The sequence below is a fragment of the Pteronotus mesoamericanus genome, unplaced genomic scaffold (genome assembly GCF_021234165.1).
Source record: "Pteronotus mesoamericanus isolate MK-2021 breed Mesoamerican mustached bat unplaced genomic scaffold, CSHL_Meso_final contig_78, whole genome shotgun sequence".
NCBI classification, from domain to species: Eukaryota; Metazoa; Chordata; class Mammalia; order Chiroptera; family Mormoopidae; genus Pteronotus; species Pteronotus mesoamericanus.
The window spans coordinates 4,318,493-4,388,338 of record NW_026555258.1 but is presented as its reverse complement, the minus strand read 5'-3'; the positions used below and the strand labels follow the sequence as shown (position 1 = coordinate 4,388,338).

General features: G+C 51.5%; 1 protein-coding gene across 3 annotated transcripts; it reads left to right on the top strand.

Moving 5' to 3' along the window:
* The first annotated feature begins 17,655 nt into the window (after nt 1-17,655).
* Nucleotides 17,656-66,598, top strand: FUBP3 (far upstream element binding protein 3). Of its 3 annotated transcripts, none has more exons than XM_054584223.1 (19): nt 17,656-17,755; nt 29,668-29,773; nt 40,512-40,542; nt 42,827-42,876; nt 43,190-43,261; nt 44,487-44,544; nt 46,500-46,662; nt 47,861-47,959; nt 50,436-50,540; nt 51,809-51,911; nt 52,948-53,048; nt 55,023-55,164; nt 58,980-59,140; nt 59,884-59,957; nt 60,311-60,391; nt 60,587-60,663; nt 63,144-63,215; nt 64,228-64,355; nt 65,313-66,598. In XM_054584223.1, exons 1-19 carry the CDS (start codon nt 17,672-17,674, stop codon nt 65,355-65,357), a joined length of 1,752 nt encoding a protein of 583 aa, XP_054440198.1. In that variant the 5' UTR covers nt 17,656-17,671; the 3' UTR covers nt 65,358-66,598. The 3 variants fall into 3 exon arrangements, with proteins under 3 accessions (XP_054440198.1, XP_054440199.1, XP_054440196.1); XM_054584224.1 differs by having other exon boundaries at nt 40,509-40,542; nt 65,341-66,598; XM_054584221.1 differs by having other exon boundaries at nt 40,509-40,542.
* The last annotated feature ends 3,248 nt before the right edge of the window (nt 66,599-69,846 follow it).

Genomic DNA, 69,846 nt, shown 5'->3' with positions numbered 1-69,846 from the left:
CTAAGAAGCTGGAATTATGCGTCTTGTGTCACTTGAAATCCCCCGTCCCCCCCCTTCTGCTGGTGACCCAGACCACTTTCCCTTTTCTTATTATTTTTTTTAAGTACCCTGTCAAATGTCGTCTGTAGAGCAGAGAATTTCAGCTGTCACAACTAATTTCAATTTTTCCATGTGCTCTCCCCTCTTGGTGGACCGGGGGAGGGGCCCGGCCGAACCCCCTTTCCTTCGCTCCTGGCTCTTGCATCGGCTCACTCCTTTTTATTTGTCGTTGTTGTTATTTCAAGACCAGACTTCTATCATCCATTTGTTTGGAGAGTGTTTAAGGACTGTAGTTTGCTCCTGCGGGAGGCAGGGCCTGGCCCTGTGGGTTTCCAGCTTCTTCCCTCCCCCAACGGCAACCCCCACCCAACATACATGTCCCCACCTCTGCCACCTGAGCCCCAGGGAATCTCTTTCTCGCCCCCGCGCCCACGCCAACCATCCACACATGAAAATCCCGACCTCAGACACAACGCTGATTCCTGAGGTTCCGTCAGAACCAGGGAACCATGTGAGTCTGCCCAGTAGAGGGCAAGGTCAGAGGGGACAAGTGTCACTGATTTGCTGCGCCCTCTGCGCTTCTCCATCTTTCCCCTCATCTCTCCTTCCTTCTCAGTTCATGCCTTAACTCAACGGGCAGTGACCCTGGGCCACCTCCTGGGTGCCAGACCTGCCAGGGCGCTGAGCACACCCAGAGAAGTGAGGCCCAATTATTGCCCTTGAGGAGGTGGCGAGCTCTGGGGACAAAGGGGCGGGCAGACTGGTACAAAGCCTTGATGGGCAGGCCGGTGGCTGTGCAAGGACAGCGAGGCACAATGGAGGCGGGTCACTTTTAGCTCAGCCACTGACTGAGAGGCCTTCATTGAGGAGCATGCTTGAGCTGACCCCCGGAAGCAGATGGGTGCTGTGGGCAGGGCAGCTGGAGGGAGGGAGCCCCAGGCTGAGGGAACAGCATGCGTGAAGGCTGCAGCGTTAGGAATTGAACTGTGTCCTCCCGTAAGTTCCTGTGTTAAAGTCCTAGCCCCGGGTACCTCGGAATGTGGCCTCATTTGGAAATAGGATCATCGCAGAGGCAGTGAGTCAAGATGAGATCAGACAGGAGGAGGAGGGGACCCCAATCCAATAGGACCAGACAGAGGCACACACACAGGACGAGGCCATGTGAGGGTGACGGCAGGGATGGGACCGATGTTTCCCACGATGGCCCGGATGCCAGCGGTTGCCGGCAAACCAGCAGAAGCTGGGGAGAGGCAGAACAGGTTCCCCCCACTGCCCTCGGAGGAACCAGCCCCATGGACACTGTGGCCTCTCAGATTTGTAGACTCTAGAACCAGGAGGCAACAAACGTCTGCTGTTCAAGTCACCCCGTTGGTGGTGCTTGGTTACGGCAGCCCTGGCAACTAGTACACGCAGTGACGAGAAACAACATGTCCTGAGAAGCGCCTGTAAGTCAGCAAGGTGGGTACTTGAGCTGGAGAGGCGGAGGCCAGGGTGCGGTGGGGCTGGGCCCTGCAGAGCTGGGGGCACTGCGTGGAGGGCGGTGGGGCGTGGGGGGATGGCAGGGGAGCCTTTTTAGCAGGAGGCAGGTGGGAACGATGAGCTTCGTTGCTGTTTACAGAGAAGGCAGAGTGGAGGACGCGCCTTTTCCCTTTCTTTCCCTTCCCCTTCCCTTTCCCTTCTTCTTCCACACACACTCTGAGGGCTCAGCCTGGCTTTCCTCATGAGTGGGTTCTGGGGCCCAGGACAGGACAAGTCCATCCTACATGGGCCACCAACAAGGTTCGCCGAGCAAAGAAACAAGGTCAACCCTCCTGGTTCCTCAGCTCTCCCTGAATCCCCCTTGGTTAGCGGCCCTCACCAAACACCCTGGTATACAGAACGCTGGTAAATGAGGGCGCTGAGGGAGAGTGTGTCTGTCCCGTGACACCACCAGCTGGTGTGAGAGAGCCGAGGCTGCTAGAGGAAGAGCGATCACCACGGGGCCAGTGTCACCAAACGAGGACTGTCGTGGACGAGGTGCAGGCTGGGCCCCCACTTCTCAACCCTTCTCTGTTCTTCCTTGGCCCACCCGTGTCTCCTGGTGCGACTTGATTTTCTTCTGCATTTCCTACCTTCCTCTGTGGGAGAGCGCAGGGAAGGTCCTAGAAAAGGCCAGGACCCTTCTTGGGGAGGGGTAGACCTGAGGCAGAGAGAGGTTATGCGACCTACCCAAAGTCACACAGCTGAGAAGAGGCAGCATCACGGAATCAAACCCAAAAAGTGGGAGCCTGAGCCTCCTCTCTCAACACGCACAGCCCCGTGGGGTGGGGCGTTCCACACCTCCTTGTTTAATTCAGCTCTCACCTCCAGGAGGGCCGGCGGGCCTGGACCGGAAGGGCATGATGCCCTGGAGTCAGAGTGCCGGCAGCTGAAGCCCACCTCTAGCCCCTCTCCGCTGAGCAGCTGGACCACCCCGAGCCTCGGTTTCCTCAACGCAGAACTGGATACAAATGGGTCCTGCAAACACCGAAGGCTGTCCACCACACTGTCTCCCTTTTCCCTCCGGGCCCTCCCAGACAGACTACATTTCCCAGGCTCCCCTGCGGACAGCCAGTGCAGAGTCCTGGCCAATGGAATGTTGGAGGAAGTGGTGTCACAACTCCTAGGCCCACCTCCTCAAGCCAAGTGCACCGCCCTTCCCAGTGCCCTGGGCCCATGCATGACTGCATGGAGCAGAGGCCCTGCGCGACGCCCCTGCCCTGCCCTGGGCTGTGAGAGGAGCAGCAGATGAGCTCCTGTTGTGGGGCGAGGCGGAAGACAGTCAGCTGCCCTTAGGAACACACACCCCATTGGGCTATCATGAGGACTGAAGAGTGAACCTCTGCAGCGCTCACCATGGAGCATGGTACTTAGTATGCCCGGGCTTACGACTTGCCCTCCTGGTTCCACAGCCGCCTCCTGCTACAGCATGTGCTCCAAGGGCTCAGCACGGGCTCTTCCCATAAATCCGTGCCTGCTGGCAGTGTTCCCATCCCAGAGCCGGTCTCTGAGAGCTGGGCTCTTCCTGTCAGGGACGCTTCGGGCTCCTGGACTCTTAGCCTTCCTCCTTCCCCGAGTTGTAAATTTAGCCCCGCCCCGACCCACAATGTAAGAAAGATGGGCCAGCACCCACATCAGGATCCCTGAGCCTTGGCAGTGCCTCAGACCCCTGGCCCCAGAGTCCTTACTCTGGGGCCAGGGGCCTGAAGCCTAGGATTTGGCCTCAGAGGACCCTGGAAACCCGTAAGTCATATGTCCAAACCTGGGCGGTGCTACTCTGCCACCTCCCTCTAAAGGTCTCTCTGAAGGTCACCAGTACTGCACAGAGCGGCACCTGCGGGCCAGCCCCAGTGTTCTAACACTCAGGAGCGCCTTGATGGAGCCGTGTGACTTAGGACACGCACTTTAGTCTCCCTGGGCCTCCGTGTCCTGCTTCGCTGCCTCTAGGCCCAGCCTGTTGGTTGTGGTGCCCAGAGTAAGGGCTCGACCAATGCGTGGGGTCAAGCCTCTGCCCGCCCTTCTCATCCCAACGGAAACCGGGAGGACAAGTCTTGAGTGTGAAGCGCTGCTTCTGGGATACCATCTCCACCAGCAGCCTCAGCACAGCCACGGGGAGCCCAAGCGCCACCGAGTCCCACGCTCTGTGCCAGGACTGGAAGTCGTTTGGCTGGGAAATTGCACATCCACAGCCCGAGCCCACTGGTGGAGCTGCACTATTGAGTGGGAAACTGCCCTCCATGTGAATCCATGTGGTAGCATGGGGAACGCGGTTCTGATGTTCATGCGCGGAGAGCGGCCGCTCTTTCGTGCACAGCGTCTTCAGCTCGTCTGCCTTCCAGTCACTCCTAAATAACAGCTTGATTTGGTGGGACGGTGCCCAGGGCCCTGTTCCATCCGGCCCAGTCACTGAGGCAGGACATTTAAAATTGCATCTGCTTTTCATTTGTAATAAACAAAACAGGTTCAGGCTCCCGCGGCGGCCGCCCAGCACTGAGGGACAGCTCCCTCCTGGGTCACTGGGGGCCACCAACAGGCCCGGCCGGCACTGAGCGGGCATCAGTGTGGTGCAGAGGGTTCAGGAAGGGGCAGACCCAGGCCGGAGGCAGGCGGCGGGGGAGCAGTGCTTCATGCGGCAGTTCTGAGTCCCAAGCGTGATGGCGCATCCTGGCTACCTGACCTCAGCCACACTGCTCTTCCTCTCTGAGCCTCGCTTCCCCGTCTGCAGAAGAGATGGTGCCCACCAGCGGTTCCCTAATGCTGATTCCTGCAGCAGGAGCCCGTGGTGAGTGTTCTTGGTTTGCCCCCCGCCAGGGCAATGGCTTCAAAAGTCAGCTTCCATAGTTGTACACCGTGTTCACAGCAGCATTATTCATGTGGCCAATGGGTAGAAACAGCCCAAGTGTCTACTGATGGAGGGTGGATAAAGGAAATGTGGTCTGTCCATACAATGGAATATTATTCAGCCTTAAACAGGAAGGAAATTCTGACACCTGCTACAACATGGATGAGTCTTGAGGACACTGTGCTAAGTGAAATAAGCCAGACACACAAGGAGAAGCACTGTGGGATTCTACTTGTATGGGGGAACCTCGAGTGGTCAGATCTGTACAGTAGGCAGAGTGGAGTGGCCACGTGTCTGGCATGGCTGAGGAGAAGGAAGAAGGGAGTCGGTGTTCGGCGGGACAGTTTCAGTTCCGCAAGATGAAAAATACTCTGGAGGTGGAGGGTGGATGTGGTTGCACAACAGTGTGGATGTTAATGCCACTGAGTGGTACATTGAAGAATGGTTAGAATGATGAGTTTTATGTTATGTACATTGTCCTACAATTTTAAGTATTTTGTAAATGAAAAAGAAAACTCAGCTCCTTTTAAAAATCTTAAAAGGGAGAAAAGAGAAGAACAACAAATATACATTGTAGGGGATGAGAAAGGGAATGAAATCACGGAGAAGATTCCAGAAATTAGGAGAGGATTCCATATACAGATTCAGGCTAATTAAGTCGAAAATTTGGATAAACGATTTGCAAATTCCAAGAAATTATAAAATTATTAAAATTAACTTTGAAAGAAGTAGAAGACCAAATAAAACATGAACTATGAAAGAGGTAGACAACTTTCTCAACGAATTCCCTCCCCAAGAAAGTCCCAGGCCCTGATAGGTTTGTGTCTGGGTAATTTCAGACGTCCCTCACAGCAGAGAAAAGAACGGCAGCTTCCCAGTTTACCTTGTGAAACATGCGCATCCTCCTTGCCTAGGGGTAGCCCACAAGCTCAGATAAAGAAAACTGCAGGCTACGGACACGTGAATACAGACCCAAAAGTCATACATCAAAAATCTGGAGCACTGGAAGGGCGGTGTCCTCTGTCCACGCCTTGCCTAGGACCGGTCTGCCCTCAGGGCACCGCCACCGTTTCCTAACTGCAGGTGACAGGGGCAGGCCTGCCTGGGATGAGAGTGCCTTCCGGCTGCGGGCTGCCGGCCTGTCCTCGCCTTGTGCTCTGCCACTCACAGTTTGGTGGCTCAGTCCTTGGGGTCCACCCCTCAGCCCCCTTGGTGAGGTCAGTCCTAACCACAGGTACTTGGGAGCATTTTCTTGCCACACGCTACAGGGTGCGGGACCTATCCCATGTGCACAGCACGGAGCAGGCCTGTGACACATCCATTTTCCAGAGGAGGACCCTGGACTCGGTCAGAGACTTAAGGGACTTCCCTAAGATGAGTCAGCTACTAAGTGGCAGAGCCGTGACTACAGCTGGATCTGACTCTAAAACGCGTGCTCCTAGTCATTGAGCAACACTGCCCTAGCCCTGCAGGGCGTCAGGGGAGGTTCCCAACCCAGCTCAACACCAGCCGGTTCTTGGGGCCTCTCCGGACAAGGCTCCCAGCAGCTCTTCTCCCTGCCCCGCCTCTGTTTCTCCCCCCTCCCCCCCCCACCCCCACCAACGTCCCTGGAAGGCAAGGGAGTGGAGGTCAGCAGGGGGACATTTTTACCAGACGGGGTAATATCACAGTCAAAGGTGGAGGCCGTAAAAGCCATGGGGCGTGGCCATGCAACCCCGCTCTGCAACGCGCCCGCCGCGGGTGAGCCCTTTCGCCTTTTGGGGTCTCAGGTTCCTCATCCGTAAAATGGGCATAATTAATAGGACCCAATTGTGGCGTTAAATTGGACACACGCGCTGCCCTAGTCGATCAGTGTCACCTGCCAGCCTCCTCCCTGCCCCCACCGCTGACGGTGCGTGTGCACGAACATGCACTTGGCCTCTGGAATAAACCAAGTGGTTTGTGTTTTACAGAAAGAGATAAGACTGATCATATCATTCTATCACTTGCTTTTTTTTTTTTTTTTTTTTTACCTCGATAGCACCTCTTTCAATTTACCCGTGTCTGTGACAAAGGAACGGGGTGGCGGATCCCCAGTCTGGAAGCTGGGCGAGCTTCCTGATGGAAGAGCCTGTAACTCACAAGCCACCTGTTGGTCCTCAGAGCTCTTGAGTCTGGTGCACTCACCCTCACTCGTCCTGTGGCTTATTGATTTTACCTCTGCGAACAAACCACTGTCCTCCTCTGCCTGATTCGCCCTCAAGCGGAGTGTAAAACAACATCCTTCCCAACTGTCCATCAGCTCTGGCCAGTGGAGGGCGGGTTCTGTGAGGCGAGTTTAGTTCCTCTCCGCACGATTATGCACAGGCAGCTCAGAGGCTGCAAGGCTGGTCGTCAAGGACCCTCTTCGTGAGCCCCAACCAAGTCTTGGAAGCTGTGATAATCAAGGAAAACGAGAAAGCACATGTCACCGCTAAGCGTGGACCGCACACCTGAGCGTTCCAAGGCCGCCTGAGACCCGGCGCTGGCATAGACCCTGTCCCAGGCACTGACTTTGTCTTGGAGATGAACTGCCCTTAATCAGGAGTGACATTTTGGTGAAAATGCAACCCGGTGACTTCCTCCTGCCCCACGGAGTGGAATTTTCTTTGGAAGCGTCCTCTTTTCCCTGCTTCATGACAGCTGCGCTGCAGTGAAAAAGTCATTGTTTCTCCCCCTGGCCTGTGGGACCAGAGCTGAGCCAAGCACAACAGCCCAGTCACAGAGCAGGAAGCTGGCGTCCTAAAGTGAATGCCGCGGGCAGACGCAGGGCACCTCTCTGAGCGGGAGAGGGGAGCCTACCTGCCTCTCTCCATCCCAGATACTTCCAGCCTCAGCCCAACTCACGCCCATGCAGACACACATGCCAGCGCACACATAATTTTATTTATATCCCTAGTTTGGGGGACCAAAAAGTACAACATCTTAGAATCTGGACAAGTCTCTGGGTGACAGAGCACGTGCTCTGACAGCAACTATTCTACAGTCAGGGGCCTGACCTTCACAGCCAGCAACTTGGCCCCACCCCAGCCCATTCGGCACAAACCGCCAAGGCTGCCACAGCCCCACCCCCACCCCAGCCCGTTTCTCTCTGCTGACTCCTGTCTCTTTCCAGTCACAGACCTCAGCTGTAGGCTTTCTTCATGGCTTGGTTGTTATCTTGTGTCCTTTGCAACTCTTCCCTGGATTCCACTTCCACCCCCACCCCCACTATCTTTTTCCTGGTATCGCAGGCTCCTCCTGAGGGTGGATTATTGAAAGCAAGGGCCACAGGAAGAGCCTTTGTTGGATGAATGGCTTGACAGATGGACAGGTGGACAAGTGGTTGGATGGATGGACAGATAGAGGGAGGGAGGAAGAGGGGGGAAGGGACGGAGGGAGGAAGTTTAGTGCAACAATCTCTATAGGTAATTTTTAACCCTCTGTGCAGAAGAAAAGAACGAAAGCAGTTTCATAGGCAACCGAGTGATTTGTATTGGCCTAGCCAGGAAGGAACGCTCTGTCCAGCGCTCAGGTGCAACTGAAGGAGGGCGGGTGTTTCCACAGGGCACGCGTGCTCCTGAACGCTGCACAGGCATCGCCCCTCTGAATCCCTCCTCCTTCCCCAAATCTGCTTCTTCCCCCACAGTCATCATTCGTAGTGGACAAGAGTTCTTTATTTCCGCTGCATCCATTTTCCTTCTGGTAACAGTTCTATTTTCCTTGGGGGACAGAACCCTACGCTCACACCAATGATATTCCTGGCTGGTGTGGATCAGTGGACTGAGTGTGGCCTGCAAACTGAAAAGTCACTGGTTCAGTTCCCAGTCAGAGCACATGCCTGGTTTGTGGGCCAAGTCCCCGGTCGGGTGTGCATGAGAGGCAACTAATTAATGTATCTCTCACACATTGATGTTTCTCTCCCTCTCTTTCCCTTCTTTCTAAAAATAAATAAATGAAATCTTCAGGAAAAAAAGATTTATGGCTCTGAGATCTCAGAATCTATGGCTGAGGTGTGTGGCTCAGCTTCCTCCCCACAAAAATGGATCATGTGATTTTTTTTCAGTATGTTACTATGAACATTTTGCAGAGAGCAAAATCCAAAGAATTTAATAATGAATACGCATGAACTCAGCACCTAAATTCTACTATTACCATTTCACTACACTTGCTTTATCTCATGCCTATTTATTTGTCCTTCCATGTAAAAATGAAGTTCATTTTACTTTTAGTGCATTTCCAAGTAAATTGCAGACATAACTATACTTCCACCCAAATAGGTACCATTGACGTGTCCAACATTGGTTTTCGTATTTTTCTTTTATTGTAAAATTTACACACAGTAAAATACATCAGTCTTGACATCTGCTGAGTTTTGTATCCACTGCATAGGCCAAACCCCTCTCGATGGATAGAACATTAGCATCACACCAGAAAGTTCCTTCAAGCCCTTTGCCACTCAGTCTCCACCTTCAACTTTCTAAGGCCACTACTGATCTGGCTTTGTCACTTGGGCAGTTTCCAGTTTCAGGCTATTTAGGATGTGCTGTGACAATTGCTGTACAACCTTCTTGAGGAACACATGTTTCCATTTCTCTTGCGTAAATATGAAGGAGTGGAATTGTATCACACAGTGGGAATAGTTTCAGTTTGGTAAGAAACTTCTACCTTTTTCCCTAAGTGGTTGTGCCATTATACGTGTCCAAGGGCAATGTGTGACCGTTCCAGCTGTTCCATAACCTTCATGACACTTGGTGGTGTCAGCCTGTCTGGTTTTAGCCGTTCACATGGGTGTCTTGTGGTTTTAATTTGCATCTGTCTAATAACTCATAATGTTGAGTACATTTTATTGTGCTCTTTTATTCATTTATTCATCTTCCTTTGCAATGTTTCCTTTTCACCTTCATTTCATTGGGTTGTTTCCCTTTACATAATTGACTTGTAGGTGTATTTTGATATATGACAGTTAACTAGCCTTTAGTCATATATGTTTTGCAAATATTTTTTCTCAGCCTGCAGCGTTTCTATTTTTTTGAGTTTATTTGAGCAAAACAGGAAAAAAAAAACACAACAAAAAACAGCAACAACAACAAAAAACGATTCCAGTTGGGCAGCACCAACCAGAAATGTTTAGGAGCACTCTTGCCTTCCTGTTTTCTTAACCATGTGTTTTACGAGTGTGTACTGTAACCAGAGCCTACACTAACGGGTAGATCTCCTTGCCAAGGCCACAGAGATTATTTCAGGCCTGCGTACGTGACCTCTTCAACCCAATGAGTCACTTTCTAGGAACGCTGGGGCTCAGACACTCTGTGGCTGGACGTGGGCACTGTCTACCGCCGCACTGTTGCCACGCTATGGAGAGGGCTGATCCGAGTGGATTCAAGCCAGGGAAGCCGAGCCCATAGACAGACAGAGAAGCCCGGTCTCGGTGGCGCTGTCTGAGCCCCTGTGGGCCCAGTAAACCGCTGTCCACGTGGATGCCACATTTTCTTGCCTTTATACCTTTCTTTGCTTGTGCCCAGTTCCTTCCTCCAGGACTGCTCTTGTGCCACATCTGCAGATGTCCATGTGTCCCATCCAAGGCGCCACCTTTCTCATCACATTTGCTCTAATCTTTCTTATTTTTTTCTACACCCATGCTGAAGTGACTTCCGTCTCTTCTGGGTGCTGAATAATATTAGCGTCTCTTAGTATATGTGATTTATTACTGTGTACTCGTACTATTAGCATGTATTCCTTTAAAACAACACTGCAAGCTCCTGTGCGCCTGGATCCACGTCTGCTCTTGGTGTTACTCACAGGGCTTGGCCTTGGGGGATGTTTACTGGCAGAGGTTTTTGGGAACCTTAGTTTTCTACACGAGCCGTTCCTAGGACTATTTATTAAAGCAGGTGTTGCTTTTGTATTCAGAAAAAATATAAAGATTTAAAGACTCATTGAACGAATGAACGAATCCACTACTGAGTGCATTTAGAAGCTTTAATTCCACCCCCAGGTTTCGACAGGGAGGCAATCAGTGCTACATTCCCCCTTTTCGTTGCCTTCCCACTCGCTCACCTCCTTTTTACTTTGCTTGATTCCCCCTCCAACCCCCCACCCCTCGTGAAGCACAAAGAGGCATTCAGAGCGGCTCAGGTAGCCAGATGGGCGCAGAAGGAGGGGGATCTTTATCTGTCACGGGTCTGTGAGAGGGCAGCTCGGTTTTCCAAGGCCTTTCCTGATTTTAGCACTGAAAGTCCCACATCCCCAGAAACCCTCCATTTCCAGGCAACACTGAATGGCTGATCACCCTCACCTCTCCCCGCAGACCCACAAACCTTATTTTCTTACACGGCAGAGCAGTGCCTGTCGGTCCCTGCGGTGGGCAGAATTCCGGGATGGCAAAGCTGCCGTTCTCCAGTGTCGGCACCCTGGACAGATGTCCACAAAGCCTATGAATGTGGCAGGGGAGCAGTCCTGTGATTAAGTCACCAGTGCCTTGACTTTGTTTCGTGTTCATCAAGAGGGAGATTACCCTGGGTGGGCTGGACCTCATCAGGTGCACCCTGACAAGAAAAGAACTTGCCAGAGAGAGGCGTTCCTGGGGGTCTTGACCAGCCAGCTTCTGTGAGCTCTACAGCTGTAAAGAAATGAATTCAAACACCATGTGAGCTTGGACTCCAAGCCTCAGATGAGACCCCAGTCCCGGGGAACACTTTGATTTCAGCCCAGCTACACTGGGGCATGATTCTTTTTAAATTAAATTTATTGGGGTGACATTGGTTAATAAAATTATGTAAGTTTCAGGTGTACGATTCTGTAACACATCATCTGTGCGTTATATCGTGTGCTCACCACGCTAACTCATGTCTCCTTCCATCACCGTTTATCCCCCCTTTACCTTCTCCTGTCTACCCCCACCCCCTTTCCCTCTGGTAATGACCATACTGCACTGTGCCATGGTTCTGATGCACAGAAGAGGAGGTGGTAGATTGGTTTTAAGGTGGTAAACTTGTGGCCATTTGTTACACAACAACAGAAAACTTACCCAGTCCCACAAAGGGCTCTGGGAGGCTGTGGTAGGTTCCTCAACTCACCTAAGTCTTTTATTTTTATTTATTGATTTAAGGGAGGAGAGGATTGGGGGGGGGAGAGACTGATCTGTTATTCCACCCATCTATACATTCTTTGGCTGCTTCTTGTTTGTGCCCTGACCGGGAATAAAACCCGCAACCTTGGCACATCAGGACTGTACTCCAACCAATGAGCTAACCGGCCAGCGTAGCCCATCTGAGTCTTAATGCTCTTATCTACAGGATGCAACGGCCAGTGCCCATGTCCTAGGACTGCTACCAGCCTCAGATGAGATGGGTGTACTGTGCTCAGGAGGGGAAAGCCCTCCATCAACAGCGTCTCTGCACATATTCCTTGGGATCCGCTCCCTCCACCATCAAGCGGATCCTGTCTTCCCTGGCTCTCAGCGAAGCACCTGCAAATCTTGAACAGCCAAGGTCAAAGATTAGTACTTGGCTGTGCTAGGCTTTGACTCCCTTCCCTTGACGAATAAAGCCCTTCCTATCTCAAGCGGCAACTATTTTGCTAGAAGCAAATAAGAACAAACCCCCAAATGGTCAGGTCTGGCTTGGGGAGCGTGGACCACAGGACAATTTCTGTTGCTAGAGAGACAGAGCATTTGGTGAGATTCTATCTCAGAATCTCCCTGGGAATAATTATAGCAAAACCTGCCCATCTGACACCATCACCATGATCAGAGCAGGGTGAAATATGACCCCTTTCTGTGAAGGTACTGGTCACTATTTTCTGAGGACTCACCATATACCCAGTGCGACGGTGCATGGAGGTGAGCCCTCATGGGACTTGTCTTCCTGGAGAGCAAGTATGTGCTCATTCTATGAAAAGAACACAAATTACATTTTAGTTTTATTGAAACATCAGAGAGATATTCACACACCCTTGTTCCTAGAAACATTATTCACAACAGCCAGAAGGTGGAAGCAACCCGTGTGTCCATCGACTAATAGATGCATAAACAAAATATGGTCCATTCATCCAAGGAAATATTCTTCAGCCTTGAAAAGGAAGAAAATTCTGACACGTACTGCAGCATGGATGAAACTTGAAGACATTACGCTGCATGAAATTAGCCAGTTACAAAAGGATAAATAGCGTACACATCCACTGCAGTTAAGTTCATCGAGACAGGAGGTAGAATGCGGGGCAGGGGGTGCCAGGGCCCAGGAGAGGGGAAAGCGGAGAGTTTGTTTTTAATGGGACAGAGTTTCAGTTTGGAAGGATGAAGTTCTGGAGGTGATGGACGTGGCGGGTGCACAGCAATATGAATGCATATGATGCCACTGAACTGAACGCTTAAACATGGTTAAAATGGTAGTTTTTATGTTATATATATTTACCACAGTATACAATTTAATTTTAAAATTTATTTTTAAAATTTTCACTCATTAGATTTCAAAAAATAAAATTCCATCAGCAAGGATGAGAAGCAACCAGAACGCATCTCCAGCTGGGGAGATGGGACCCCGCTTTGGAGATGTTGTCCACCCTGGAGAGCGATCGGCTTCTCTAGCAAAGACCGAGGCGGCATATTCCCTGCTTACTCCACCCCCATCCCCCGCCAACTGCACCCCCAGTAACACATCCTTGAGACTCTCTCCCACTGGTACATAAGGAGACAAATTCTGGAAGATTTGCTGCAACATCATTTGTAACAGAAAAAATGGAAAAAACCTAAATGGTTATCCACAGAAGAAAGAATACATAATTTCTGGTTTATTTAGATGGTGGAAAAACGAAGTGAAAGTAACTGAAATATGGCTACTAAGTATGTGAATTTAGATAAACCTCAACAATATAAGGGGGGCCAGAAAAAGGCCAAATTACAGAAGGATCCATGGAGCCTAATACCATTTATATACTGTTGAAAAGCGCGTGATTTTTATACCCACAAGAGCCGCCATTAAACCGTACAAAGGAATACAGCCAAAAAGCCAATAGGCAAATGAAAATGGAATACTAGCAAACTTTCAAGTAATCCAAAATAAGGCAGAAAACGGAAACAGGTGAAAAAAGAAAACCAGAGGGGCAAAGAGTAAACAAACAGCCCATTGGCAGCCCTAAGTCAAACCCGATCAGGGGTTACATTAAATGCAACTGATCTAAACACACCAATGAAAAGGCAGAGATTTTCACATTGGCCTTTTTAAAATTCATAGTTAAAACCTTCAAACAACAACAAAAACATAAGTAAGCAAAGCTTCCTAGGCCAACATGACCACTAGCAAATTCTACAAAACGTTTAAGGAAATAATAAGACCAACTGCATATAAACTCTTCCAAAAAATAGAAGAGAAGGTAACACCTCCTAACTCATTTTCTGAGGCCAGTGTTAGCCTGATACCAAGCCCGACAAACATATTACAAGTAAAGAAAACTATAGACCAATATTCCGCATAAGTGCAAAAACACTAAAAAAAATTAGTAAATTGAATCCAGCAAAAAGGATACAATCCAACAAAAGGGCAGACATCATAATTCAGTAGGGTTTATCATGGGAAAGGTTGATTCAACATTTGAAACTCAATCAATGTACAAACTAAAACAAATTTTAAAACCTCATCATTATCTCAATAATATGGAAAAAGCATTTGACCAAATTCAGCACTCATTCATGATAAAAATTCTCAGCTCATTAGGAATAGGAGTATTCCTTAACTTGATACAGAATGTCTGCCAAAAATGTGCAGCTAATGCCATGCATAATGGTAAAGGACTGAATGCCATGCCCCTGAGATCAGGAACATTTCAAGCATGTCCACTTCGACCACGCCCATCTGACGTTGCATCGGAGGTCCAGCTAGTGCAGTAGACAGGAAAATAAAAGACGCGCAAATGAGAAACAAAATAAAACTATTTCTATCTGCAGATGACATGATTGTCAACATAAAAAAAACTCAAGAAATCTAACCCCCCTCTAGAAGTAATAAGTGAGTTTAACAATGTTTAAGGATGAAAGTTTAATGTAAAAAAATATCAATTTCTATATACAAGTAATGAACAACTAACTGATAATCAAAATTCTGAAAGTATGCCATTTACAATAGCACAAAAAAAGAAAAACCCATGAAAAATTTAGGTCTACATCTAATAAAATATGTTCAGGATCTTTATCCTGATAACTACAAAACACTGGTGAAAGAAAGCAAAGAAAACCAAAATAAATACAGAGATATATACTATTAATGGATTGGGAGGATTGCTGTTGCTAAGATAGCAATTTTCCCCAAACTGATCTATAGATTCAACAACTACCTCAATAAGATTATTTTGTAGATATCAACAAGCTAAAGTTTTGCTAAGATAAGGGAGCTTAAGTAGCCAAAACAATTTTGATAAAGAATAAAGTTGGAGGACTCATACTACCTACTTTTAAGATTTCCTCTAAGGCTACAGTCATCGAGAGAGCATGGTGCCGGATAAAAGTCAGGCACGTGTGTCAGTGGAGAGGCCAGGAGCAGGCCTGCACCCATGTGGCTGATTCCTTGAGAAAAGCGAAAGGGAATTCCTGGGAGAAAGGCTCATCCTTCTACAAGTAGTGCGAAACACACAAGTATCCTTGTGAAGATGAGTTTGACTCATACTGCACATCTTCTGCAAAAGTTCACTCAAAATGGATCAAAGACCTAAATATAAAACCTAAAACAATTGCCCTGGCTGCTGGAACTCAGTGGATTGAGTGCTGGCCTATGAACCAAAAGGTTGCCGGTTTGGGTCTTGGGCCAGGGCCCCGGTTGGTGGCATGTGAGAGGCCACCAATCGATGTTTCTCTCCCTCTCTTTCTCCTCCCGTCCCCTCTCTCTAAAAATAAGTAAATAAAATCCTTTTTAAAAATCTAAAATAATAAAACTGCTGGAAGAAAACAGGAGAAAATCTTTGTGACCTTGGACTAAGCGATTTCTCTTAGTAGATAAAACATCAAAGGTATGGTTTACAAGATAATAAATTGTGTTCCATCAAAATTTAAAATGTTTGCTTTCAAAATAATGAAAAGCTACAGAGTGAAAGAAGATATTTGCAAATCACATATCTTACAGAAGATATCCAGAGCATACAAAGAAACTTCAACATTCGCAAGATGCTACATTTGTATCCACCAAAACCCATACGTTGAAACCCGAGTGCCCGATGGTGTCAGGTGAGTCCTGTGGAAAGTGATCAGGTCCTGAGAGCAGAGTTCTCATGAACAGGATGAGGGCCAACAAAACGCCAGGCACTGAGCTAGGTGCTAGGGAGAGCAATGGTAAAGGCAAGCGTGGTCCCTGTCTCAGTGGAGGTTTTATTCTAGTAGGACAGACAGGTAATTCCACGGTGATTTAAAAACAGCTGTGATAAACATGAAGATGATGAAGTCCAGGGGGTTAATTGAACATATAAGAGTGGACCTGAAGGAGTCTGGGTGCCCTTTCTCTTCTGTGCCCCAAGAAATAAGTGAGTTTCCCAACACTGGTCAACCAGTAAAAGAGGAAGAACCTGAACCTTGTCTTCCTACTTGGGTATTCTTGTGGTCTCTGGACCAAACTCCAGAGCACTTCATATTCGGGTCCATAGCCCCGTTTTCACTATACTCAAGAGAGAAACAGCTGGAATTTGATGAATAAACATGTCTGAGATTTTAAAAAATATTCAAAACACAAGTATCACTAAAATTGGGTCGGTGAAACCATCCCTGTTCTGGAAGGCTGATGGCGTATCCTTGACATTTACAAGCATAGCAAAGTTAAAACACTCAACACACCCAGGCTGGGACACAAACAGATGGGTTGGCAGGTGTTGTTCCTGTCTCATGATAGCACCGTGACCACCACGCAGCCTGCCATGTTCTTTCTTACATGGGTTGAGCCATTTTTGTCTGAAGTGATCTTCAATATTGCAATTTTTCCAAATTCTTTCATTTTCCCATAACTAGGAATCACTCTAATTTGGCACTGTTTAATTCAAAATCAGTTTCCTATGCACCTACTATGTGCCACACTCTAGGGAGACGGGGAAAAACCTCAATCTCTGTTCCTAAGAAATTCACAGTCTAGTAGTGAAGTGATGAACAAATGAACTATTCTTGATTCTTACCTGGTATCTTCATACTTCCCCCCTCCCCGCAAACCCAAAGCTCTCCTAGCGTGCTGATGCAAGACATCAAGACAAGTCACACTGGATTTCACTTCATTTCCCTTTCTTACCTCTTAACTGCCTTCCTAACTTCAAGTTGGGCATAAGATGCTTGACAACATGACTCACCACTAGAATCCAACTCCTTGGCATCATACCTGCCTCCAACAAGATGCCTTCAAAGCCCCTAAGCCCTGTTTCTTTTCTGGGTGTTCAGTGAGCTCATTTCTAAGATCCACCTCCAAGGCTCAAGTGTGTGGCAACACTCAGATTCCCTCCCTTGCTCTGAAATTTCTATACCCAGTTACGATCATTATTTAAAAAAAAGTTAAGCATTCCAAGAAGCCCTCTTGCAAACAGCCAGTCTTGACTTCGCAGGAAGCGAAGGTAGTCCCCTGCTATTTCCTGCTGCCTCAGAGTCCTCGGGGAAAGAATGTGAGTAAGAGGACGCCGAGTGGGAGCGTCCTTCCTGAGCTGCGTCGCTAGGCAACCCCAGGTGTGACGATTCGAAGAAAGTGATTACGGTGCAAGAACTCGGGCCAGGGACTCCCTGCCACCACGTGGCACTGACTTTTGGGGTGCGGTCCTGGGCCCTCCAGCCTCCCTTTGGGTCCTCATGGTGCCACTTCAAAGCGCTCCGTCCCAGCCTTCCAAACCAATTGCCATTTCTTGGGGGCTGGCCAGGGTCAGGCTCATAGTGAACCCGCACTGCCCGGGTGATGTCTTCTGGGAGAGCCACGTCACTCTTCTCTGTTTCCAAAAAGCCGACAGACGGACACCTCAGGTCACATTCGAGCCTCAAGAGCCTGGTCATCGCACCATCGGCCCACCTGGACCACGGCACGTCTGGGGTGGGCGGGGCCGCGACCGGTCCTTCGAGACCCGACGGCGGCCTCCCGCGTCGGCCCCGCCCCCCACTTCCGGCCGGACCGCGGTCACGTGTCCCGACTCGCCCCGCAGACGCGGCTCCTCTCGCGTCCAGTGTCCCGTCTTCCCTTCCGCCGGAAGTGGGGCGACTTTCCTTTTCCGGCTACGGGTCCCCAAACGGAGGGGGAGGCCGGACGGGGCAGTGGAGCGGCGGCGGGGGCGGTAATGGCGGAGCTGGTGCAGGGGCAGAGCGCTCCGGTGGGGATGAAGGCGGAGGGCTTCGTGGACGCCCTGCACCGGGTCCGGCAGGTACGGGCGTGGCCGGCTGGCGGGAGCACGGGGGCCCGAGGCGGGGCCGGGCCGAGCCCGATGGGGAGGAGGGGTCGGGCCTGGGGTCGGGAGGCAGCTCGGGCTGACGCCCCAGCCGGGGTTGGCGGCTCCTGGGGGCTCCTGCAGTCGGGGCGGAGCCGAGAGGCGAGACGCTACCGCGAGGCCCAGGCCCAGCCCGTCTGGCGGGTCTGCCAGGTGCTTGCAGCTGTTGGGACAGGGTTTGCCCAGGACGCCTGGACCCATCCCTTGCGGCCGCAGCGGGACCTTCAGGGCAGCCAGCGAGCGTGGGGTTCTGAGGTTCGCGAGGGGAGCGGACTGCGGGGGCGCACGGCGAGGACCTGGGTATCGCCAGAAGGCGACTGTCTCAGGCGCAGCAGCTCCTTAAAACTTGGAAAACATAGTCTTCGGACTTTCTTTATTTCGAGGGTGGAGAAGAGGGGATCGAGGGTTTTTATTTTTGAGGGTGCTCTTGGAGAGGGGAGAGAGGAAAATGTTAAGGAGTTGTGGGTGGTACAGAAAACGTAGAGATTTCTTATGGGCAAGAGTTTTTCCTCTTGCGGGGAGAATGTGATAGGGACTCATTCCAGCAGTGAAAACTTACTATCTGACAATGTCGTGCATTTTGTCAGAGTTAAATAATCTGATTTTTAAGAGGTTATTACAAGCTTCTCTGGAGAATGAATATGGGGCCTGCCATATGGGGCTTCTGACATGGTGCTTGGAGCAGAACACGTCCTTGTGTTGTGTGTAAAGCTTTCTGACAAGTCAGCTCTAACACTTAAACTTCTGCCAGGTGTCTTGTATTCATCATCTCTTCCTATTTGATTGTAGGTATACTAACTGATATTCTAAAAGTTGGGCTGTAACTAATTACTGCTTGATTCCTAACAGAGAGCCACAGGACTCATTGTATTAGAAGATCCACTTGGTCACGTGAAGATACGGTTTTTCAATCTCTTTCCAGTATTCCAGGGGAGGGAACCCTCCCTGTTTCCCAGATACTGACTTTTCATTTTAATACTGACGCTCCTATAGACATTATGTTGGATCCCCGAACTTTCCAAACCTGTGGTTCCACCTAAAATGTTACCCGGTGACTTGTTACTTACTGCCCGGGCACCAACCAGTACAGTAGTGAGCATCCACCTTACTTAGACTTCAGAGCTGGCCAGTGGCCGTCATGGATGAACATGCCACCCCGCTCCCCTTCCAGCACCCTGCCTGCCGGCGCGTTACACTGCTCTCTCCTCTACAGGGTCCTGAACCTTGTTTCTCACTGGCTACTAATATGTAATGGCTTTCACTCTGTGCTGATGTGTGACAGTCACCTTGTTGGCCCTCTGTATCCAGGAAGAATTATAGTCACTACCCTAAAGAGCTCAGATCCTCAGTTTGCAGAAGGCCTGTAGTTGAACATAACATGAATTTTGAACCATTGAGAAGACTTTCTGCTTCTCTTGAGCCAGTGGTTGAGCTCACATTCCTGGACAGCCTGCTCAAGAGGGTGGGAGACCCTCTGTTAAATGCTGACCTAATGTGGATTGTGGAAGCAGTGGTGTGTACTACTAGCAGAGAAAACTTCATTGGAAATGTTCCCAGCTCTGAAATACACCATTGACTGGAGCGGTAATAAGCCCAATGGAGACACTGCAGTGAGTGTATTGCTTCTGAATGTTAACTGCTGGAGGTCGATACTATCTCCAAGGATTTGATGGCCTTTAAAAACTAAAGAAAATAAACAGGTTTGTGGGTAATTTTAGGTTTATTTATAGATTTGCATTGGGCAAGAACGCAGTGGTAGAAATCTAAAACATTGTATGCTTATAGTAAAACTTCCCTGAAAGGATCTCATATCATTTGAGTATCGGGATGGTGGTGGTTCTGTACCTCTCCATTGCAGACACAGCATGTTGCAGAGATGGGATTTTTTTTTCCCCCCAACAGTAACTGGAAGTAAAAGACTGTATTTATTTAAATGATTGCAAAGCTTTCCTCCCTCTCATGTGTCCTCATAAACACCGGCAACAGTCTGTACGGCCCTCAAAAGTTTGTCAGGAGCAGGAGACTGTCTTGTGCTCAGTTTATCTAGAAAATCATAATAGCATCTGAGTTGATCCTGCTGGGATTTGAACCTGCAGTTTCTGTGAAGTCTGGTGTTTGGAGTCCTGCACCTGACCTACTCAACTTCCCCGCTGGCATCTAGAAGCCTCCTTGTGTAGCCTTTGAACTTTTTCCAACAAAGGGAACCAGTTGTTGCTGTTAGTGTTTGGCACAAATGGGGGGTCCAGCCATTCCATAGGGAAGGGCGCAGGTGTAGAAACGTGATCTGGTTGAGTGCCGTTGACGATCATCTACTGGGTACTCACCATCGTGTTCAGTTCTCCCGTCATTGGCAGCTTAGCAGTAGTAAAGTGCTCTCTCTTAAACTTGTTCAGAGAGGGCAGGATCCTACTATGGTGGGATGTGGACTGACAGCCAAAATAGGGCATTCTGTTCTCTGGCCACCCTGCACCTGTACCCTAATTGTTCATCTAGGTTATAAGGGGACCTCATGGCGATGATGAATGAGTGAATGAATAAATAAAATCTGTTCTATTCAGTTTTCCAGACATGTCCAAATGTTTCCAGAAAGCCCACTACTGGTGGTTTAGTAGCATCTGTTGTCAGGCACACGTACATTTGCACGTCAACAAGACAGTGTGACACTGCAGTGTATTACAGGTTCCCAGGAGCCTTCCCTAGACTGGGCCAGCTATGTGCCCATGACCAAATAAACAGAAGAAATTCTGTGGCCAAACTGCTAATGTGTTCTCAGGACTTCTGGTTTAGCCCCAATCAGTGCCTTCGTATTGCACGACTCCATAGTATTCTAGCCGCACTCGTACAGTGTCATTGGTGCGTCATGGAGTTGAGTGGTACGTTGATTCTGTACCGAAATGTTTGCGATCAAGCCACTGTAGAATCAATAGAAAGTAACAACCTATTTTTTTTACCAGCACTTTAAAAAAAAAAAAAAAAAAATGATTAGTGAGAGTCCTCAGAAATTCCACAGCCCTCCAGAAAATGCCTCCCAGGGCTGCTGCCTCATACTTTGAGCCCGAGCAGCGGGTGATTTGGCATGAGTGCCGTAGATAAGCACCAAACTTCATTTAAGAGGACGTGCATCCATCGTTAAAGGGAAAAGCCTGTGTTCATCAACCACTGGGTGCTCTCTGACAGATGCTGCCTGTGCCTACTTAACACATTACATTTCTGACTCATGAAGCCGAATGTGCTGGATTTGTAAGTCGTAAGTTATGCTCCACTGAGGTCAGTGGTTGAGTAGCTAAAGTCATTTCACCAGGAATTTGCTCCTGCGTGACCATTTTTTTTAGCTTTCGCAAACATTTGAAGAAAACCAGTATCTACGGGAAATCTGTGGGCTCCTGTATGTTCAATGGGACCCCGTAGAGTACCCTGCAAACAGCGAGTCCTGAAAGGGAGCTGGTGGTGTGAGTGAGTGCAGCTGAGTCACCACACACGACTGGCAGTGCTGGACTTCAGATTTGGTATTGAAAGGTAGACACTAAATGGGCAGTATCTGTGCCCCTAAGGCTTTTCTCATTTTCAGCTGAGACTCTGTCCTTCTCTCAAAACCGGATGTGTGTTTCCCTCAAAAGTTCGGAGGCCAACTTTGGTTTCCCCTGAGGTCCCAATTATTTGTAGATAGAAAGTTGCGCAGACCAGAGTTCTCAAAGGGGAGGCCCGCGGGCTGGGCGAGACACTGTGGCCTTGCAGACGTGCTTTGTGTGACCCACACAGGGCCAGCACTCAGGAACCGGAATGAATGCTCATAAGAATCGAGATTTCTAGCTTCTCTAGGGAAGACCTGCTCCCACGTTTTGCAGGGACATAGGGCAGGAGCTGGGCAGGCCCTGCCCCTTGCGAGGCTGCTGAGCGCCCGCTGCCTCATCACTGCCGCTAGCTCCACTTTACACTGCCCATTGGGTGCCCGGTCAACAGCCTTTCCCCTCATCCTGTTTCAAGTAGTGAGCCCATCGTCTCTGGGTTTTATTTGCAATTTATAGTGGAAAAAACTCTGGATGGAGAGTTGGGCAATCTAAATCTGCAAGCAGCTGCGTGACCTTAGACTAGGTTAGCCTTTCCCAACGTTTGATTTGCATGCTGTTAATACTTATATCATCCACGGAGAAGGGCCTATGGGTAGATAAGTTTGGGGACTACAGGGCTAAATAAAGGTGAATTGGCTTCTTCCCTGCAAGACTTCTCATTGCCTTTAGAAGTCTCCTGTGGATTAAAGCGTACAGTGGTATGGGGTAGGGGTTGTGAACATCCCGAAGTTAGGTCCCTTCATGCCCACTTTTCATAAAACCAGATCCCATTCTGTGGGCCAGACTTGAGGAAATATTGAGCTAGGTAATCTCAGTGGTCCGTTCAAGCCCATGAATATTCAGAACTTTCCTCTAGGTGGATGTGAGAAAAAAAAATTTGGCCAATGTTATTTTGGCTTTTCTGCTTTGTAATATGTTATACAGCAGGTCCTCAAAAAAGTCTTTTCGTTCATGTCGTTCAGTTGTAATGATGAGATGCCCTAGGCACTTAGCTCTTCTTTACAGCAACAAGCCTGTGGCAGACGTTTCTTTACGATTTGTGTCGCTGCAGATCCAGGAGCCTTTCATGACATTAAGTGAGGACTAAATGTATTGAGTATCTGTTCTGGCTTCCCTCTTCCAACTTTCCTATGCAACCCTTTTACTCTGAAGAACCATCCCTCTTGAAAATGTTTTGCGCTTTGAGTTTTGTCAAGATACTCGGGAAAGAATAGTCAGTGTGTCTTCTGGAGGCATGAACTGCACTTTTATCCTGATACCAGATGATAGCAGATCCCTTGCTCTCTGTTAGTGGGGGTGGGGGTGTGACTCTGATTACCTGCCACTATTTGAGGATCTGCTGAAGCTCAGGCTACTTGCTGGATGCGGAGACAGTGCAAAGATGAATAAGACAAGTTTGCAGCTGGTTTTGTCTTACTGTGGAGTATACTGCCACAGCAGCCAGGTGCAATATGCAGGACAAGGGCTATACATCTCATTTTATACTTGAAAATGAGCCAAAGGGAGATAAAGCAGTTTTCTCAGAGACATGCAGCTAATACATGTATAGTCCTTGGACCCATGTCCTCTGCATTCTAAGGAGGACTTGGTACCTTTGCAGAGCTAGTTGGGTAAGTTTTCTGTTTCAGTGAGACTCCAGCAAATCTTTGAACAAAGCGCTGAAGGCCTGCTCGTGGAGTTGGATGGAATGGAGGAGGGAACTCACGGATGTGTCGTCTTCGGAGCCTTCAGCGGAGAATCCCAGCTGGGACAGTGTTGCAGCCGGTAGCCTCCTCTGCCCCTCTTAGCCTTTTGCCTGCAGGCGGGCTCTCTGCATATCCACTTCAAATGCAGCAAATGTTTACTGAGCACCCTCCATGCCAAGCACCTCAGGGAAGTTGTTCATTAACTTTTTTGGAACATAGACCTTTTAAAGACTCTTGAACCTTTCCTCAGAAATATTTAATAGTTTTGTGTGTAAATTCAAGACATTCTAAAGCTAAGCCCTGTAGCTCCCAGTTCAGGAGTCTTTGTCCTCAGGGTACCAAGGTAGTGGGGACAGGGCCACTTTTCAAAGAGCTCCCTGTAATGAGGAGACAATAGCCATCACCTTTCTTGGGGACTATTTAATTCTCCCTAAATGTGGGTGGCATGAAGTTGTCAGGAAAAACTACTATGAAGAGCTGAAGTCTTATTTGATTGGCATATAGAATTCCTTGCTTTGACTAATGCCAGTTAATAGTGCAGGATCTGTCAGGGCGCCATCTCTAATGATAACCATGGCGACCATTGTCTGAGCTTGTGTGTCATGATGTCAGGCAAGGCCTTTCATAAGTGTTTTCTTATTTGATGGTCATAAAATTCCCAGGGGCTAATACAGTGGAATGGTTATTAAGGGTTTGGATTCAGACATATGAGTTCAAGTTCTGGTTCTACCACTTCGTAGTTTAGTCACAGGGCAAGTTACCTACCTTCTTTAAGCCTCAGTTTCCTCGTGTAAAATGGAGATCATGATGGTTGCTAATTTTAAAGTGGTAGCTAATATTAGCGGTTGGGCGGTTACTTTCGGGAGTCGGGGTGGGGTAGTTCCTGAAGCCTCAGGCTTCTGGAGGCTGCTGATGTTCTGTTTCTTGGCCTGGATGCTAGTTGCACAGGCATTTTAGTCTGTGAACATCCAGTGAGCTGTAAACGTATCCAGGTACTTTTCTGTTCTATTATTCTTCAATCAGAGGTTAAAATTGCGAACATTCTTGTTTCTTACCATGCGCCTGGCATTGTTCTGGGCGCCTTATGTTGTTACCTCGTTACCCCATTGGCTACAATTCCAGGAGGGCTCCAAGTCCCACAGTAATGAAAAGAATAGCTCCTTTATAAGGTCACCATGAAGATTAAGTGAGGGCACCATCAGGCTTTCAGTAAGTGCAATAGATCCTGTTTATTGCCGTCTTAACTATAGCCTACCCGGAAGTGGGATGTGGAGCTGGGACTCACCCCCATGTGCCATGGCTCCGGACCCGGCCCTCTGGGACTTAGCCATCGGCTCCGCTGCTCTGGCCACATACTATGCAGCCTGTGCATTCGCCGGGGCCCCAGCAAGGCCCCTCAGGGTGCCTGTAGAGCGGGGATTCCAGGGAAGCAGGTTGGGCTCCTGCCTCCTGGGTGGTGTGAGCTTTCACCTCTACATGCTGGACGCACGAAAATCAGCAGTAGCTGTGTCTATAGAGTGGACACAGTACGTGGATGACTTGATGGCACTCGGTGGCTTTGCCTGTTTACATTGACTATAAAGTTCTAATAAATGTGAAGCTGCGGAAATACCCACAGCTTCATATTTGGATTTATAGGATGAACTACACTGATTAGAAAACCTGTCATCAGAGAATTTTTAGTCCTAAAAGTGTACTCTGGGAATAATTAATTGCCATGTTTACAAACAAGTAATTTGTGTACCACCTTTGTGATTTTTGCCATATCACAAAAATCATTCATTTTAAAATTTAGGTTTATTTGAAATATTTTTCAAAAGGAAACAATCATTATCGTAAGTGGAAAACTCTACTGTGCATTGAAGGTAACTGTAAGAAATAACCATATTCATCCATGTACCTCCCCAAATCACCTGTGTACTCCTCTTTGGTAAACACTGGTTCAGTTGTTCCTGCATTTTACAGGTGCGTACAGCAAGGAGCAAGGCCATCGAGGGTCTTGCCCAAGGCTGTGCACTGGAGAGTTGCCAGGAAAAAACCAAGCCTCTGTCCGGCCCCTGGCTGGCCCGTGACCCAGTGCTCCTTTCCTCCGTGTGTCCACTGACCGCTGGTGTGGGGCTGAGTCTGTCACATTGAGTTGGAGTTCATCTTTCATGTGCTTAAAATAGCACTGGGAACGAGATAACCCATTCTCCTCCCCACCTGCCTCCCAAAAGTGGGAAAAGTAGCTGAAGTAGAAAATTGGTAGCAGAGTCCCTTCAAGGTCATACTTTCATTTTTTAATTTTTTCTAAATATTTTATTTCTTTATTTTTAGACAGGGGGGAAGGGAGGGAGAAAGAGAGGCAGAGAAACATCAGTGTGTAGTTGCTGCTAGTGCACCCACCGCTAGGAACCTGGCCCGCGACCGAGGTCTGTGCCCTGACCGGGAACTGAACCGGCGACCCCTTGATGTGCATGCTGGTTCAGTCCACTGAGCTGCACAAGCCAAGGCTTGCATTTTTAAAAAAATCATTGTTCAATTTATTGATTTTAGAGATGGGGGAGCATTGATTTGTTATTCCATTTATGCATTTATTGGCTGATTCTTGTATGTGCCCTGACCAAGGATCAAACCCGCAACCTTGGTGTATCTGGATGATGCTCTAACCAATTTGAGCTACCTGGCCAGGGCTCAAGGTCATGCTTTCAGGTGACTGGAATGGCCTTGGTTTTGTTGGAATTTTCTGGCTTCAGTGGCCTATGCCATTAGCTGAGAGAGTATCATGCTTCCCTTAAGCAGCTGCTGTCACAATGGTTAGTAGCAGTGTGAGGAGTTGCCTCACATCTGTGTACTGTAAATCACTAGGTTTTAAGTCCTCAAGAAGTGAAATATGTTGAAGAAAGTATTGCGTGGAGGAAAGGGAGGTTGCTTGTGGTTCTAGACTTGAGTCTGACAGTCCTGGATGTAAATACCATTTTTTGCCACTTTTAAGATGTGTGACTTTAGACAGGCCATTCAGCTTCTCTGCCTCACTTTTCCTTATCTTAAAAATGGAAATAATAACAGCCTCCTGGAGACTCATTGTAAGGAATAAATGAGATACCATTATTAAAATGCTAGTAGTTGCTCTGGCCGGTGTGGCTCAGTGGGGGCGTCGTCCCATAACCGAAAGGTTGTGGGTTCGATTCCCAGTCAGCGAGTGGTCCCCAGTTCGGGTCTATACGGGAGGCAGCCAATTCATGCTTCTCTTGCATCAGTGTTTCTCTCTCCATTCCTTTCTCTCTCTAAAAAGCAATGAAAAAATGTCCTTGGGTGAAGAAAAGGAAGGAAGGAAGGGAAGGGGGAAGGGAGGGAGAAAGAAAGAGAAAGAGAGAGAGAGAGAGAGAAAGAAAAGAAAAAAAGCGCCTAGCAGAGTACTTAGCACATAGTAAGCACTCATTAAATTTCACCTGGTTATTTTAGTAGACGTTTAGTATCATTCCTTGAAATAAGGTTACATTTGTATGAAGAGAGGAATACATTGTTTTTTTATGGTATACTGTAATATGTAGGATGTAATATCAATGTAAATTAGGATACAGTTGTATATTATTAATGTTAAACTTGTATCTGACAATTGGTTTACCAGGGTTTAAATGCAGTCTATTGACTTCAGAGCTATGCTTCTTAACCATTATTGGAAATATCCAATGTGAAGTAAACATGTTTTAAAAACATCTGAAAACCTCAGTCACTTTCTGGAAGGACACTTATTGATATAATCAGTATTGGGAACAGGAAACTGTTGTACCACTTTTAGCATATCGGCTTTGGGGAAAAAAAAATAAGGAAGGCCAAGGACTCAGGAATAACATTTTAGCTACTTTGGCAGGAAGAAAAAAGATCTGGAAGCCAAGAGGCATCTCAGAAAGGAGCAGGGAGGGGACCTGATGTCTTTGAGGCCCTGTCTGAGTGTTTGGGCCCTGTCTTTGAGATTGTGTCATATGCACACTGTTCGGGGACTCTGCTGGTAGGCATACCCTGTTCTCTATGTTCTGGGGTCAGCATCACTGTCTTCCTGCATACGTTTTGGTCTGTCCTTAAAAAGCAATGAGGCCAGTGCTCTCGAGAACCCTCACACCCGCCATTTGCTGCTCAGCTGGGTGTTGGGGAGCAGGCGACAGGTTGTCGCGAGAGTTGACAAGCCCCTCACAGGGCACTCACCTTTTTCACCCACCTGCTTTACCAGCTGAGCCCTTTGCACCTTAAGTAGGTAGCCAGCCTCTACCAGCTTATCCAAAGCAAGTGTGGGGGGGCAGAGTTGCAAGTGGGTGGGAGAGCGCTGTCCGGCAAGGTGCACACGGCAGTTTGTTTCAGAGCAAATGGCCGCCTGCCCTGAGAGACTTACTTGGATATAGGAGATGGGATTTTTTATCCGCAGCCTATCTTAGTATTTTAATTGTTTACTTAAAATAATGTTTTTTAACAAGCAGCTATCGAGGCTACCATTGTCTCCAGCCTAGACAGGGATCGGCCCACTTTTTCTTTAAAGGTCCAAGGAGTAAATTGTGTGTGTGCATGCGTGCATGTGTATGGCTTGCACATTGTACGGTCTCTCTGCAGCTCCTTAACGAATATAGATGGGTGTGGCTTTGTCTAATAAAGCTTCCCTTACAAAAGCAGGCAATTCACCAAGCACAGTTCGCTTACCCCTGGCCTAGAAGGCCTCCTAAATGGCGCCCCTACTCTGGTCCCCTATTAGCCTTGTCCAAGGAGAGCTTTAAACACAGACCAGCATGTCACTTCCCTTAGTCAGGCTGGTAGCCGCTTCCCACCGCTCTTCCCACGAAGTCCAAGCCCCGTCCTGCGGCCCGGAAAGCCCGGCGTCAGCTGGCCCTTGCCCGCCTCTTGGAACACATCTGATTCCTTCTGCTCTAACAGCAGCAGCTTGTCTCTCTCAGGCTCATGCCTGCCGAGCCTGCTCCTGCCCCAGGGCCTTAGCACAAGCCGTCTTCTGCCTGGACAGCTCTTCCTTGAGCTTTTTAAAAATAATTAATTTTTTTATTGTTCAAGCAATCGGGTTTTTATATAGCCAGCTCCTGCTTATCATTTAGGTCTCCGGTTACATGTCGCCTCATAATGGCCTGCCCGGATTGCCCTACCTGAAGTTGCTCTCCTAAGCGCACTCTGTATGTCGTTATCCTCTCTTATTGGCGTCATGCTTGTCACCAGCTGAACCAATCAGTTTATTGTGTGCCTGTGACACGCCACCGGCTGCCCTCTCCAGAGAGTGGGTGCTTGGTTGCTCTTGGTCACCGCAGGAACCCCAGTGCCTGGAACAGCCCAATATGTAGTAGGCGATCCACATTTGCTGGGTGCATTGCCTTGTCTTGCAGCCCTGGTATTTATGAAGTGCTTCTCAGTGTACGAAGCTCTTTTGTGCTCAGAGCATGTTATCTTTTCAAAAACTATGAAGCAGGTGGTATTATACCCAGAGGATCATAAGCAGGGAGAGGGACTTGCCCAACATCACAGAACTAATAAAAGGAAGGGACAAGACCCCGGGATACCTGACGTTTAAATCTTGCCTTGGGTTTCCAAGATTATCTTTGGTTGGTTAAGGTTAATTTATCTTATGTTGGTCCCAGAAGGTCTCAGACTTTTGGAGAAATTGGGACAAACTTAGAACTACCATTAAAGACTTCGATTTTGATTAAGTCAAAGTGTTGATTTATATGAAGGTCATTTAATGTTCTAATGAGAACAAAGTAGATAAGTAAGTTCTACATAGCGTTTGTTTATGGGGGAAAGTTTGTAATAGCTATGTTCTGTTCTTTAACTGATAATAAAAATTAAAAGTTGAACTCCCTTGGAGGTTCTCTCTCTTGCTCCAGTGCAAGACCCCTTCTGCACTGGCCTGGGCGGGCGGCCATCGGTCACCCCCCCCCCCCCCACTGTGCATACGTGTCCAGCGAGCAGTGGCTTGGTGTTTTGTATCTCTGTAGATGGCACTGTCACTTTGATAGACATTAGAATTAATAAGATGGATATAGTCCTGAAGAGGTGCCGCATTTGAGCAAACAACCTTTTAAATATTGTTGGGGAATTTGTTTTTTAAAATTTATTTGTTTATTTTTAGCAAAGGAAACATCAATGTGTGGTTGCCTCTCACGCATCCCCTACTGGGGACCTGGCCTGCAGTCCGGGCCTGTGCCCTGACTGGGAGTTGAACCGGTGACCCTTTGGTTCACAGGCGGGCACTCAGTCCACTGAGCCTCACCAGCCAGGGCGGGAATTTGTGTTTTAAAGGAATCCTGTGATAAAACCTTTGGAGCTAGGTTTTTTATAATGTCGGCCTGCTTTTTCCTTCAAATGCAGTGTGCCTGCATTTTAAGTGATGACTTAAAAATACTAATTTGCTTGTAAAAGACACATTTTTTTTTTCGAACTACATTATTTCTAAAGAGACATTAAGACCCAAAGAGAACTAATTTATCAGTGAAAAGTGCTTTCCTACCATGGCATTGCCTGACACGGATCAAGGTTGGGGGAGAAATGGGGAAGACTCTTGTCTCTCTCCCTCAGATGGAGCCCTGAGTTGTTCCTGAATATTTAAATCTGCTTCTTTCTGTAGATTGCTGCTAAAATTGATTCAATTCCTCACTTGAATAATTCCGCACCGCTAGTGGACCCCTCAGTGTATGGATATGGAGTGCAGAAACGGCCCTTGGACGACGGAGGTGAGTTGTCACGCCTGCCTTCCCGGCGGCAGTGAACCTGCCCGCGGAGCCGGAGAGCCCGCGCCCCGCCCGACTGTGGCCGCTGCTCCCAAGGCTGAAGGCTGAGGGCGGGCAGCTGAGGGGAGGCGTTCGGGACGAGTGTCCTCGGCGGTTCTCCAGCGTCAAGTTCTCGTTGGCCTCGCTGACGGGGGTTTCTTCAGCTGGGCTCTCAGGGAAAGACCAGGCCTGACCTCTGAGTATCAGCTTGGAAGTGATTTGGCAGTTTTGCTGGGTTTAGCTCTCCGTTTTTCCAGTACATGTGTAGGAACTGAAGTTCCCACTTTTCTCCGAAGAAAAGCTAAGGTTTGGTGCATGGCTCTGAGGAAGCTGTGGCTATATTTTGAGCTTAAAGAAAGGAAAGGGGGTAATAGCCTTTCTGCAGTCTGTGTGTTCATTTTTCACTGTCCCCATTGATGACAGGTTCTTTGTAGAAACATTCATTTTTCTTCATTCATTCCTTCATTATTTTCTTGGTTTATTTATATACTCCATGCCCTTCCCGCCCCCAGCCACATTTGAGACCAATAAGAAGTGCCTCTCACCAGCACCCTGGCAAAGCGTCTATTAGATTGTTTCTGCAGAGAACTTGGACTTCCTTTATCTTGTGTCATTTTCCACGAAGTGCGAAAGGGATTGTGAGATGCACGAGGTGGCCGTGAATGCTCACCCAGCAGGCGGGCCGGTGTCTCCTCTCCCCACGCCGTCCGCCTGCGTCTGCCGCACCCAGCCCGGAGCCCCAGCCATGAATGTGTGTGCGTCTTTCTGTGATTTATTATTTTTTCCCTTTAAATGAACTTATTAGGTTGACATTTGTTGTGATGCATGATTACATGAAAAAAATCAAGGTATAAAGTATTCTGTAATCTTTTCCAAAAAAAAACCAAAAAACCAAACAAGCATGTTTTTGTATACATAGAAAAAAATGTGAATTTGGCATGACTGGTTTCTCTGGTCTCCTTGAGGAGATTAAAAGAGGAGAGTGCCATTATTTTTAGATGTGGGAACTGTTTTGGAACAATTGTACAGATTCACACTGTGAAGACTTTAAGGGCATAACATTTGAGTGTAAAAGTTCTTGTCTGCTTAAAAAAAAAAAGACGGTGTCCGTTTATGATGCTCACAAGCCTAGAAAATCTGCTCCAGGCCGTTGGAACAGAGACGACCCCTGAGGCTGCTGCTCCAGGACGGCACCTGCGCTGCGGGCGTCCCGCGTTCGATGGTGACTCCTTAGACCAAACGTGGCTGATGGCATTATCTGCGTTTTGGCCTTAGCAAAGAGCTTTTACGTTTTTAGGGCAATTAGCTTCTGTTCCTCCAGTGAGACATCAATAGAAAAGTAGAACTACATTTTCTGGCTCTGAACACTTACCTTGTTAATGGAGAGCGTCTCTCTGGCCCACGGTTTCCAGAAATTGAGATCAATACATTTCACAACTCTCAGCCTTGCTTTGTCGTGTGAAGCTGCTGCAGTGGATAGTACTCACTGTGTCCTTCACAGGGAGGTGCCCAAATATTTGCAAGCGGAACCTCTGGCACTTCGCGGGCTTTTTTTCTGCTGTTAATCCATTGTGTATCCATTTGAAAGGAGTTAGCGAGAGTTTCTGAACGTTTGGGCTCGAGAGCCCAGGGGGCTAGCAGCTGTAGCTGGCACGGCACCTTTAAGTCCAGAGTCTCACTTGAAACTTCAGTTCGTTACCGAATTTTGTACTTCTACCTCTTTTTTGAGAACGCTTTTTTTTTTCATGCCTGTCTTTTGGGGACTAAATCTTTACAATTAGAAAATGAGCGTGGTTCCTCTCTTTCCTTCTCCTGAACAGTAAGCCTACTTACAGGGGGAAGGGACTCGTAGAGAACCTTTCAACAACAAGCCAAGCCTCCCGCCATCCCTGGAGGCCGTGCAGGCTGTTTGAAGAGCAGGGAATGCCCTTCAGGTGGTTTACATTCTGCATAACAGTTTGATGAAGTTAAATCTTCTTTTGAGCACAGTGTGAATAACAAATTGTTGAAATTACACAAATGGCTTTTCTCCAAGTTGGTCTCCACTTGGAGAGGCTGAGACTCGCCGGGCAGCTCAGGGGAATGCTGGGCAGTGGGGTCTGCCCGCAGCCTCCCTTGTCAGTTGTCTTCTGACGGATCCGGTTCCTGGGCCGGATCTGCCCTCCTGAATCGATGTGCGAATAAACAGATCCTGTCAAGGAAAGCGATCGTGTTTCCCGGGCAGCTTGCTCAGGGCCACAGTCCTGCTGTTCGTGACATGAAAGTTCAGAAAAGCAGAGACAACAAGCAGGACTTCTGTCCTTTTTTTTTTTTTTTTTTTTTGGCAGTAAAGAGTTCCAAAGGCTTGCAGTTTTTTGTTTGTTTGGTTTGGCTTGGGTGTTTTTGACAGAAGTTCGCCACATCACTTCTTTAGCAATGTGAACCTTCTGTGAACCTGGGTTCTTTAACCTTTAGAAGGTTAAAGTTCAGTCCCCTAGAAGTTTTTGGAGGTGTTACTTAGGTCTGTTTAAAAGTACTTCACCTCTCAGGGTGACCAGAAAGAATCTAAACATAGGGTTTATTCAGGACATTGAGATATCAAACACGCACATGACTAGGAGGATTAGAACAAGTGCCAGGCAGCGGGTCAGGGAAAGAATGGTTCCTGATGCGGAAGGGGGCTTGTCTGGGTTGTGGTCGCAGGCAGTTTGGGGCAGCCTGTCAGACCGCTGGCTTGTGAGCCTGCTTGGAACCCCGCAACAGGGGCAGGAGCTCGTCCGAGAGCCCGCCTGTGCCGCCCTCCAGCCCTGGGCCCCGCGGCTCCAGCTGTTGGCGTCATCACTCAGCGCCCCCGCTTTCTAGCAGTCTTTGAGGCGCTGCACTCTGCAGTCCGGGGACCTCCCTGCTGGCCTCAAGTGTGGCGGCTTCTCCTGCCACAGCAGCTGGAGCCAGTCTGACCCGTCCCCCTGCCCTGAGACCCGCGGCAGGTTCCAGAAACCGCGGGGGTCCAGCCAACCTGGCCAGCACCTGCCTGCCCTCCGCTCTTGCTCCCCGGCAGCTCGCTGCCGCAGCCGCGTCTGTTTCTTCTCTCTGCTCCTCCAGAACAGGCCCCCAACCCAGCTCTGGGCCTGGCTGGTCCCTTCTCAGCCCACAGGCCTGAGAATTGACGGATGAGGCTTCCTCCTGGAAACCTGTCCTCATTCTCCTCTTGTGACTTTCTTCAGTGCCTCACTCAGGCGCCACCCAGCCTCTGTCTTCTCTTGTCTCCTGTTCTGCTTCTCTCCCTTCCCTTCCTCCCGTTTTCACACACCCACGTCAGTCACCAGGGAATAATTACGTTCTGCTCTAAACTTCTGAAGTGTTTCGCTTGTCCTGTGGGGCAGGTGCCAGGGTGCTCGGTGTCCCTCTCCTGCCAGGTCCCACGTGCCCCAGCCGTTGAGCTGTTTTCTTTCCCTCCCTGCCTTGCAGAGGGAGGGACTAAATGCTTGATGCGTAGTCCTCCTCCTTTGTATCCGATGATTAACACTTGGAAAATTGTCTGGAAAGTAAGCTTCACATTTAAGAGACTAGCATTAGCCAAGTGGTTTAAAACTGAGTTTCAAGTTAATCTCAATCAGGCATTGGCAAGCTTTTTCTTAAAGGACCGTATAGTAAATGTTTTAGGTCTTCAGGTCTTGTGGTCTCTATGCCAGCTGCTCAGCTCTGCCAGTGGAGCTGAAAGCCACTGCGGACCCACGTAAACAGGTGAGCGCGGCCGTGTTCCAGTAACTCCTTGTTTACAGAATGGGCAGCTGGCCCTCGGGCTCGGCTTGCCGGTCCTGGGCCTCCGACCAGCCTTGTCGGAGGACTCACCCGAGCACCGCCTCAGTCTTCAGCTACGGAAGAGTGTGGAGGCCCCCCCACCAGCTTTCCTTGAACAGATCCCCACTCTGCCTCGACTGTCTGAGAAAACGAGTGATTTCTAATGCTTCACCCAGGGGTGGCTGACAGGTGGAAAAGCCACTTTTCTCCCCGCCCCCTTCCCGTGTCTGGGGCAGCAATAGCGCCCTCTCCGGGTTTCCAGCCCCGGCAGGGTTGTGGTAATTTTTTTACGGCCTCCTGGGCTCTTGAATCCAACAGACCCTGCTCTCCCTCTGCCCTCCATGTAAGAGGCGGCACCAACATACAGTTTCTGCCGCTGCCTGGGTGGGGGTACATGAGGGGCTTTGAAAACACGCCTGCCTTTTCTACCAGACTTAACCTTTGACCTCGATGCAGTACAGTACCTTTTTAGATAGTACCACACCTTCTAATCATATCTGAATGATGTTTTTGTGGGGTGAAGGAGGAATTCTTGGGTGTACTATCAAGTGAACTATTTGTAGGAAAATTGGAATAGAATATTTTTTGTGGTCCTTTCCTAGTTCTGTTTCAGCTGGTGTGGCACAGGGCAAAGATGAGGAGGGAAAAAGTGAGGGAGAAAGACTTTATAAAACTCTAGACTTTCAAAGAAGGAAGAGGGTCAGGAGGTGCCGTGCAAGATGGTGGGGAGAGCCAGGCTTCCTTCCCGCCGGCCCTGGCGCCTGTGCTCGGGCAGGAGAGCAGGATGAACCCCGCCACCCCAAACGGAGGGTAGCGATGGGGGCTGCCGGGATGCAGGGCTGAGGCTACAACTCAGTCCCTGAGAGCCGGAGGGAGTGGGGGATCGGTCTTCCACCAGGCAGGTAAAGCAACCCAGGGATGTCATCGAGCGGCTGTCCTCACACTGCAGTGAATGAAAACCACACGAGTTCCGGAGGGCGGGAGGGGGCGGTGGCAGGTTTAAAGCCACCCTTTCGGGCTCCTCACGTCTGTGCGCCTGCTCGCCTGACGTGGGGCTTGCTGAGCCTCGTGTCTGTACCGCAGACATTGAGCCCCTCCTTCCCCTCCTTTCCCTGCCCTCTCCTGTGCTGGGTCACCGGCGCTGGTACAGCCCTCTGGCCCCCCAGAGGGTGTGAGTCCAGAATTCAGGTAGGGAATCCAAGGCAGCAACGCAGGAGAGTCTTAGTTAGAAGGACGGTAGGGACAGATCTGGTTTTGACTTCCTCCAGGTAACACCTCAAGGCAAAGGCTTATACCGTTACCCCCACCGCCTCTCCGTCCATTTTAGAATTATATTTTAGAAGTAAGCGGTGGTCGTGTGGGTGCACATTAACACATAGGAGGATCAGAAAAGGAAGTGAGGTTTTTTCCTTGGCAAAGTATGATTTGACTGGTTGGTCTGAAAATTTACTTAGGCAACTTGGTGAAACAGGAGGCATTTCCCACAAAAATGAAAGGGCCCCCTGCGGCATCTGTGTGGTGGTGGGGACGGAGCTGCGGCGCCTGCGATGTTGTTTGCAACCTGCAACCCGGGCAAAAGTTAGATGTCAGACTAAAGGGGAATCATAGTTCTTTCCAAAGCCTTTTAGAGCCCTGGCAGGGTAGCTCAGTAGGTTAGAGTGTTGTCCCCATACGCCAAGGTTGCGAGTTCGGTCCCTGGCCAGGGCACATACAAGAATCACCAATGAATGCATAAATGAGTGGAACAACGGGTTGATGTCTCTCTCTCAAATCAATAAAAAAAATTTTTTTAAACCCTTTTAGCATATATGTGACCTGGAGTGGCTGTCTACCTGGCTGGGTGTCAGCGCCACGTCTGCAGGTGCAACCTCGCTAGAAAATTTATAAAACCACACACACTTACCCCTCAGCCCACAGTCCCACTCTGGGCATTTATTCCCACGAGAATAAAACTTATATTCACACAAAACCTACCCACAGATCTTCATAACAGCCCCAAGCAGCCTAGATGTCCTTAAGCAGGTGATGGTTAACAAATCAGTCCAGCTGTGCGATGAAATATACTACCCAGCAACTGAAAAAGGACAAACTACTGATACACACAACCTGGCTAAGTCTTCTCCAGGGACTTGTGTGAAAAAGCCAACCCCCAGTGGTTACATATGGAATGAGTGCGTTTATAGAACCTTTGGAGTGAAGGGCAGATTAGTGGTGGCCAGGGTTTAGAGATGGAGTGGGGGGGGTGGGGGTGGGGGGCGGGGGCCATGTGTAGGATAAGAGTAGGTCGCTGCTGGAAGAAGCTTTGGCACCTAAACTCTGTATTATGTAGCTGAGGAAACCCGTGTCGAGAAATCACCTGGCCAAGGGCAGATGCTGGTGAGTGCCAGGAGGGGGACTGGGCCTGGGTCTCTGTCTCCTGGGTCATAACATGTATACTTGAAAATGGGACTCCAGAGCCTGGCAGGGTATGGTTTGAACCCCAGCTCTGCCAGAAAATTGTGTGACTTTGAGTGTGTTGCTTAACCTCTCTGAGTCTCTTGTTTCCGTATCTATAACATGGAGATGATACCTACTGCATGAGATCATCATCAGGATTATAACAAGTTATTTTCAAACTTTTTTTTTTTTTTTTTAGAATATACTTGCTTATTTTTTTTTTTTTTTTTTTTTTTTAGAGAGAATGGAGGGAGGGGAAAAAAGGGAGAGAAACACCAATGTGCAAGAGAAACATTGACTGGTTGCCTCTTGCACATCCCCTGTTGGGGACCTGGCCTGCAACCCAGGCACGTGCCCTGGCTGGGAATCAAACCAGCGACCTTTTGGTTCATAGGCCAACATTCAATCCACTGAGCCACACCAGCCAGGGCTTTAAACTTTTAAAGTACTAGTTACCATGTGAGAAATGCCTCATGTTCCATCAGAACTAATTAGTAAATACATGCAACTGAAATAAAAGCTTTATGAAATATACATATTACTATATATGGTATACTTTTTTTTTAAGAAGGTTTTATGTATTTATTTTTGGAGATAGGGGAAGAGCGGGAAATATCAATGTGTGATTGCTTCTTGTGCGACCCCTACTGGGGACCTGGCCCACAACCCAGGCCTGTGCCCTGACTGGAATTGAACCAGCGACATTTCAGTTTTCAGGCCAACACTCAATCCACTGAGCGACACTAGCCAGGGCTTATATTTAATTTTTTAATAGAGCTGGTCATGAGCCCCAAAATTAATTTCCTGACCTCTGGACTAAATGAAAATAAGACCTAGACAGTGCTGTAAATCAGTACCATGGACTTACTCTCTGAAGTTTACTCTGAGGTCCCTTGAGTTGGGCCCTCAGTAGGCACTTGGACCGGGTGGGGGGCGGGGGGTAGTGCAGGCCAGGCTCCCAGCACCTCCACATCCCTGGAGACCAGGTCAGCATGCTGCTCCTCACAGAGCTCTGTTTTCCCAGCTAGACTCAGAGCTTCTTGAGGGCAGCGAGGACCTTGCTCACTGTTTTATCCCCGGACCTGGCACAGTGCCCAGCCCCTGGAAGGCGTGGCGGGTACAGCGTGCACATGGGCTCAGGCACTCTGCTGTGCCCTGTTCCAAGGGCTCGCCGGGGTGTGATCGCACCTTGCTCGTGGGTGAAATGGGGCTGTGGTAACAGCATCTACCTCCAGGGGCCCTGGAAGGAAAGGTGGCTTCATGTGGGGTGAAGCCCCTTATGAAGCTGGTGGTGGTGGTTTTTGCCCCTACAAGAGCCTGTCAGACTGCAGGTGAGGGTGACATGGGGGTAAACTTGAATTTACTCTCCTTTTTAAAAATTTTAATTTGAAGAATCAGTAACAGAAAACTTGTCAGGGACTTTGAGCTGAATTCACCAGCATCGGTGTTTTGTGGCCCTGGGGTGAGAGTTACTGCTTAGAACAGGGGGAGCCTTTGTATTGCCTGTGGGAGAAAGCTCTTCAAACCCTCCGAGAACTGCAGAAACGGCCTCAGAAGGCCCCGCCGGGAGCCTGGGACCCAGCCGGGGCGCCAGAGGGCGCTTTCAGAGCCTGGCGAGGAAGGTCTGCGTTGCTGGCGCGCCTTGCTGGTGGTCCTCCCCAGCTGGCCGGCCCACCCGCTCCGGTCTTCGGCGTAGCCAGCGTGTCATCCGTGCTCTCGGGGAGGGGGGAGGGAGGGGGCTTTCGTTCCTTGGGCTTTTCTGAGGGGGGACGGGGTAACTGTTCCAGTTGATGAATATTGTAAAGTTGGGTATGCTCCACAGTAATACTTTGTTAGTATTTCTTTTGGGGGAAGAAAAAGGAAGACTTTCTCCTTACCTATTGACAAAAATGGGTCCAGCTGCCTTATTTTTTCCCCAAAAAATCATTATTGAAATTGGCAGAGTATTACTCTTCAGAAAGGCTTTCTCGTATTACAGTGTGAATGTTTCCATGGGAAGCTCATTTTTCCCATAGCCTGGGGGCTTCGCATAGGGTAGTGTGCAAGGCGAGTGCACGCGTGCATGCTAGAATTGAGCAAAGGTACCAGTAGAGGGAAATAGGACTGATTTTTCAGCACTTTTTCTTTTTTGTAGTTAAAGGATGGTAGTGGCCACAAAATGGGAGCTTCGCGGTGTCCTGTATGCCTCCCTCATTTGACCCCACTTCATCACGAAGACCGCGCAGGGCCCAGGCCCCAGGCCCCCGCCCCCGTCCGCGGAGTCAGGCCTTGTCGGTTTGCTGTCTGAGTGCCCAGTGCCCCCGCCTAGCTGCTGGCCTTCATGTTTAGGCACCAGGCGGGAATGTTTCCGAAGGGCATGAAGCCTTACCTCCCAGCCGCGGGCCGCGGCACTGCGTGGAGGGTGCAGATGGCGCACACCGACGGAGCGAAGTCTGGCTCTGTGCCGCCCCGCCCTGGTGCCCGGGCTCTCAGCGGCTGGTCTGCGTGCCCCCGGGGTGGCGGTGTGCGCGCCTCTGTTCCCAGTCTGGGAGCCCCTCCACTTGTCAGCAGAGCAGTTGGCTGTCAGAAATGACAGTGCATGTGTGGCCCCTGTGACATGTACTTTGCCAACAACAAGGAATTTTCTGTGATGAGCGCATTTCCGATGGCTTTTGACTGGGAGCCTTGTGACTGGTCTCCAGAATCTCATGAAGTTCTTCACAGGGGCATTGCCCTTTACTCTGTTTCCGTGGCTTTTCTGTCTGAAATAGCTGACGGTCATCAGCCCTGTGACAAGTCTGAGCACATAGCACAGCAGGCCGGAGCCAAGGGCTGGCCATGGTGCCCATGCCGGGCGTAGACGCCCCTCCCTTGGGCTCCCCTTGGCCTGAGGCGCTGACACCCTCCGCCTTCACCCGCGTCACCCCCAGAGGGGAGCCAGCAGGGAGGGCGGGAGCCGGCCTCAGCAGGGACAGCTGACCGCGCGGGCGCTCTGTCTGGACTTCCTCCTTCGTGCCCGCTGCCTTAGGGCGTGGCATCCTCTCCCACAGTGTCCGGGGCCAGGCGTGTGACGGGGATCTCCTTCCAAGCCGGCTGTTGTCCCATGTTCACGTGGAGCGGGAGTCGTGAACGCTGCCTGTCCTGGGCTCGCGTTTGTCATAATCAAACTGGACACGCAAAAAGAAACATTGAGGAGTCAATGAAAAACAGTTCTCTTATCCCTGAGATAAGCAGGTTAATAGTATATAATGTCAATGTTTTGGCTGCAGACCATTATCTTGCTATTGATCCAGAAGAATATGGTATTGACTCAGTAGTTTCATTTGCTTTTTGCTGGCATTTTTTCTCTAGGCACTTCCTTCTCCTTTTAAAATAGCAGGATCTGGCTTCTTACTGTTGGCTTTTTATCACCAGTTCCTGCCCAGTCAGAGAAAGACAGGGTTAAGTTTAAGCAGAAGGAAGAGCAATTGGAGTCCTGTATTTCAGATGCCACATCATGTCACTCTGTTCTGAAGTTGATGTCATTGATCCTTCTCACTTGTCTCCTGTCTCTCCTGCCGATAACTCCCCCCTGGGTCATTTTTGAATGCTCTTGTTAGCATATTGTAAGATTCATTCAGTTTCTCGTAATATGTTTAGAATTTATACTTTTTCATCATCATCTGACTGTGTGTCTCCAGGGTGGCATTTGCCAGAAGAGAATCCCTCCAGAACCCCCCTTGCGGATGGCAGTGAGGGAGACACGCTCACCGATGGCTGAGCAGGGGAAACAGAAACATGCAGTGGGACCCAAAGGGCTTTGTGGGGCTGGGTTTGCAGCGTTGGTTTTCGTTAGAAGAGCCTGTGAGACACCGCTGCCTCTGTGAAACGGCCTTGAAAGGCAGTCGCTCGTCCCCAGCGGCTCACATGGCCCACAGACCACAGTGGTGGGTCGGTGATGAGGCCCAAGGCGGGGCAGACCAGAACCTCTCCCTGAGGTTCGCGCTGCGGGCCGGTGGGTTGGGAGAATAGAGGGACGCTCCGTGGGGCGGCAAGAACACATGGGCCTGGCCGTGGTGACTGCAGCTGCCCTAGAGCAGTCCCTAACGGTGCCCCCCGGCGGGGGCGGGGGCGGGGGGTCAGACCTTCCCACTTGTCTCACAAAGAGAAAGAAGGAACCCTTGATGTCTTTGCACTGAGTGTAGATCTGAGCGGGAGTCGGAGCGGGGGAGGGATTTAGGCGAGCAGGATTTTCTCCCAGGCTCCTCAGCATGTGGACACACAGATCAATTTCTTATCCTGTGTTCAGCTGGACACTGGGCCAGAGACTGTGTTGATCAAGATGTCCCCTCCTGTTTCATATCATATAACGCATTCATTTCAGCCACTGAGCCTAAATTACTATTTGCTTTTTTTTCTGCCTTTCTTTTTTTTCCTCTTGAAATGGTAAGAACTTGTGTAAGGATGAAGTTAGTTTATCCGTGCTAATGCTTTGATTTTTCTTTTCTCTTTCTCTTTGCCACAGTAGGTAACCAGTTAGGGGCCTTGGTACATCAAAGGTAAGCAGTGGGTTATGTTTTATTATTTATTGATCATTTCTAATTGTTTATTGATCCACCATCTGTACTAGAGTGTTAGAAAGTCAGAGGTTGAGAGTGTGAACAACCGTCGGCTAGATTTAAGACTCAAGCATTTTGTAGCCTTTTCCTGAGACAGTATAAGCTCAAAGGATAAGCTAGCACAAGGTATTAAAAAATCAGCCACCAGTGTATGTAAACTTGAAAGACTTCAAGCATGTTGGAGCTGCCCCTTCTCCCCACATGCATTTAATTAAAATGGGAGAATGAAATTTTCCCTCCTGGTTTGATGGTTTTCCCAGTGTCTTGTACATTTTTAACCTCTTCACTTGAGAAAAGGGCGTCTTTGGTCCTCAGGGAACCATGAGCCTGGAAGGCCAGGAGCCTGGGTCCCCACCCCTGCCACAGTGATAGGGACTTGCCAGAGAACCTCAGATAAGTGCCCAGTTGATTCCCTGCCTCAGTTTCCCATCACAGCCTTCCCTGAAACGTTGTGGATTAGAAAGATGCAAACATCTCTGGTATTTAAAAAGACCAGACTGTCTTAAGACAGGGTATTTAAGGTCACAGTGTTACCTTTTACAAAGGATAAGATACACAGGGAAGTGTGCTTCAGTGTCTCCTTGTTCCCGATGGAACTGTGTGATTCGTACCCATCACCGTCACATGCTACCCTTAAGCTCCCCCGCAGTGACACATGTCCTCCTGCGCACTGCACAAATGGTCGGGAGAGTCTAGAAATTGCCAGGCATCGGCTAATCAAAAGATTTGACCTGGGTTTTTGTTACTTCCTTATTCGCTTTGTTTTTAGTGAATTAATTTAAATGAGGTAGCTTTCTTATAAAGCCATTATAAATCAGGGTTTTACTTTCCTGTATCATGTGTGTTAGACAAGTTTCAGCCATGTGTTTAGAATGTAGAGCTTTGTCTTGCTGGAGGCCCAGAGCAGTTCGTCTTCATGTGTTTCCTCCTCAAAGAGAGTCTGCTTAAATTGTCACTGAGCTCTGAGGGGCTGCCTGGGTTTTGTGACATTGTGTATTGTGAGAGTGTTGATCCCCTTCTAGTAAAATCCCCAGCAGTGTTTTCTGAGAATAGACAGTGTGTGCTGCACACGCGAGCGGCAGCCTCGTGGCTGCGCAGACGGGAGCGTGGCCACCCCTGCCCGGGGCCAGGAGACACGTCCCCACTGGGCCTGCGCCTGTTGCGGGAGGCGCCAGGTCAGCCGAGACTCGGCACCCACGCAGGCGGGGTCGCTGGTGAGGAAGCCCAGACTCGCCCGGTCTTGGGCTGAACCAAAGATCCAAGGGGCAGAGAGAATCTGTGGGCACACGTCAACCCGAGGCCGCACACCCCGCCAGGAGGAGACAGTTTGCCGCTGTTGCCACCGCGGCCCGGGGGCGAGCGCTACCTGTGCTGCAGCGTTTCTTCTCAGTGCTGCGCTTTCCCTAAAAACGTGCACCTCATTCAGTGCCTCCATGATGGGCGGAAACCCGGCTGTGTGAGAGGTGTTTGAAATGCTTGCCTTTTAAAAAAACTACTTGCGTTTAGTTTTCTCCCAAGATAAGTGTTTAGATTTAATTGCTTCCTAGGGTGTTGGGGAAATTGGATATCGTCCCTGGCCCACTATATGGCTAATCTGAAGGTACGAGCAAGAGAGCCTGCGCAGGAGTTGTTTAAAAGAAGGAAAGGGAGAAAGTGCGTTATGGGAGGGAGAGCCCTCGACAGAGGTGCCCTGCGGGGTAGCTGAGGTCATGGTCCTGTCTAGGTCAGCACCGACTAGGCCTCCGCTGGAGGCCTGCTCCCCTGGGGCATCGCACCCTAAAAATTAGGAGAAAAGCAGCACAGAGGGGGGTGTTGGAGAGAAGTCGAGTATCCCTGCATCTGGAGAGGACCCCGGGAAGAAGCCTGAATTCCCCCCACACCCCACAGGGTCTCTGAGTGACCGTTCAGGACTTAGCTGGGCTCCTGGGCCTCCCTGCTGGGTGAAGAAAAGGCAGTTGTGAGAGGAGTCACTGGTTTGAATGAAAACCCAGGTGTCCCTTCCTCTGACACAGGCGATGGAGACGTGGTCTTTTCAGGGAGCGACTGGCCAAAAAGTTCAGGAGACGATGCTCTTAGTAGGTGGTTGTGGGCTTGTTGGCCAAGTTGGCATGATTTCTTTTAAGCCTTTCTTTATCTTCCAACATGGCCACTATGGGAAATTTGGGGAACCTTAAATGGCTACAGAATTTTTCTATATCTTTTTCCAAATGTTCTTTGTTTTTAGGGCAGTCATAACAGAAGAATTCAAAGTGCCTGATAAAATGGTTGGCTTTAGTAAGTATCCACATGTTGCGCTTTGCCCATTTCCTGTCTGTCCTTTCCATTGCACTCTCCCCATGGGAGTGTCACTTGTGGCGGGACTCTCTTGCACACTGTGCCCTGGAGTCTCCGAGCCCCGCAGGCCTCTGTCCAAGCCAAGGCCAGCCGCGCCCTTGCCCGCTGCAACGGGGGCACCTCTGTCCGCTACGCTTCATGCCCGGTTTCCACGGCCTCCTGCGGCCGTGGGGCTGTTTGTTGAATGACGTGTTCCATGCATGGTTGAATGTGGAATGGGGGGCACAGTCTGACCCTGTTCAATCTGTTTCAGTTATTGGCAGGGGAGGTGAGCAGATTTCACGGATTCAAGCAGAATCTGGTTGCAAAATTCAGATTGCCTCAGGTAAGGGTTTCCTTGCTTGTAGATCTCGGTTTGGTAGACATCGATATTTTGTAAAGTTTTCCAGATTCAGTACTTTGCTTGTTGCTAGAAGTATAGGAACGCGGGTAAGTATGCACGACTGCCGTCTCCCTTGCGTTTTTGGAGCTGGACTCCCAGATGAGGACCAGAGCAGAAGCTGGCTCAGACGGGCCCGCCCCCGGCCTCGTGGGGGGTCCTGCACAGTTCTGTGGCTCCGCACGGCCTCTCCCGAACACCTGCCGCTCTAGGACCTCTGTTTTCTGCACCAGAATGTTATGCCAGATTTAGTGGGGCCACTAGGAGTCACGTGGCTTTGGGGTTACTCCTGGGGACTGCTCACAGCGCCCCTGGATCAGGCCGCCCCTGCCCTTTGTGGGAGGAGGCCAGCTGGGGGCTCTGGCTGAATTAGCACACAGCGAGCACGGCTCAGGACCCTTCCCAGCAGACTCCGTTTTGACTGTGCAGTGTGGAGAGAGACAGACTAAGGAGGAAGAGTTTGCATTTTAATTATAGTTTCACCATCTAATTCGCGTTTGACCTCTGTCTATAGTGGAGGAGGAGGTTTGAAGGACATTTACTAAAGAAATTTTTGTCATTTTAAAAGACACTATAGTGTCCTGAAGGCAGTAACTGCTGTTGGCTAGCTCTCTTTCTGAGAATTTTAAGAGGCAGTGTTTTTAGGAACAAAGTAAAGTGTCATGTGTGGTGTTGCAAAATAAAACTGTCCTCTCTTGTCAAATGGCCCGGAACCAGTTCCACATAAATGTCACCGATCTCTGGGGATATCCATGCAATAACTGATGGTAGCCCTAACGTGCACACCCTGAACGTTCTCACTAGGGCGCCTCAGAGCCGTGTGCACACAAGTGACCAGTAAACTGCTCTGTAGATGGAGGAACTGAGGAACAGCGGGTCGATTACGGGACTCGAGCACCTCCTGGCTGAAGCCGGTCATTAGGGCCCACCCACAGACCTCTGCTGCGCTCACCTCCCGTCCCCCGGGACTCGTTTCCACTGCGAGACTCCTAGGGCGGGGCTGCCAGCTTCAGGTTCTCTCCACAAGTGAAGCAAACTGTCCTTTCCCGGGAGCCTGGGCCTCTGTGGGGCCGGGGCAGGCGCCAGCCCAGAGAGCCAGCCTTTCACGGAGGCCGGGGCGAGCTTGCCTGATGCCCACCCACACACCTCATCTTCTTGATTCTTCTTATAGAGAGTTCTGGGATTCCAGAGAGGCCCTGTGTACTTACCGGAACCCCAGAAAGTATTGAGTAAGTTTGTTTTATTTACTTTTTCCTTTCACTCTTCTTCCTCCTTCCCCAAATGGGGAGAAATGGAAGGGCAGCCTGTCCCTGAACACTGTTGCCCGGCACTGCCGTCCGGCCGCACCAGCAGGCGCTTCTGCAGGGAAGGGTCTCAGGTGGCCGCCACATCAGGGGAGCTTCTCTGCCACCTTAAGCACACACGGCATCTCCTTTGTCAAAAGCCCCCAGAATTCCTCACAGCTGCGGTGCACCTGCTCCGCGCACCAGGCCCTAAGGAGCGTAGGGTCAGCCCGCCCGAATGCTCAGCAGCCCACCTCTTCCTTGGGGACACTGCCTTTCCCTGAACGGGTCTGGATTAGCGAGCCTCTCCCTTTGCAAACCATTGAGAGTCCTGGTACCAGGTCCTCTCCTGGGGCTGATCCCCTTACCCTTCTGATACCTGTGAGCCGGATGGAATGGACTCTTGCTGGCCATGGCTGCATTCCGAGGGCCATGGGGACTGGCCAGAGTGGGTACTGACTTCGGGGGTCCTTGGGACAGCCTGGAGACCGGCGTTCCCTCCCCACCGGTGCACAAGTGCTCAGAGCCTCGGGCGGGGCAGGCCTCCTCAGCGCCGACTGGCCCTGTCCCCGCCAGCCTGCTGAGAGCGGAGGCGCTGGGGGGAGGGGTGCTGAGACTACGTCTGGCTCAATAGGTAGGGCTCTTTTATTGTTTCCATTTCTCTGGGAGCCTAGATGAGTTCAAATTCTCTTGTTTTGCTGTAACATTGTAGGCAGTGAACCAGAATAAACAACTCTGGCAGGTGTGCATTACAGGGCAAGCGAGATGGTTTTGCTGGAGGCAAGGCGTTTTTCTCCCAGCGCCAGTTAATCTAGTACACAAGCAAAATACTAAAAGCCGCTGTAACTGAGAAGATACACGAGGCTGCTTCTGTACACAAAGGCTCCAGGCCACAAAGGGCGACATCTATTTCCTGCCTTTCTCTTCTTTCTTCCTACCCTTCTATTCCTGCTTCCTGTTCTGCCCAAACCAAGGAGGCCACGGGATTATAAATTTGAGAAGAAACAATTTTGCTTCCTTCAGTACACAGTACAGCCAGCCTGTTCAGTAGCCGAATCCTTTCCTATTAAAGGAACCAAAAAGATTCTACATAGTGATTTGAAGAATAAATAATGCATATAACAGCCAGGGGAGATTCTGGTGCAGAAAAGGAAATTGGCCCGACAGATGACCTTGGTGGGCTGGGTTGCACTGTTGCAACATTGTAGCTTTCCTGCTCCACCTCCAAGTAAATCAGCACAAAATAGCACTGCATGTGAAAGGCCAGGGCCCTGCTGCCCAGTGGAAGCACAAAGCAGGTGGCTGCGGCTGCAGGCTGCGTGAGGGCATTGCCGCCACCTCTTTCCATCCCTTGGAACCAAAACGGTGATTCGTAGCCTCAGCGCAAAAGTCCTAGAGCAGCCTGGTGGCCGACGGAGAAGAAATTTGGAGTTTGGGAATTCAAACGACGACTACTAACCCTCGCTTTCTTTCTTCCCATCTTTCTCATTGCTCTCTCTCTCTTGCTCCTACTTAACACATGTCTGTCAGGTGTACGCTCTGGATTGGGGATGCAGAGGGTGCAAAGGCGTCTCTGCCACCAGAGCCGCTGACTCTCCGATAGGACAAGAGACGTGTTTATGGAGAGCATGCGAGACACACACACAGGCAGAGGGCAGACTGGTGCGGGGTGGGGCGGGGGGGCATCTGTGTCGCAATGTTGGTATCGTGTGTGTTGCTTTTAAATTCCAGCCCAGTAACGTGGCCGATGGCAGCGACCTCCCGGGTTGGGGCAGAGCTGGCGTTGGATGGAGGGCTGCCTTGACTCCTCCGTGTTTTCCCCCGGGTGCTGTTTCCCTTCTGTGGGTACCGGGGACGTTCATTTAATGCTGGTTTCCCTGTGGTTCTTTTCCCTCCCAAAGACTAGCCAAACGGCTCCTGGGGCAGATCGTGGACCGCTGTCGGAACGGACCGGGCTTCCACAACGACATAGATGGCAGCAACACCATCCAGGAGGTCCTCATCCCTGCATCCAAAGTGGGGCTGGTCATTGGCAAAGGAGGGGAAACCATCAAGCAGCTGCAGGTGCGTGGACCTTAACGAAGATGGTCCTCTTCCTCCCCGTGGGAGGTGGCGGGGGGGGTCTTGTCGTAGCTCGGACCTCCCCCCCGTTGACCTTGCTGTGCCTCCCACAGGCCAGAGCTCCCCTCAGAGCCCTGCCCCCGTGGGTGCACGGACATCCATGTAGCCAGGCCTGCTGCCAGGCGTGATGCCGGTCCTGAGCCCCCTTGAACTTGAAGCAGCCATGGCGGCAGTCAGGCTCCGTTACCATCAGATGACAGCATCTCAGATACAAATGCTGTGTCTGGAGCCAGCAGCCCTTCCCTCCTTAGTGCCCTGGGCTAAACGTGTCTGTGCGCTTCTCGCGGGGCCCAGGGCCTCGCCCGTGGGACAGGGAAGCGCCAGCCTCACTGGTAACGATGCCGAAGTAACACCCATGATTGTATGTTTACATGAGACCCTTCGCACCGAGCCTGGGGCCCAGCAGGTGCTGCCATTGGCTCCAGGATCCCTCACCCGAGATACAAGGGGCCCAACGTGTTTCAGAATTGGTCACCCCCGGCAAGCCCCAGGGCTGCACTCTGTGACTGTGCATGTTTGCGTGGCTGAACGTAATAATAGTAACACTCAGAGTGACCAGAAACATGCTTACATGAGTTCAGGTAGTTTTGCTGCCAAATTACTTATGAACAAATCTATTTCAGAGCTTTGGGGCTTCTGAGGGTGCAGGTGGGGGTTGTGACCTACCCACGGGCTCTCTCCTGGCCCAGTCCTCGGACTGGGAAGGCACGTTACTGTGGACTTGAGGAGTCCAGGGTTTAGACTTCCAGAATTAAAACGTTGCCCTGCCCCCACCCCACACCCACCTCTGGACAGCTCGGGGGCAGCCTGCTGTCTGAGCCTCCTCACCAGCAGGACGGGAGCCTGCCTCACAGAGCCGCGCGCAGGCCCTGACTGGGTGCCCTTAGCGCGGGCAATCCAGGAGAGCTCCTGTGCACGCGGGTGTGCTGGCGGCTGGAGGGGGAGAGGAGAGCCTGGGATGCGGCCCCTCTGTCGCACGGGGGAGCTCCCTGGCACGGCCTATGCATTGGCATTCCCGGGCCAGGGCAGGGGGCCGTGTCTTGTGGTAGGCAGATGTGGCCGGGCCCCAAGTGGCGTCCTGTGCCCTCCTGCATGCCCCTCCCCGGCAGTGAGGCCTGTCCCGGTGTGTGCACCTCCACAGGAGCGGACGGGTGTGAAAATGGTCATGATCCAGGACGGCCCGTTGCCTACGGGAGCAGACAAGCCTCTCCGCATGACGGGAGACCCGTTTAAAGTGCAGGTAGGGGAGAGGCTGGGTTGGGCAGGTCCTGGGTGTGGGGGCGTCGCTCTGTCTTAACTCAGTGTTTTATGTCTGTCAAGAAGTTACAGAACCGGGCGTTCTTTTGGCTGAGGTAAGCTGCTTTCCCTGACCGTTGGATGCTGGAACAGTCTAGGGTTGTGTTGCCCAGCACCAGAGCCACGGGCCATGTGCGGCTAGCTGTTCAGTGCGAGCTAACTAAAAACTGAGTTCCTCATTCACACTGGCCGCATTTCAAGTGCTCAAGAGCCACACAAGAATGGTGGCTACTGTCATGGGCAGTGTGTATTCGGAACATTCCCGTAAACGCAGAAGGCTTTGTTGGCTGGCGAAGCGCTGAGCAGATGCAGTTTTCAACTTGCTACCTGTGGTCAGCTCAGATGCAGGCTCCGCTGGCTTTTATTGGCCTGCTCCCTCCCTTCTCTCTCCCTCTCTCTCTCTTTTTCTCTCTCAGCCTGTTTTTTGCAAGATTTGCAGCTGGGGTAGGAGGTAAGCAAAGGTACTGGCCAGGACACCGCCGGGTATATGTGTGTCCTCCTAGCAAGTGTCCTGTGTCCCGGGCTCCCGGCCGCAGTTGCTGAAAGCAGTGAGGGGCTTGGTCTTACGTCCCCTGGGGTAGGCCGCCCTGCAGCTCTTGCTGCCAGCAGGGGCGTGTGTGGGCTGTGGGGTGGGGTGTGTCTGTGCCCGAGAAACCCCGACCACTCTTTGCCACCGCCGCCCCGCAGCTGCCTTGCCTTAGCTGCATTTAGGGTAGCCCCAGGGCCACGCTCATTGGTGAGCCAGTCCACCAGTGACAGCTGTTCCTCCATCGGAGCTTTGGGGCTTTGGTGAAGTGGAGGTTACCAGCCTCCGGCAAAATATTTCCCCCAGTTCTTAACACCGTCATTCGGCTGAACTCCAGTTCATACTGTTTTTCACGGCACATACATAAAAGAACGGTTTCAAAACCGGATTGAGGGAGAGGATTAAAATGGCCTTTCCCCTTCGCCCCCGTCACTGAAGTGGCCTTCATTCCCCACCTGTGCCCTCCTCCCCGGAGTTCTAGGCTGTTTGAACGTAAACAGGAGGGGAATTTATAAAAATCAAATGGCATCTCACCTTTCTGCGCTTGGCTCATCCAGACCGGCTGGTGGACTCCATGGCCATGACACCAGGGAACTCTCTGGAAGGCATTGGAGGGCCAGCCTGCGGGCGGGTGCTGGGCTGTGGAGCGCCCACCCCCAGCAGCCCTCCCCACCTGCCTCCTCTCTTGGAACCTTTGGTTTTAGTTTTGTTAGAAAAAATACCCAAGCAAAGAGCTCATTTCATTGATGTTTCATGAATTTGCAGGAAATTAATTGTAAATTTTTAATGTCTTCCACATATTTTATTTGGGAGAAGTTATTTAGGGTGAGTTGTTTTAGGTTTTTCTGTGTGGGTTTTGTGTGTGTGTGTGTGTGTGTGTGTGTGTGTGTCTCCAACTTTTTATTATGAAAAACTTCAAATATCTAGAAATGCTGCAAAGACAGTACGACATATACCTGTATACCTCCATTGTACCTATCCTCTTGCCAGTGTACACATGCATTTGTTTGTTTATTTTACTTTACCATTTATGGGGAAGTGGCCAGAAATTATGACTCTCCACACCTAAATCCTAAGAATAAGGGCCTTCTGCTGTAAAACCAGGGCAGAGAAATAACAGTAATCCCGAACCATCTAAGCCAATCCGTATTCAGGTTTCCCTAAGTGTCCTAAGATTTTAATTGGTGTTGGGGGTGCAGGTGTGAGGGTTTGTTTTGGTTTGGTTTGGTTTGGTTTTTCCAGAACCAGGATTCGGTCTGCGTTCCCACGTGAACTTGAGTTGTGATGTGCAGTTAGTTGACCCTTAGTGTAGGTTCTGGGGGGGCGGGGCCGGGGTAGGCAGGCCAGGCTGATTTAAATATGTCCTTTGGGGAGAGGGCGCTGAGCGTGCCTTGGAGACAGTCAGGTCTGAGGGCGGTGTTGCCAGTCAGTAACTGGGACACTGGCTCTCAGAAGGCAGGAGGTCACTCTCGGGCTCCAGGGTTTGCCTTTCCCCTTGGACACTTTGGTAATGTCTTCTTTCTGGAACCTGCCCAGTCAGAGCCCCACTAACAAAGGGCAAGCTGGAAACCCTCTGGGCGACTTGTCGAGTTCGGGCCCGGGACAAATGTGCTGGCCCTACTGCAGCCTGGAAGAGGGCGGACCCTTTCCTGGGCATTTTGGGCGGTGTGAACAACGTGTCGTTTGGGATGTGACGTACGCGACTCCCATCAGCAGCCTGCCCCTTCCCATGTAATGGTAGTGTAATAAGGGGCTTCTCCCGCAGCCGAGTGCCTTCTGAGTCTTTAAGCCCAACCTGGTTTGACCTTGAAATTTCACCTGGTGTCATATCTTTTCTTTTTTGGAGTGGGGGGGATTTTGTTTTTCATAATGTCTTTTATCTGTGTTTATGCAGCAAGCAAGAGAAATGGTATTAGAGATCATCCGAGAAAAAGACCAAGGTGACTTTCGAGGTGTGCGCAGTGACTTCGCCTCCCGAGCGGGAGGAGGCAGTATAGAGGTATGCTCACACTGCGGGTTAGCAGGCAAATGAGATCAGGGTTAGGGTCGTAGGTCACACATCTGTTGGCACTTTAACCTTAAGCAAGTTCTTGAATTTTTGTCTCGTCTGTGAAATCTCCAAGGATGCTTGCTTCTCAGAGTGGGCATGGGGACAGACTGGGGCAGTCAGCCTGGGGAGGGAGCCAGCTGCATGCCTTTCAGGGCCTGGGGCCATCCTCCTGGCTCTGAAGTTTTGCTTCAGAGTTTACGCTGCTGCCCAGGTGAAGGCCAGAGTCCAAGTTTTCTTGGTGATCTGTGTTGTGATTGTGTCAGATTTAGAAGCCAGATTTATTGGTGAGGTGGGATGGGGTCAAAATCTATGCTTTAGAATTTTTAAAAAATTGATTGCTAGAGAGAAACGTTGATTTGTTGTTCCACTTATTTATGCATTTATTGGTTGATTCTTGTGTACTGGGGATTGAACCTACAACCTTGGTGTATCGGGACAGTGCTCTAACCAACTGAGCTACCTGGCCAGGGCTAAAATGAAATTTTCTAATCTGCTACAGTTGGGTGGACCTTACAAGCATTATGCTTATGTAATAAGCGAGATACAGGACAAATACTGTGCGATTCCACTTAATATCTAGAATAGGCCAATCCATAGAGATGGAAAACAGAGTGGAGGTTCCCAGGGGCTGGAGAAAGCAGGAGCTACTATTTAATGTATACAAAGGTTTTATGGGGGCGATGAGAAGGTTTGGGGTATAGCTAGCTGGGAAGTTACATGATATTGTAACTGTATTTGATGCCACTGAATTGTATAATTATGAATGGCTAAGATGGTAAAAATATTATGTATAATTTACCACAATGAAAAAATATTTTAAAGAACCACTAGCAAAATGAATGTGTATGGTATATTTATGCTTATTTCATAAAATTTGGAATATAATTTGTCATTTTTAATCTTTTATCTATTTCTAAGGTTTTTTTCATGTTTTTCTTGATTTTTATAATTATTTTGATCAAATCTCAGACTTTCTGAATGCATTTAATGGACAGAAATGCAATCACTAACCACAGTATTGTTCTTAAAAGGAAAAAAAAAGCTTTATTATATCACTTCCAAGAATGTAGTGCAATAAAACTCAAGTCTCTCACATGCACACACACATGCCCACACGCACCCCCCCCCCACGCACACGCGCACGCACACGCGCACGCCCGCAGAGCGAAGCCAGGCTTGCCGAGAGCTCTGACGAGGTTCTGTCTCTCTGTGCTTAGGTGTCTGTGCCTAGGTTTGCTGTCGGGATTGTAATAGGAAGAAATGGGGAAATGATCAAAAAGATCCAGAATGATGCTGGTGTGAGGATTCAGTTCAAACCAGGTTAGTTTTGATCATTTTCAAAAATCTTGTAATTATAAAGCACCTCACAAAACAAGGGCTTTGCTGCTAGCCCGTTTGTGTCCTGCCCTCTCTCTCCCCATTCCCCCCCCCCCGCCCCCCGCTGCCTCTCCCCCATCTCTCTCTCTCTCTCTCTGCTGCTCCAATCCAGGTTCCTCCTCCAGGCCCTTGTTTCTTTCTTTGCACCTGCTGGTCCAGTTGCCCTCGCTGTGCCTGAGCGCTCTGGCCTGGGGTTTCCAGGGCCTCCCGCTCTCTCCCCCTTAGACTAGTAAAACTGGGAATAATCAGCATAGCTTTTCTAGCTTTCAATTTGCTACCGAAAGACTTTTTTTTAAAAAATCTGTTATTTTGTCCTGACCAGGTTGCTCAGTTGGTTAGAATATCATCCCCATACGCCAAGATTGTGGGTTCGATCCCTGGTCAGGTCACATAGAAGGAACCAGTGAATGTATAAATAACTGGAACAACAAATGGATGTCTTTCTCTCTCTCTCGCCATCTCTCCCCCTTCCTTTCTCACTCTAAAATCAATAAGTTTTTTTAAAAAATAAAGTGTTGTTTTGATTTCATAAATTAAAGGTAACTTAAAATCATAAAAAAGGACAAACATTTTAGACTAAAGAACAGTTCTTTAAATTCTGTTAGTTTATAAGGAAAATTATCTACAGGGTCTTTATTTTCCTCATTTCTCTAAAGATGGAAAAATACCATGATGGACTGATTTTTGGAAAACATTGTCATAGCTCACCTTTGTTTTCCTTGGCTTTTGTTCGTTTGTTTGTTACTTCTTGGCTTTGTTTCTTTAATGAGATCGCCTTTAAATGTCTATAATTGCGCAGGTATTGGCATGGGCCATGCAGAAAGGTGTTGCTATGCACCTCTCCCTAGCCAAAGGGACCCTAATCTGGTAACGTCTCACTGCACCTTTGGCCTTGGCAGGAATATTGATTGCAAGTCAGACTGACCTTGTCTCTCTTAGGTTGGGCTTTGTTAACTCCACCTCTCATCTTGTTCCACAGACGACGGTATTAGTCCAGAGAGAGCTGCGCAGGTCATGGGACCCCCCGACCGATGTCAGCACGCAGCTCATGTCATCAACGAGCTTATTCTTACAGCCCAGGTGGGTCCGGCTCTGGATTCAGATAGCTCGTGGGCTGTAGCAGCAGGTACCACACAGGGCTTTGGGGCGGCACCTGGAGCGGCCCCTCCAGTCGCCTTGGGAGCCAGCACCAATCGGTTACCTCCCTCCAGGTTCAGGCCGGTTGTTGCACTGCAGTGCCTCTTTCTTGCTAGTTTGTCGCTCTTCTACCTTTATCACAGTGTCCAGGTTTTCTGACTATTTAACGGTGCAGATCACCAAGTTTCAAACAGTTGAATGCACTTAATTTAAAATTCTAAGCAAAATCTAAACCTAGCTTTAGAAAGCACTTCAGTATCCCCCAGAGTCCTAGTGCCGTCTTCGGCACCGGGTCCCCTGCACGCCTTTGCTCAGGACGTGAGTGGGCTCATGTGCCGTTGGTAGCCACTCCCCCGCCCTGTGCCAGGTGCTCTGGGGAACCGCTGCAGCTGGTGGTAGGGTGCCTGCCCCACCCCCACTCCCACCCCCACCCCCGGCACGTAGGGCAAGACAGTGTGAGAATGATGGGAGTCGAAGCGAAGCAGGCGGTTGGGAAGGGCCGTTGTCCCCGCTCTGCCACTAGCTGTGTGGCTTTGGATGAGTCTTTGAACTTCTCCAGGCCAAGTGTTCTCAGCAGCAAACAGGGTTTTGCACCAGATCACCTACTTCACCTGGGAGTACGTGCTGAAGGAGCACATTTGTAGCCCCCTCCCCAGATCTACTGAGTCAGAACATCCAAGGTGGGCTTGGGTGTCAGCTAGAGTCTCAGGCAAACCTTAGGGTTAGACAAGTTCTGGAAAGAGTCACTAAATGAATCCCTCCCCTCCTTTTTTGTAGTAAGGGCTCGTGAACCCAGAGCTGCAAAGGCCGAGATGGTTCAGAGGTAGCCTGGGCCTGGAAGCTCTGGCACCCCCAGCAGACCAGCTGCGGGCCTGCCTGTGCCTCAGCAGCAGTCTCAAAGTGGCCTTGTTTACTTGTCATTTGTCTCTCCTGAAAGTGGAGTGCAGGGAGAAAGCCTCTAACTCTCTCTGCTTTCTGCTGGTTTAGATTCTGGGTAAACGTTCCGTTTTCTCTTAATGGATAGGAGTGGGCTTTATCAAACCTTTCTTCACCACGTTGAGCCTCTGCTCAGCTTCTCCCTCCTTTGAAAGCAGCACTCAGCTTGACTAGGTTTTCCCTCCATATTTCAAAGATTTTAATGCTGCAGCTCCAAAGGGACTCAGGACAAAGCCTGGAATGAGATGTGTTGCCCTCAAATGACACAAATCGTGGTCCGCTGGGTACCGGGCCTGGGCTTTGCTCCCGCCGGGTCGGGGACAGGGTGAGGGTGGGTCAGGGGCCGCCGCAGCCCCGCACCGTGTGCTGCAGCCTGGCCGGTTCCCTGCCTCTGTTGGGGAGTGGGACAACTGGGTGTCCTTTCAAGTCCTTTATCCTTTGTGCTGGTTAAGGTGCGAGGTGTTCTGACTCACGTAGCAGTGTGAATCGTTCTTTATAGCATCCTGGTCAGGGGAGGGTTAGAAGTCATGCATTGTCACTCACGTGTCACTTCAAACGACCCTGGCTTTTTGGCAGCTACTGACTGGCTTCTGATAGGCCCAGCATGTGTTCACCCTGGGAAAGGGTGGCCTCAGCGCTGAGAGGCAGGCCCACCCCTGACCCCGTAGGTCAGGGCCCGTAATGTGGAGTCTGGAGGAAGGGCACTGGGCCTCGGGCCAAGGGGGCGCCATGTGGCCGCCGTTCTCCTCGGGTCTGTGTGTGCCACGTGACCGTGCGCACTTACCGGCGCACGTGCCCCGAGCATGCCCGTGCCTTGCGTTCGTTCTGCCTCTAAAGAGCACTTCAGACGCCGAGGTGCGAGTGGCGCTCAGGTTCTGGTGTGTGGCAGTGGCGACGTCCTGTCCCTAACCCCCTCCCTGGGGATGAAAAGTGCTGGTGGCAGTGGCAGGAATACTCACTTAAGCTTTGCTTCTTCCCCAGGAAAGGGACGGCTTCGGCGGCCTCGCGGCGGCCAGAGGACGCGGCCGGGGCCGTGGTGACTGGAGTCTGGGAGCCCCCGGGGGCCTCCAGGAGATAACGTGCACGGTGCCAGCCGACAAGTGCGGCCTCGTAATCGGCAAAGGTAGGGCGGCCGCCGGGTGTGCGCCTGGGACACGGTGGGGGCCTCCTGGGGGCGGGGCGGGGCGTGTGCGCCCGTGAAGAGGAAGACCCACGCCTCTCGAAGCAGCGCGGTTGCTGCGCTGGCTGCCTGTGTGCCTGGCAGCCGGTTGGCGACAGACTCGCCTCCCGGACCCTTAGAAGCGTGGCCGAGGTAACTTCCTTGAGGAGATGGAGGCTGGTTTCTGGCAAACGCGCCACTTTTTTCCTTACTGGATTTGGGCGTTTGGTCTGTATTGACATAACACGTGAAAGTGGTTTTTATCCTTTCAACACATTTACCATGAGTAACAGACACCCTGTGGAGGGAAATAAAAATTGATTTACTAGTTGTTTCTAGGCATTTTAGAGAAAACTAGGTAAAAACCCTTGTTCATGGCTGCTCTGCTCCTTCCCACTTTTCAGTGAGAAGCAAAGAAGGGGGCAGGCAGGTTTCTAGGCCATTGGGGCTGGTTCGCCTGGGCTGGCCTTGCCTTAAAACCAAGAAAGGCCACTGAGAGCCCCAGCTGGTGTGGCTCAGTGGACTGAGCGCAGGCCTGCAAACCAGAGGGTCGCTGGTTTGATTCCCAGTTAGGGCACATGCCTAGGTTGTGTGCCAGGTCCCCAATTAGGGGTGTGCAAGAGGCAACCGGTCGATGTTTCCCTCTCTTTCTCTCCCTCCCTTCCCTTTTCTCTGAAAATAAATAAATAAAATCTTTTTTAAAAAGGCTGCTGAGAGCAGGTCTGTGGTTCACCAGGCCATTCCCCAGCACTGGCCCCTGGCCCCCAGCTGCTGCTCAGCCTCCCTCTGTATTCCAAGCACAGTCTTGGCACCGATAGGGGACTCTTTGGTGTTGGGTGTTGTATCTGAGGAGATAATATTCTCCTCCCCTAGAGTTTCTCCAGTTTCTGTGCTCACCAGACATCTCTTCGCTGTATGTGTTGGGGGTGGGTGCTTGTTGTTCTGCGGAGTGTGGTTTGGGAGTGCGTCCCACAGCAGCAAGCCGAGGCTGTCGCCGCGCATCCCCACGAGCGGGCGCGGGCAGGAACTGCCTGTGGACAGCGTGTTGTATGCGCTCTCACAACACTTATCTCCTGTATCTGTGTGATCTCAGATTCTCAGAGGCGGTAGGAACAGTGTTTTAATTTTCTGGCAGGGTGTCCATGCCGATAAGTGTTGGTGGCCTTGTTAGCTGCCCAAATGCTGTGATCGGTAAGAAACTGCTCAGCCCTGTGCCCTGATGGCTGCGAGAGTCTGCTCCGCTGACGCCTGTGGGCTGAGAGGCGGGCACAGGTTCTGTGTCTTGTGAGAACCGCTGTTACCATCATGGTTTTCCTGTGGGCATGCGTCTCCTCTAGGCACTGGCAGAGCCCGGCCACCTTCACCGTGACAGTGCTCGTGAGGCACGGAGACCTCGGTGTCCACAGGACAGCCTCTCTCAGCTCACCCTCTGCGGAGGCAGCCCGGGTGACCCCCAGAGGGAAGTGTGACAACGGAGGATGCTGTCACTGTCCCGCGCTCCAGCTGCAGCCTGGAGAAGGCCAGAAAAGTTCTGTGGGAGGGTGGGGGGCTCTCTGTACCCACCCCCCACCGCCAGGGCTGGACAGGAGGCGCTGCCCCTCCTGGGAAAGATGCGTGGCTGGGGGCGGACAGCGGGGGAGGGGAGGGCGCCACCCGCAGCCGGGCCCTGCTCCCTGGCTCCAGCCCTGGGACAGACGCCCGCCTCCCGGGCCCCGCTGGATTTCCATGATAAATACAGCAGCAGTGACAGATAGTGTGGCCAGCCCTGCTCCTGTCAGCCAGGCCTTTTAGCAGGTTTGATTAATTGCTTTACGATTTCACAACCGGCCAGGGGGGCCACTGGTAGGTCACTTCTGCCCCCCATCAGGTGGAAGAATGGAGCAGGCTGCCTGAATGAGTTGCAGGCAGCCACCATGTGCCAAGCTGGTGACCTCATTTTGAAGGAAGATAAACTTAAATTAACTCCTTCCGGCCCCGTGCAGTTCCGTTGGGCCTCCTCACCTGACCAGCACGCCCCTGAGGCCTTGGGAGAGGGGCTCTGGGTCTGCTGGGCTGCGTGCCCAGTGGATAGAGGGGCCTGGTCTGGGCCTGCGGGGGCCTCGTCTCAGACACGCGCACCCTTTCTGCTCCGCCCCACGGTCGCGTGGCGGGGAGCGGGGGAGGAGGCAGGCAGTGCTGTGGAGCGGTCTCCGCTGCACCTTTGCTCTCCGAGGCTTCCCAGACACTCCATTGCCCCGAGGAGAGAGGCTGGTCACTTCAGGTGCAGAGATCAGGTTCGGCCCCTGTGGGTGAAGGCCAGTAGTGATAGGCCCCGGGGCTTTCTGCATTGGTCCCTGCTGTCCCCGAGGCCAATGTGTTTGCTCAGGGTAGAACGCGTAGGGCCACTTTCCTTAAACTGTCTCAGAGCTTGAAGGAAATTGTGCACATAAGACTTCCGTCTGTTGAGTCCTTTTTTAAATTTGCTTTTAAATGTAAAACCACCCTACACTAAACCAACTTGCCACCCAAGCCAGATGCTGAGCAATGCTTCATCCGAGCGCCCACCGTCCCTGGGCTCCTTCCCAGGGCTTGGGGGCTGCTCACGTCGCCTGCAGGAAGGACTGCAGGCCCGAGGCCCCAGCTTTGCTGCTTGGCCCCTGGAGAGTCCCCTGGAGAGGACAGGTGTCCTTAGGCACCGCCTCCTTGGCCGGGCGTTCATTCAGCCCAGGCCTCCCCTGGGTGGAGTGGAGGCTGGAGTGTTTGAAGGCTTATGGGCATGTTACAAGGAAATAACACATACCCTGTGAGGTTAGTTTGGACTCCGATGCGGGGTGGAGGGGGGGTGACACAGACACTGGCCTTCAGTTGTCACTTTGGATTTTTCGGGGCTCCCTGACCCCCTGCACCAGATTTTCCACAGATTGTCTTTTTCCAGTCTTGCAAAAACTGCTACAAGTTTTCCTCGTATTCTGGCTCCCCCACCCCAGTTGTGTATAGCGGGTCTGTAAGTTCTGCAAGTTCTGCGAAGTTTCAAAAGAAGAATCAAACCATTGTTACACTGGCTGAGCTTTTGTTATGCAAATTTCATTAAGAGACTGGGACTCTCTCACAGGTTTTTCAAAGAGTCCAACTAAATTTTCATTAGCCCGGCTCCACCCAGGCCTCTGTGACCCCCATCCTCCGGCTGCCTCTGTCTAGACCTGTCCCCCCCGCTCGAGGAGGCAGGGACTTGAGAAGTGGCAGGGTGGGATTCTAAAGGCCCGAGTGTGCTCCAGGCATTGTTGGGCCTGGTGGCTGTCTGTCTGGCCTGTGGAGCGGGGGAGGGAGGGAGAGCGGCAGAGCAGTGGTCCTCGCTGGGTGGAGGGCCCCCATTGTGCTGCGGAGGGGCCGCCAGGCCGCTTGTCTCTGGCGGAGGAGGATGAAGCACCCTCCCAGGGCTGGCTGGCGCGGGAGCTGGGGCCGAGGCTGCTGGGGCCGAGCTCTGACGTATGCAGATCCCCGGGCCTGGCTTCTGGTCTCTGCAAGGACATGGAGATAGGAAGCAGTAGGTGCCACTTGGTGACTGATGCTTCAGCCAGGTTCCGGGGGAAGGACCAGCTTCCCATCCTAAGTCTGGGTTTGCAGCCGAGAGACTTACTATGGGACGCTGGTGTCTGTAAAGTCGATAAAAAGTACCCGTTCCCCGGGCGAGTGCAGGTGCAGAAAAGACCTTCCCCATGTCTCCTGGAGCAGAGAGCTGCCACTCGTTTGGTTTGCCTCCACGGCCACTAACCCTTCTATCTTGTGTCCTGTGCCTACAGGGGGCGAGAACATCAAAAGCATAAACCAGCAGTCAGGAGCCCACGTGGAGCTGCAGCGGAACCCCCCCCCCAACACCGACCCCGGCCTGCGGATATTCACCATCCGGGGGCTTCCTCAGCAGATCGAGGTGGCCAGGCACCTCATAGATGAGAAAGTTGGCGTACGTACAAGGTCCCTTCCCCACCTGGCTTACTAATAGCTGGCTTTTCTGGTGGATGTCGAAGGTACCTGTTTTTCCCCAGAACCTTGTATTTCCTGTGCCTTTCAGCCCTCACGTGACGTGAGGGCCCCCTCTCACTTTGCCGAGGGAGAAGGCCGGGCCCAGGGGAGCCGGGCCCAGGCGCCCTGAAGGGAGCCCTCTGGCAGAGCTCACCAGGCCACCAGCTCAGGCCCTAGGGCCGTGTCCCCTGCAGGCGTAGATGAGCAGCAGCTCAGCCTGCCCCCAGCACTGCCCCGCCGCTGGCGCTGCCCTGGCGGCCAGGCCTGCAGGCAGCTTTCATTGACTCTGGCTTTAGTTGCAGGCACCTCAAAGCAGATAAAGAAAGGGAGTGTTGATGGAGGACAGATTGGCCACTGCTCGCCTCAAAGGGGACGTAGAGTGGCAGAAAGAGCCATGGGCCAGCCTAAATTGACGGGAGAGTCAAGCAGGTTGGTCCCTACCCCCAGGGTGACACACTAGGGCAGATGCGGTGCCAGTATCGGCTGTGTGGTGGTATCGGTCACTCACGGGGCAGAGCCATTTCTGCAAGTCACACCGGCTGTGGGGAAGGCAGGCTAGCACGAGTGCCGTAGGGTGTCTTCCCTTGACTCTGTCTCCCCAAAAGCTGGGGTCTGCCTCGGGGGGCCAGGCAGCTGGCGAGGGCCTCCGACAGTCAGTGAGCGGTCCCCTCTGCGCCACCACAGGGCACCAGCCTCGGAGCACCGGGAGCCTTTGGACAGAGCCCCTTCAGCCAGCCCCCCGCTGCACCTCATCAAAAGTGAGTCTCCCCGTCCATCCCAGCTGGGAGAGTTCAAGAATTCTCTCCTCCCCCGCCCCGCCCCCGCAAGGGCCTCCTTTCCAGCTCCTGCCAGGCAGTGCCAGCCGGAAGCCTGAAGTTCCGGGTGCAGGTGGACTCCGCTCTCCCTCCCACCCTGGTCCCTCTGGCCGGTCTGTAGCTCACTGACTGGAGCTGGGCAGAGAGCCTTCCTGGGGGCAGAGAGTCTGGTCACCGATGGCATCTCCGAAAGGGTGCTCGCCACCTGGGGCTGAGGGACGGGACGTTTTTACAAAAGCCCTTCCACTGTTGGGTCCTCCACCCTTTGACAATTTTTTTTCCCCACTTTCTTTCAGCACCTTCCCTCCAAGGAGCTCAGGGTGCTTCCCAAACATTGCTGCTAAAGTCAACGGGAACCCCCACAGTGCCCCTGTGAGGTAGGGGCCCGCTCTCACTCCGTCTGTGGTTCCCACTCAGGATGAGGGTGGTGGTCCCCCGGCCACGCCCGGGGGCCGCTGCACTTGCCTGGGGGAGGGGTGAGCAGTACAGTGGCAGGCGGCAGCGGTGGCGGGAGGCGGGCTGCGGCGAGGAGGGCTGTGGCCCGCACTAGAACGAGTGACTGTCCTCCACAGTGGTCCCCCGGCTTTTCTGACCCAGGGCTGGGGCAGCACCTACCAGGCGTGGCAGCAGCCAGCACAGCAAGTCCCAGGTGAGAGTTTCCCCGAGGGGTGCCCCCCCCCCACACTTAAAAGGTTCCAGGGGCCGGTGCACCTGAAACGGTCTCTTCCGACGTTGCCAGTAGGCTCAGGCCCTTCCCAGAGATGTCAGGGAGCCGCCTAGGATTCGGGAGCTTCTATGCCCTGCCTGCAGCTGGGCAGGGGCAGAGGGGGCTGGCTCTTTGCCGGCCCACCTTCTCAGACCTTTCTTTCCTATCTTGTCCTCCTCAGACTGGGTCAGAAGGGCCCGCTGGCATCGGAGGGCGGGGCTTGCTGAGCCCCTCCACCCCTCACTTGCGCTCTGCCCCTCACCCTGAGCACCCCTGAGCAGCCTCTGCATGCTGGGTCCCCTGTCCCTCCCTCCATTTGGCTGAAAGGTGACGTCTCCCTCTCCTTACCAGCACTGTCTTAGAAAGGGGCGGCTCCTGTCTCCCAAACTTTTCAGAAAGAGCATGCTGGAGAGAGCTCTGCTAAGTGACTGAGAAAACTGGAAGAGAAAGTTCTCGTGGGAGTCGAGCCCACTCCCCACGCCCCAGCCGACAGGAGCTCTAAGCCTCGTTCTCAAGCCTGTTGCTGGCAGAGCCCGTTTTGCACAGCCTGCGAAACAAAAGAGCGTGTGTAACGGCACGCGCGTGGCGGGGTAGCGGGAAGGGGGGGCGGTTCTCGGCGTGTGTGTAGTGTCCTGACTGCACGGCAGACCACAGGCCAGGCCGCACAGCTGAGCTCACCGGGACCAAGGCTGGGGCCTGGGGCTGCACCTTCCCCATTGAGCAAAGTGCTGCGGGGCGACCCTGGTCAAGGTCACAGTTAGGGGAGACCCGCAGGCCCTGGAGGCCAGCGTCATGCAGTCTCAGGCACATTCCGGCTTCTCTGGGCTCCAGTTTGGGCATCTGTGGAATGAAGGCTGTGGGTCTGACTCCTGAAGTGTCAGCAAGCTCCGAAATTGCATGCTTGTATTTTTTTCTTTTCTTCTGCCATGTTTTCTTATTAAATGTCCTAAACATACAGAATATTTTTTAAAACTTCACTGTGAACAGCTACATACCACAGAGATTCTGCTGTTCCTTGTCACTGGAGTCACTTTATCCCAGAGCCTGTCATGTTTTGTTTCCTCCTGTTCCTACGGTTGGAGGGTGGCTGCAAGATATGGGTGCCCTGGGCTGACTCCCTATTGTTCCACCATCCAGGACGGGGCCTGTGAGAGGCCCTAGACTTGGGGAGCACATCTTCACATTGAAGCCCAGGGACGCCTGTCCTCCCTGAGGGACACGGGCCTTGGGGGGCGTGGCTCTGCAGAGGCCCGGCCCGCGGGCGGCCCAGGCAGGCCGGAGGCGCTGGACGTTTGGGCTGAGGAGGGAGACACGGTGTGTGCCTGGCTTCTGGCCTCTGTTCACCAGCTTCCGTCTTCTGGGGAGCTTTGTTGGTTTATTCAGGGGGGTTAGAAGTTGAGGATTGGGTTTGGTCAGTGAAATCTTGTTTTAAAGAAAAGTCCTGCTGGTGCACACTCCGTGCTTGAGGGAAGACATCTGGCCGCCTGCATTCTTCACGCCTTTCCCCAAACTGGGTCCCTTTGCCCCTGGTGCCCTGGTCTGACTCCTGCCGGCCCTGGTGGGAGGGCAGGGGGAGAGGGGCACCCCACTTCCGGAGCCTCCCCGGCGCACACCCTCACCACCCTGGTCCCCACGCCCCTCCGCCATCCTCAGCGCATTCGCTCGCAGGGGCGCGGCGGCTGGCCCGCCCTTTGTCCCACTGCAGGCTGGCACTGAAGACTGGACCTTGAAGGGGCCTCAGCAGGTGGCACAGGCAGCCTGACCTGGGCAGCACACAAGGTCCTGGCTTGTCACAGGGTCACCGGTTAATGCTCTTTATGCGCCTGCCCCTGCTACACAGAGTAGGCACGGGCTTGTGCGGGAAGGAAAGGCAGGAGCAAGCCCACACCCCTGCCCCTGCACCCGCCTCAGGAGGCGGAAGGCTCGGTTGTGTCAGGTGCGTGTTGTGGCCGGCAGCCCCTCCCTGTGGGGACTTTGTCCGTCTTCACCTTGAGCTCAGTTTCCCAAGTGCGCGCTACGGTTCTGCTTGTGCAGAGGTGACGCCGTCAGTTTCCGAACAGAAGGGACGGTGAAGAGTGTACCCAGCGCCATTCCATCTGTCCCATTTGAAGGCCCATCCAGGGAGCTTAGCCGACAGTCCACCTCACCACCCGCTCGGGCTCTGCTCCCCTGCAGCTCCAGCCCCAGCCTTCTGGGGGTCCTGGTGGCACCCATGCCCCCACCTGGCTTGGGTGGAGGCCCTCTTAGGTGTCAGTGTAGCCATCTGCTGCGACCTTCCTCCCCGGCCACGGGGCCCAGAGCCAGCCACAGCGGGGTGCGGCCTGGGGGCGATCGCGTGAGCGCAGAGCGGGGCCTGGCGTCGCGGCCAGGCCGAGGCCGCAGGGAGGCCCGGAGGCCTGACTGCTTTTGTGTCCTTCGCACAGGCCAGCAGAGCCAGCCGCAGAGCAGCCAGCCCGACTACAGCAAGGCCTGGGAAGACTATTACAAAAAGCAGAGTGAGTGCGCCAGCCCTCCCAGTGACCAGGCCCCGGCCCCAGACCCCCACAGCCTTCACTGTCCGTGGCTCCCAGTTGCCTCGTCCCTTTAACGCTGTCTGCGTCTGACTCGGTCTGGATGCTCCCGTCTGTCTCTGCCCATCTGTGTACCTGTCAGGGGGCACGGGACAGCCGCTCACCTTCCCCCCTCCGCCGCCGCTCTCTCCCCCTTCTGGATTCTGGAGGGCGTTGCACCTCAGCTGGGTGACCACTCACCGCTGTCCTGGTTGCCTGTAGAACTGTGTGGCCGAGACGCAGAGCAGCCATGTCCTGGTCCCTGACTGTCTTGCCGCCGCCCGGGTCTCTCTGGCCAGTTCAGGGCAGATGAAGAGAAGACAAATGGTGGGGCTCAGGGGAGGGGGCCTGCGGCTAGAGTGGGTCTTGAGGTGATTGTTTTTATTAAGCTCCTTTTCTTAAGAAACTACTTTGTTTGTTTGTTTAATGGAAGAAAAAACGTTAACAGTAACAACCCAGAAAGCCCAGGTGAATCATTTCACATCAGCCCTAAATTCTCCGTGTATGTTCCAAAACTGCAGAGCCCAGCTGTCTGGGCGCTGTGGCTCACGTAGCTGGTTGGATGAGCTCAGTCAAAGGCCATCAAAGAAACGGCCGCCCTGTTTGAGTCGTCACTGAGGGTCATCGCCACCTGGAGCGCCTGGTGAAAGTCTGGGTGTCTGGTCCCTCCAGGTCGCCCAGTCCTGTGTCTCCCGCCCACTCACACCCAGGCCAGGCAGACAGGTGCAGAGGACGGGACTCTGAAAAGACGCCCGTGAAGGCCCTGCAGGGCGGAGTGGAGAGTGGCCGTGAGAGGCTGGCTGGACTTCCCACGCCCTGCCCTCCACCCTGTGTCGCCAGCCTCCCGGGGAGAGAGCCCTGGCGCCTGAGTCTTTAGGGAAGGACCCCTCCCAGTGTCCTCCTCTCCTCTGGGCACAGCCCCGCCCCTGACGAGGCCTGTTTTCTCTCCGTCCTCCAGGTCACGCTGCCAGCGCTGCTCCGCAGGCCAGCTCCCCGCCGGACTACACGATGGCCTGGGCAGAATACTACAGGCAGCAGGCTGCGTTCTACGGGCAGACATTAGGGCAAGCGCAGGCCCACAGCCAGGTGTGTAGCCAGGGCCCGCGCTGCTGAGACCCCCGCCCAGGCCTAGCCCTGACCCCAGCCCCGCCCAGGCCCCTGCGTCAGCCCGGCCCCAGCGCCCTCAGCGTGGCCCCTCCTCGCCCCAAAGAGAATGAGTCTGAGCCAAGCAGGAGAGGAAGTGGGTGGGCAGCCCCTCCGAGGAAGTGCCTGGTCTCCCCTCAAACCCAGGCCCTAGACCGCAGAGCTCAGTGGCACTCGGTTCTCTCTCTGGGCCTCAGTGTCCCTCACTGTAAACAGGAGGGCCGAGCTTGGCCCTGGGAGCAGTGACTGTGGCGCTCACACCTGCTGCTGCTCTCGGAGCGGCTGCTGTGGCCAGGCTGCCGCCGCTGCCACCGTCCTCCGTGGGCAGCGAGGGGTGGCAGGAGCAGGGCCGGTCCGTGGCCTCTGGAGGCAGGGCGCGGCGGGGTGGGGCGGAGCGCCAGGCCTTCCTCGGCTGGCCTGGCCGCGAGGGCTCTGCCCAGTCAGAGGCCAAGGATGGGTCTGTTGTGTGTGGGCGGGTGGGGGGGGGGGGGGGGCTGGTGCTGGGGATCCCCGCAGACAGTGTGTCAGTGAGCAGCGGCCTGGGCCGAAAGCCGATTGGCCCTCTCCCTGCCAGACTGGCCCCTGGTGCCTGGGGGCAGTGGAAGCAGGTGTCCTGGCTGGTGGGTGGCCCCGAGGAGAAGTATCAGGAGCTCACTCTTCTCCCTCCCCAGTAACCCCTACAGAGAGACCTAGGACCCTCCTGTTCAAGCGCGGTTCAGTCTGGGCCAGAGCCCCTGTAGGGGAAGGGGTGCGGGGGGAGGTGCCGAGGCAGCGCCGGGGTGCCGGTGCGCCTGCCGGTGCCCTGCCCTGCTGTAGAGCCAGAAGGGAGGGGTGCCAGGTCGCCCCTGCCTAAGACAGAGCCCCAGACCTGAGACAGCCCTGGGGAGGGCGCTGCCGCAGGCTGACCGCTCTCCCCTTCCTCCCACAGGAGCACTAGGACAGTGACGCGTGGCCCCTCCCCGGGATCAGTGTGAGGAAAACCTGTTTGTAACAGAGGTTTTTAGATTTGCAAACCTTTTGATGAAGAACCTTTGTTTTCTGTGAAACACTATTATTAACACAATTTTTCTAAAAATCAAGAAATCAGTCACTAAAAATTGCTGATAATTTCTGTTATTTCAAGTGTGGAAGCTCTGGGATTTTTTGGAGCACTATCTGCAAATCCAGGTAGCAAAATGTGCCTCAGAGCAGTGACATTTCAACTGGTGTGTTTTTGTTTTTGTTTTTGTTTTTTGAGTGTCTTTTTATTTACAGTTGTTTCTGTGGCAACAGAAAGTGGCTTGGAAGTCTTAGGTGGTATGTAACAAATTATTTTTAAAAATTTTTAAACAATATTTAAATGTTCTTAAATGTGTAAATTCATTAAATGTTTTACTTCTAATTTCTTGTATTTTGGCTGTCTGGTGTTATTGCATTTTTTTTTTTAAAAAAACAACTATTATGTATTGTAATTAATTATGTGAATTCTGAATTGAGACAGAGAATTGTATCGCTGTCCAACAGGGATTGGGAGGGGGCATTTTATAGGGTTTGTATAATTTCTAGAGTTCTAAGGGTAATATAAAAATGTTAGCATATTTTTTCATGTCTCCATCACCAGTTCCAATTGTGTATCTAAGACCTCCAAGCTTGTTTTAAAAACAAAACAAAAAACCTTTCTCTATTCTCTCAGAAATATAAATTGTGTTATTTTTAATATTAAAAAGAAATTCAATATAACTTTTAACACTGTGGAACATTAAACTGCATAAAAATGTAGTAACTATTTTTTAATTCCAAGGCATTCTTTGTGTTTTTCTTTTAAATATTTTTTAATATTTGTCAAATTAACTAGATGGATAAATAAATCTAGTATTAACCACAATATGAATTAAGTAATTTTGATTTAATAAAAGGGATAATATTTCCAATGTTTACTGTAGTTTATCTTGTACAGATAACATGTATTTTTAAAGGAAAGAAAAACAGACTTGAAGCTATTTTTTTCCCGCATTTTTGATTGACCTGGGAGACATTCCGTTGGAAATGTACTGAGGATAGTGTTTCCTTGTTTTCCTTATTAAATGCTTGAAATGTCTAACTATTAAAAAAGGCTGATGGAAATGTTATGCATGTTGTTTTTAAAAAAAAAAAAAAGTGGTCTTTTTTTTGGACTGACAATTCATTTTACACTCTATAATAAAATTCCCACAAGACATCTTGTGGGTGAAGTATTTTGAGTCTGTTGGCGTTCATTCGCGTGTCCCTGCCTCTGCCCGCTGCCTGCTGCCCCCAAAGCCAGAAGCAAGGGTTCTTAGCCGGTCACCTGTCAGCCTGTCACCCCAACTCTGTCAGCGCACGACCTGGATTTCTAGCTACTTTGTTAAGCTAATTTTATTTTAAAGGCTTAGTATAATTCAACAGTTAGACTTCACAGCCTAGGTTACTGTCAGCCCCTCCCTCTTACCTGTCGTCTCAGCGTCTCCCTTGACGTGGGTGTGGCCCGGTGGAGTCAACAACAGCTTCCCTGGCGGAAGTGGATTTGGAGGAGTCCTTGAAGGCGGGGGCACCACACAGAGGCGGTGATGAGCATGCTTCCCCAGAGCCCAGTCGCACCGCCCCCCACCCCTCCCCAAGCCTCTCCCGTGCCCGCCTGAGAAATTAGGACTAGACTCGCCGGGGCCTCTTGGCCTCTTGGCTGGCGGCAGCCTTCCACTGTGGCCTGCCAGCTGTCTCCGGCTGCAGCTCCTGTGACGCACTCCCGCCCTGTCCCTAGCACTCAGCCTGTGGCTGCGTCGTACCTGCTACGGGGCGCTGGGTTGCCAGGAGAGCTGAAAAGCGCCAGCAAGGTGCTCGTTTTATTTCGCTGTTTTCATTAAGGGAACCGAAGAGGGTGTCCTTACCCATAGGTTTAAATCCGGGGGGTTGGGGGGTCCTGTGGTTTCAGGACACACGAGGACAGTGTGGACCCTGGACTAAAAGGATATTGAGGAATAAAGATCAGCCTCCATCTCCTTTTCCCCCTTCCTCTCCTGTGGCTGGAAGCAACTGGCTTTGGACCCAGCTCTTGAATACTTGAGCTCGCCCTCTGCCGCTGGCTTCGCAAGTGCGTCATCCTTTCATTTAGATGCGGGATGCTGGCAGGATCCTTTTCGGAACACTCCCTTATGGCGCGTGTGCGTGTGTGCGTGTGCGTGTGTGTGTGTGTCCAATTCTGGTCCCTTTCTTTTTTCTACCCAAAGCTCTAAGAGGAGGGGGAACAAGCATCTGTGGCTCCTTTAGGCCAAAAAGGGGAGCAGAGAGCAGCCCATCTGCAGCCGTTCTGGGGCCTGTGAGAGCCGGAAGACAAAAAGGAGAGAGGGCATCTTTAACTACACCTCTAGAGAATCGAGTTTGACGTTGAGAAATTGAATAGTAAAAGCCACTTGAAAAGAAGGAGGGGGTTGAGCAAGAGGAAGGCATAAACGCTGATGATGGGGATGGGAATTAGGGAGAGGGCATTACAGAGAAGACTTCCTTCTAATTCATCTTCCAAGCTCCGTGCCAAAACAGCATTTGGCATGGTTCACAGGGAGCGATTGTGTGATAATGAACCCTAAGGTGTCCCTTAATTGAAGACTGAGCATTGCGGTTTGTGCCAAGAGTCATAAATGGTGCAGGCTTGCGGGAGGATGCATTTTCTTAAATGTATCGGTAAGTACAGATTAGCGCTTGTCCCCAGTGAAATGCCCATACTATAAATTATGGAAATCTCTCTCCCTCCCTCTGATGCAACCTTTTATCGAGGGGGGGACGGTGGGGTGCAATACAGCAGGAGGCGGGGGGAAAGTTTGCAAGCATATGAAATTTGGCCTCATTAACATGGCGCCCACAGAAGATGGTTTTCATCAGCAGTCTGGTGTCCTGGAAGGCTAAAGTGCTCGAAATGTACCAAGTTCAGCGATTGTGTTCCATTAGGAAAGCTGCGTGGTCATCACTGAAAGGACAGCCTGTGTGTTTGGGGAGGCAGGGGGCGGGGCGGGGCGGGGCCCAGTCTGTCTGGCAGTTCCCACCCTCCAGCGCACATGCACACTAGGTCTCTGCCAGCCACCGGAGTTCACCATTCAAGGATCCTGCGGGGCAGTTTCCAACCCACCCAAGCCTGGGGCCCTGGGGTGGGGAATTCTCTAGCCAGTGTGTCTCCGTCAACACCCTTGACCTGTCATGAGCTGGGAGGACCTGCCTTTCCAGTGTCTCTCTCAAACGGTGACGATTCCTCAAGCCCGACAGCCCCACAGTAGGGTTGGCTGGGGCCCGGAGGACCCCTTGCAGGGCCTGGTCCGAGAGGACGCTGGGACGCCAGGGAGACTCGGCTTCTAGCTGGCTGCAGCGGCGCAGCTTCCTGAGCCCCGGCTCTGGCCCGCTGGGGCCCAGCTGGGGTTCTTTGAGATGGGCTATTGCAAATGGTCCTGATAGACTCTTAGAGATTGATGGCCAGAAAGCGGCTTGACATCCAATTCCGCAGGGGGTGCTGGCCCTGTGTCTGTGTCTTGCGTGGGGTAGAAAGGGAAGTGAAAACGAACCTCTGAAGCAATGGGAATCCTTGCTGGCCTTTGTCCTGAGGGTCTCTTAGGAGCATCTACCAAGGGAGTTCTTACCCTTTCCAGGCATCTCCTTTGACAGGGTCTTCACACCTTAGGGCGTAGACATGACTAGTCTCCCCATCTTACAAAGGAGGGTTCCCAGTCAGAAGCCTAGTGTGTAGGGGCCAGTTCTGTGCCAACTTCTATAATGCACTCAGTCCAGGGCCTCCATCGAGAGCACAGCGGCTGCCCACAAGCAGGGGCAGGTCAAGCAGGGGACACTGCAGTCAGCACCAAGCAGAGTGACTTGACAGGACGGAAACGGCCCTAAAAAGTTAGCGACATGCGCCAACCATGGACCAGGCCCTATATGTGCATTACAGTCATTTTTTTTTTAATGGAGAAGTTATAATTTATTTATACAATGGAATATTATAGTGCATTGAAAATAAATGAGCTACCATCACATGCTACAACACGGATGAATCACACAAACGACATGGGCAGCCGAGCCCTGCCTGGTGTGCTCTGAGAGCTGAGGGGTTGCCAGTTTGATTCCCGGTCAGAGCACATGCCCGGCTGGCGGGCCAGGACCCCAATTAGGGGTGCGTTAGAGGCAACCGAAGGATGTCTCTCTCCCACATCAATGTTTCTCTCCCTCTCCCTCTCCTTTTCCCTCCCTTACCCTCTCTCTAAAAAATGAATACAACATTTTTTTATAATGTTGAGCTGAAGGAGCCAGAGCACGTACACTATGACCCCACTTACCTAATGGCCAGTGACAGAAGTCAGAACAGCAGTTGCCTTGGGCTTGCAGTGGTTGGGCAAGAGCACGAGGAAGGCTTCCGGGCACCGGTAAGGGCCTGTGTCTTGGCCTGAGGGGAGTTGCATGA

Coding starts and splice junctions, on each gene's coding strand:
- FUBP3 (XM_054584221.1), top strand. CDS start 17,672: ATGGCGGAGCTGGTGCAGGGGCAGAGCGCTCCGGTGGGGATGAAGGCG. Junction 42,877..43,189: donor TGATAAAATGGTTGGCTTTA/GTAAGTATCCAC, acceptor AATCTGTTTCAG/TTATTGGCAGGGGAGGTGAG. Junction 46,663..47,860: donor AAACCATCAAGCAGCTGCAG/GTGCGTGGACCT, acceptor GCACCTCCACAG/GAGCGGACGGGTGTGAAAAT.